We start from the raw sequence: 66,566 nt of genomic DNA, 5'->3' as shown, positions 1-66,566 counted from the left end.
ATGGTCAATATCATCCTTCGGGCCTACTCTATGCTAGAAAAAATTATGTGGTACTGGTAAATGTGACTGCCCCAAATCAGCTGAGTGCGCTTTCCTGTAGCCCAGAATAAAAAGTGTGCTGCATTTTTTTCAGAAGACCACGACAGACTTGCTGTAAGCACAGTTTAACCAGCATTTTCTGAACTGGTTTTTGGCCTGCTCTCTATCACAGAGAAACAGGCAAACTGAACCCATTGCTCATCAGTAACATCTAATTTTTCTAATGTAAATGAGCCACAGAGACTGGGATGGGAAATTCAAGACATTACAAGGCACAATGCTGTGAATTCTGTGCTGGAGCTAAAGAAAAGGTCATTAAAAAAACCCTGAGTATCCAATATAGCAGCGGTGTGCAACCTGTGGGTCGTGACCCTCCAGGGGGTTGCGGTCATCATCGTGGGGGGTCACAGCACTTTGATCCGGGTTGGCCAGCATTTTTCCAGCTCAGCGCCCGATGTACACACAGCGGGGGTGGGAGGAGTGGCAGGGGAGCAGACCAGCGCTTTAAATTAACTAAATGTTCCCAGCTTTTTTTTTCCCCCCTCAACAAAAATTTTTCCAGCTCCGCTGGTCACGAATGAAAAAAGCAGAACTTTTCCACTGCGTTTCACCACTGCTCGTGATTCTCTGAAACAGGACTAGTCAACATGAGGCCCACAGGCGCCATGCGGTTTGCAGCCCACGACACAGTTTGGGTTTACATGGGGCTCAACACGCGAGCCGCGGGTGGGATTCTTTGAACATGGGGAACACACTGCCCATGGGCAAGGCATCTCCTAGGCGGGGTGAGCATGGAAAAATGCAAGCAGATGGGCTGGCTGGAACAGGGTGTCGGCATTTCTGGCCCCCCGAGAGGAGGTGCTGGAGCGTTGTGGGAAGTGCTTTGTATTCATGCCTGTCAGGGTGAAAGAAGCTATTTGTATATATTTCCATGTATAGGCAACCACACTTAAGTTGCAGCCCTCGGCATGTGCTGTGATTGTCCCCTCCCCCTTCCCCCCCGGGGCTTCTAAAGTTCAGTAGCCCTGCTCTAAAACCATGGTGTCCAACCAGGTCTGAAGCAGTAGCCACTATAATAGCTACTGCACTAGCGAACTAGCCACATTATTCTGAAAATGTAAATAATTTTGTGAACCAACTAGCCGCACTCAACCAGCCAAATAGCCACAAGCGGCTAGCGTGTTGGACACCAGTGCTCTAAAACGTGAACATCAGTGCAACTGGTGACATCCAGTGTCATCAGCTGAATGGTGCACCTAATAGAAGGGGCACTGCCAAGCTCAACAGAACAATAAAGGACAGTGGTAGAAAGTGACACACGGCAATTGCATAGGTATTCTTTCAGACTTTCCAATACAATGAAGAAAACAAGATGCTAGAATATGTTATATCAGAAATACACAAAAGAATTGATTTTTAAACACATCCCCCTGGATTAGAGGCAACCAATGTGATGGATTGCATAGCCGCGTCATGAAGATACCTGCACTGTTATGCTGTGTCATAGCCCATTAGCTATAGGCAAACCTTTCTAAAAGTGCGCCACATTAACTCAAGCCAGTTGAAAATTGCAAACAGCTAAGATGGAGACCCTGAAAACGAACTGGTTTAACCCAGGGTTAAGGTTAGATTTGTAACAAAGCGATGCAAGATAAAAAATGAGGTGTCGCTATATCGGGTGGGGGAGGTCCTTTTTTTTAACTAGCCGAGGTTAGGTAAATCAGTGCACTGTGCTGTACCGACAAGGCCTAATTCACACTGGGGCACAGGAGAGCCATTGCAAACTACTTCGTTCTTTTCAAGTTACTAAGTGAAAAGAAACTGTTTCACAAAGGCACCTACATGGGCCAGGCCATCTTATACACACTGCAACTGCTGCAAGCTGGAAAAACTATATTGCAGCCCCAGGCCACAGTGCAGTCTTGAAGCGGGGGGGGGGGGGGGGGGGGGAATATCAAAAATAGGATAGTTAAGCACCTAATTCTCATTCACTTTCAAAGGAATTTAGGTAAAGGTTGAACCGCTCTGGTCTGGCACCAGCCCATGGTCCAGCATGATTTTAGTTAGCTGGATGGCCACTGGTGGGTGTGACCAAGTTTCCCACAGTCCCATAAAGTTTGTTTACAGTGACCAGTCATGGCTCTCAGTGTGCTGTGCTATTATTTAGCGCCAATTTACCTCTAAATATTGTCTTAGTTCCCAGGAAGCAGTGAAAGTGTTGGTAATGCTGCTAGCCCAGTGTTTCTCAACCAGTGTACGAGTACCCTTAGGGGTCCTTGAGAGAAATCTGTGGAGAAAACTGAATTTTTGTTTTACGTTTTACAGCGCTTTATTATTTTTGTACTTTTTACATCCAAAAATTTCATCACCCGCCCAGCTACGATTAAGTTGTTTAAACAAATGTGTTGCACTGGTAAAAAAAAAAGGTTGTGTGTCTAAAACCTGTAGGTAGTGGGGCTACTTATAATTTTTTTTAAAGGGTACTTTATAAAAAAAAGGGGGGGGGCTGAGAAACACTGTGCTAGGTCCCCAGGGTGCTGGATTAGAAAGGTTCAACCTGTATCTGAAAAAATCACATGCCGCTGCTTTGAGAAGGAAAAAATAATCCCTCCTATTAATTATTTGTATTAGTATGTAGGAGCCTCACCCATGCACTAAGACCCCATAGTTGAGCGGCATTGAACACACAGGCTGGCTACGTCTAGATGGCATGATTTTCCGGAAATGCTTTTAACGAAAAAGTTTTCTGTTAAAAGCATTTGCAGAAAAGAGCGTCTAGATTGGCACGGACGCTTTTCCGCAAAAGCACTTTTTGCGGCAAAGCGTCCGTAGCCAATCGACACGCTTTTGCGCAAAAAAGCCCCGATCGCCATTTTCACGATCGGGGCTTTTTTTGCGCAAAACAAATCTCAGCTGTCTACACTGGCCCTTTTGTGCAAAAGGACTTTTGCCCGAACGGAAGCAGCATCGTATTTCCGCAAGAAGCACTGATTTCAGACAGTAGGACGTCAGTGTTCTTGCGGAAATTCAAGCTGCCAGTGTAGACAGCTGGCAAATTTTTCCGCAAAAGCAGCTGCTTTTGTGGCAAAACTTGCCAGTCTAGATGCAGCCACAGAGTAATTAGTCTGTACCATCTCCGCTGCAAATCTATTGATATAATACCAATAGTGTGTTTTTTGCTCCCATGCAACTTTCAGTGCAATTGTGAAGCCCATTTGTATAGTCACTAGCCTAGTGCAATTTCTGAGGGCCTTTCTGAAGCTTTACGCTATAAAAACAATTAAGGGTTACTTATGCGGTTGTAACCCTATCAGAATAATGTGGCAAAACACTTTTACACCCCAGTTCTTTTTATTGGCTCCTCTTATACAATACCAGTCTTGCCATGGCCAAAGACTGCTCCGGTGACGGCATGACGGCTCTCGATAGAGAAAGTTTTACCCACACCGCATACTCCCTAAAAAAATTAACTGGTGATGTCATCTTGTCATTTCGCTGACTGTACTAAGTCAGGGTAGCGGCTGACATATGTTACCAAGATGGTCAGCGTTGCTCTGACGTAATCTACACATGTGTGCTGTTTATTTTTTTCATTAGCACCAGATATTGTCTGGCTTCACACCCTGCGGGCAGCTAATACATTCCACCAGTGGAGGTTTTATTTGTGCAGTTGAAGTGGAGCAGCGCCAACGAATTCCCCTAAATATTCATGAAGCTTGAGCCAAGATGGCAGTAGCTTCCACACAGAGCAGCAACCAAAGCACTGGGACGGATATAGCACTTACTTAGACCGGGCGCCTACCAGCACGGCATAATGAGGGGGCCTCGGCAGCTCTACCTCCCCCTTGTGAACAATAGAAAAAAGTAGTATCTGACCATGTCAGCAAAGCCTGTACCATAAGATATATCGATGGGGGGGGAGGGGGAGTTAAGGTTGATGGGGCAGCCTTAATTCTAGCACTTTTTAATGGTTGCTTGTTTGAGGGGGTTTTTTTAAACAATGTTCTTTTAATACAGTTTTGTGTAGATAAGTCACTAGGGGGTTGTTCAAGGTCCCTTAGCACCACAGTATCAGAGGCGGAGCTGGGGCTAGGCAGAAGCAGGCTAAGCAATTGCTTAGGGCCTCATGCAGCTCAAAGGAACTACCCAATTATTAGCAGTACTTGTCCTCCACACCCCAGCACTGATCTGCAGACCAGGAAGCCATGGAAGTTTGTTACATGAACATCAAACTAAAGTAATTCTAGTGACTAGGCCTGCCGCTGAGCCAAGGGGGCAGTTACCCTGGGGCCTAGTGATTCTAAATGGCACACGGCTCCCGGCTGCGGCTGTTGTTGCAGTACTGACAGCAGCCAAAGCCCTGGGCCCTTTAAATTGCTGGTGGAGCACTGTGCAGTATGCGCCAAGCAGCCTCAAACCTCAGCCTTGCCCCTTCCCAGAGTATGGAACCCCCCAGACATGCCCCTTGTCTAGGAGCCCGGTGTGGCTGGCAGCTCCCCTGATTGCGCCAAATCTACATTGAGCCCAGAATCTAAGTCCTAGTTTCAGCCCGGATCCAGTGTTTTGTAAAATCCTTGCAATGAGAGAGTGCCCGGGAATCAAAAAGGAAGGATTCTGTTCCCTGCAGTCGCCCCGTAGGAATGGCCAAAGGAGGGCCATACCTTTTCTGCCCGGTAGTTTGGCTGCCCTGTTGCCAGGCGCAGGTACCGATACTCTAGTAATGAGCTGCACCAGGCTGTTGAGAAATAGAAAAGCATTTGGGCCTCTTGGAAGGCAGTCAGAATTCAGACTGCTAACTAGCTGAGCTCAACGAGGAGGTTTTGATGCTGAAGGTCAGCTCGCTGCTGGATGTAGGATCGGCTTGTCTCTGGAAAGCAGTCAACGCATCAGCCCTTTAATGGGATTGATGATTAGTAAAGCACCAAGGGAAAAATTAGATTAGAAAAACAAATGAAAATAATTTAGGCAGGACTGTTTATTCTTCATGGAAGACGCGGCCATATCCAGGCTGCGGGAAACAATTTGACTTCAATCCAGAAGAAAAGGAGCCCAGGTCTGGAGTACATTAGTGTGGTGGGAGGCCGGGAATAGCAGCCACTTAACCCTGTCATTCAGCAAACATTAGTGAATTATGAGTGTATTATATGTTCCGTTATGTGTTTTATGAAATGCCTGGAGGGCTGCGAACGCTGCACTAAAATGCTACGGGGCAGTCGCTGTCAAAATGTAAATTTCTACACTGACTCTGAAATAAAAATAAGATTTCGTGTTCACCTCCCAGCTCCCAAAATCAAATCGCAGCCAAAGCCAGAGTTGTAAAATAAGCAAAATTCTCCCTTCCTGTCAAATTAGTTCCCTGATAAAGCAAACAAGTGATATAAATGCGATTTACTTCCTTTTCCTCCTGTCATAAACATTTATGGCTGAGAAGTAACAATGGGTTTAAAAAGGCAGGCATGGCTCTTTGATGGGTTGGATTTTTTTTTTTTTTTGGTGTGTTTTTTTTCTAGCACAACCTGTGCCGGAGTGAGGTTTGAGCTGTGTATAAAAAAGGACCAAGCTGCATGCTGCTGATAGGGGTAGGAATTGTTTACAGCAAAGTGAGGGTCCACGTCTGCATACATATTTATTAGATACGTTTTCTATAGACACTGCCCAGGTGTAGACTTATTGAACACACACAGGGTGTCAAGATATTTTCTGGTTTCTAATTAGAGAGGCAGGCGCTATGTAAATTCTAGAACGACGTTGCTGGACACATTGCGCTGGGACATAGTCTAATCTTCTAAACGGCTCAGCAGCTACCCACAGCCAAAACACAACCTCTTGGACAATGGTTTTCACACCCTTTGCCCCCGGCCTGTTCAAAGAGTTTGTGGGGCCCAAAGCAGCACGCTGTGGTTGGCTGAGCCGCACGGCCAGGCGGCTCCCACTCAGGGCAGCGAGTGAGCAGCTGGGTGAGTGGGAGCCGGGCAGTGCGGGGACCTGAATGCATGGGACCCAAGGCAACCGCCTTGCTCGCCTTGCCCAAAAGCCGGGTCTGCTTCATCCCAAATGACACCTGCTTGAGCCCCAGTGCTATCCAACAGTTTCTCTTATGGTATTTTGTTTCTTCAGTACCAATCTTCACCAGACTCCAGATAGGCAGAGGCGAGAGCTTGACGTGTTCTACAAATAACCTAATTTTTGTCTAACTCACAGTAAAAAGGTTCGTTGGGAGGGGAGATTCTGGCTGGGGCTCATTTTGCCCAGTACGGTTTCCTCTCCTGCCAAGCTAAGGTATTACCTTATCAAACCGCTGTTTTGTATTCAGTGTTGGAGATGCAGAGGCCCACCGGCGACATTCCTGTGGAGAAGAAGGCTTCTCTTAGTTGAATTCTAGCTGAAGAAAGAATCTCCCGCTTTCTCCGACTCACCGTCTTTCCTAAACAGCCCTTGTCCCGGAGAGCTAAATTGACTCTGATGGAACGCTCCATCCCGCCTACATGGGAGTGGAGAAGACCCTCATAGCGGCAGCACCTTCTCTAGGGAAATCCCCAACTGGACTGTGCTGACAGTACAAATTAACTATTCATTAAACCGAAATGCTTGTCTAGCAGTTCAGAGAATCGGGCTAATAAGGCCACATCCCACCCGCGCCTTGGTGAGTCCGAAAAGAAAGAATTTCAAGCAAGAATGGCCTTGAAATTTGGGACACTCCAGGACAAGAGGCCACCACAGGGGGCATGAGGCGATAGGCTGGGGAATCCTAGTGCTACTGGACTGACACCGTTTTCTTAGTCCACCTTTGACCTCCACTGGCTCCCCCCTTTTCTATCGCAGGAATTAATACCGGTCCTTTTTCCCCACTTGGCCCCCCCTCTCACCTCCGCTCTTTAGGCAGTCAGGACAGAACTGGTCCTAGCCACTTGCTGGTGGGAAACGCTCACTAATACAGGGACACTTGCATTTGTTCCCTTTCAGCACATCCGGAGCCTCACAGCTAAGGAGAAACACCCAGCAGGCAGAACTGGCAAGGTCGGGGAGCCTGTTAAGTTGTTCCTCTTCCCAAATACGCTGGAAATGCCAGTTTTTCTCTAGCTACATCCGCAGCATCTTTAGTGTCTCTCTCACATTGTAGCGGGTCCGAACATGGGGCCCAGCTGGGAAATACCCCCCCAGCTCTGCTTCTTAACCAGCAGCATACCCTGAAGCTATCGCTTCTGCATGTCAGTGGGAGGCCGTCCCGTTCCAAATGCCACGCACTAAGGCAGAGAGATGAATGGTCTCTCCAGCATGTTGGGGGCAGAAGCGGGGGTGTGGGCACAATCAAATAATGAAGGTCTGAGTGCCATGGTAAGTCAAATGGTCTGACCATTTCCCCTATCAGTCTGCTTCCACCTTCCTTGCCTTTCATTATCTCCCTCCAGAGCTCTCCCCTCTCCAAGGGCTGGAGCAGACACAAGTCCTGCGCGCAGTGAAACGCTGAGAGAGCGGTTAGCAGGCCAGAGGTGCGTGGCAGCAGGTCTATCGTGCCATGATGAGGCAGAAGTACAATCTGGGCACAGAGATGTGTCGCTCTTCCCACTGGACCCTGGAGGACCTGCTCCCCGGGCGCATGAGGAGGAGCATAGCCAGCAGCTCCAGAGAAGTGATTGTTCCCCTTTATTCGGCACTAATGAGGCTACATCTGCAGTGCTGCAGCCAGTTCTGGGACCCCAACTACAGAAGGGATGTGGGCGCATTGGAGAGGGTCCAGTGGAGGGTGACCAAAATGATGAGGGGGCTGGAGCACATGGCCTACGAGGAGAGGCTGAAGGATTTGCGTCTGTTTAGTCTGCAGAAGAGAAGGGGGGGGGGGATTTGATAGCAGCCTTCAACTTCCTGAAGGGAGCTTCCAAAGAGGATGGAGAGAGGCTGTTCTCAGCAGTGGTGGATGGCAGAACAAGGAGCAATGGTCGCACATTGCAGTGGGGGAGCTCTAGATTGGACATTAGGAAAAACTATTTCCCTAGGAGGGTGGGGAAGCACTGGGATGGGTTCTAGGGAGGGGGTGGAATCTCCATCCCTAGAGGTTTTCAAGTTCCAGCTTGACAAAGCCCTGGCTGGGCTTATTTAGTTGGGGTTGGTCCTGCTTTGGGCAGGGGGCTGGACTCGATGATGCCTGAGATCTCTTCCAGCCCTGGGATTCTATGATCCTGGCACTTCTCATCCTAGAGCCCAGAAACTCAAAACGTCTGTTCTCTAAGTGGAGCCAGTCCCCTCAAAACATGCTGCCTCACTTGCTCCCTTCAGTCCTTCCACAGGCACACAAAGCCTGGCCCTGAAATCCCTCCACGGGTCTTTCCAACATCACGTTTCTGCGGAGCTACATAGCCACGTATGGATGCCAACAGGAAGCGTCGGGTTTTAAGAACAGGCCGAGCATAGGTGATAATCTTCCAAATGGTTATATCCAAGAATTCCAAGGAGCTTTCTTCCTAACAACAGCAGTATGTTTTGAGGAATCACAGCTCCTTAAAGATGCCGTCCGTCCGTCTACCTCAACCCTCACGTGATTTTATTCCTGTCTTTACAACCAAAACTATACGTGCCCAGGCAACATTCAGTTCTGCAAGATGATTACGCAAGCTAAGTAAAGGCACAAGGCTAAAGGACCGCTGTTGAACCTGATAACAAGGTCAGTAGCCAAGTACAGAACCAGATAGGGTCGGGGGATTTTTTAAAAAATGCGCTTCACTCTTCATTCTTGTGCATTGCCCATTAAGCAAATGGATTTATCTGTCAAGCTGATCAGACCTCTCTCCAAATCTGATTGCCAAGTTTTCTTAGCAGAAAGCTCTGGTGTAGGCCACCAGCCTTAACTGAGCTGTTGTTCAGATGTAAGACAGCAATTCCTTTTTCATCCCACAGGCCACGGGGCCGGGGGGGGTGAGGGGGAGGGAATCACGACCTAGCAGAGCAGAGGCAAAAAGAGGCACTGCCCCTGTAGTGTGGTATTTCCGAGCTGAATTCTGCTTGGCCCAGCTCTGAAGAGGTCAGGCACTTGCCTCCGATTTTCTAAAGCATGACTTTGTGCCGCCTTTCCCTGCACTCCCAAGCTAGAGAACAAAAGAGATGATCTGAAATTGCATTAGCTGTATGAAAATATTTTTGCCATTCTGCCTTATTAATCTGCATCACACACAAGCACCCTCTGCTGTCTGGATGAAGATAGATCCTCTATCAAACTTCTCAGGGCTGCTCTTTGGCAGCAGAAACCCAGCCAGCATTTATTAATTATGAGCATAAGCATCTCCTTTCATGGATATTTTCAAGGGCCTCCTTGTTAGTAATAAGAATAATAAAAGCGAGAGTGTTTTTAAAGCTCATTTGTTCTACAGCGTATTGATTACAGAAGACTCAGCACAGTCGGTGCGACTGCAAGTATTACACATGCCGCCCCCTGCGCTGTGCTCATTTAGCGGCTGTAATTTGGCCTGATTAGTTCCCCAAGGGCATTTAATTTTTAGATAAACTTTCAAATTAAAGTTTTCTGAACAAATGCAGACTCGCAAACCTGACAAAAAGGAAGTGCCAGCCTTCTCCGATGGCCACCTTCAAACTGAATGTGCATAAAAGGGAATACATCTGTGATAATGTTTTAATGGTTGTTTATATAGAGCTGCAAATTCATTTCACCTGTGGAACTCTCTGAGGCATGATATTGTTGGGGAAAGCAGGCATTTATATTAATCTGTGTAGCAACTAAATTTGCACCTGCACCAACTAGTCTCAAGGAATAAAATGATCACCCAATGGGACTAGAAAGGCAAGTTTCATCTGACTCTTGCTGCTGTTTGTATCAGGCCTTGTCTATGCTCAAAAGTTTTACTCTTTTATCTTTGCCAGCATAACTGACAGAAGCAACCCGCTCACACTCCTGCAGAGTAGACACAGTAATACCAGTTAAAAGGTGCTTATACCAGCATGGCTTATTCCTGTTAAATAAAGTGAAATAAGTTATCCTAGGATAAAGTCTCTATACCAGTATAATTGTGTCAGTTCTAAGGCTTTTACCAGCATATGTATGCCTGTTAAAAAAAAAAAATCTCATCTCTTCTCAACTGTTAGGCAGTAAAACTTTTTTACATTTAGACCAGAAACCCACAAAACGGCTTGAAAACATATGAGAAACCAGTTAGGACTTGGTAAAAACACATCCGAGAAAGCAGCGATTTACATGACACCAGCCTCATACTGAGGGAGGAGATCACTCGGGCAAATGGCATAGGCTATAAAACCTTTCACATCCATTGTAAATCACTGGTTAAAATCCAGACTAGCTGACTACTGAGTTTGGACCTTCCTGGGAGGCGCTGGATGATTAAAGTGCATGGAAATATGCAGAGGAGAATGCTCACCATTTCCTCCACTCTTTGCCAGCCTTTGCTTTAACTCCATTGGCCTCGGTGTGTCCTGGAGGTACTTGGCACCTTCCATGACCGGTCCTGAATGCTGACCTACTCCCGCTCAGATTTGGACTTGGAGTCAGTGGGGCTTTTGGACAAAGTGCTCAGGGCCAGGGCGGATAGCCCAGCAGTGAGCTCCGGCAGCATTAGAGTGGCCAATGTGAGAGGAGGAGCCCTCCCTGCAGTTGGCATCCATCACACGGCTTCTAAACCACGGAGCTCGTCAGCAAGATTCATAAAAACCTTTATTGCTTCCGCTCCAGCTCCATGGACTTGGCTCTGGCGCAGGCGAGACTAGAAACCCTGCAGACTGAAGCCCGTTGATTCTCTACAGAACAGCAAGCTTCCCCCACGCTGCCCATGGCTTTAGGATAGCACCCAACGCCACCATTCATAGTGACGTCCATCTGGGTAATGAACATCAGGGAGTGGCCCCTGAGATGCATTCCCCTGGATTTTCGTCTAAACAGCCAAATACCATAGTGATAGCATGCAAGATTATTTCTGTGTTCAAACATATATTAACATACAACAAGATTTACCGGGAGGTTGCTGGGGTCCTTCAGGGCAGGGAAATGGCGGTGTGGGGGGTGAAGGCATCAAGGCAGGGGCTTGGAGATGTGGGGGCTCAGGACAAGGGGCTGGGGATGTGGAAGGGTGTAGGGGGTGGGGGCTCAGGATAGGGATTTTCAAGGTCTGGGAGGCATGGGGGGGTACAGGGCCCAGGGAAAGGGGTGCAGGCAGCTGGCTGCTGCTCCCCTAGGCCAGTCCGGGGAGGCGGGGTCCCATCTGCACTGCCTGGCTGACAGCTGCTCCCCAAGGCTAGGGCACTTGCTGCCCTCCTGTGGTCATTCAGGAATATAATTGTCCCTGCTATCACAGTCCTCCCTTTCCATTTGATGCAAAACAATCACAGTCCATACACATCCCATTGTCTTGGCACAACCACACCTTGACCTCGGTTTAAGCTACGATAAGAGGAAGCTGCCTACCAAATTTGGTGGCCCTCCTTCTTACCATTTTGGAGGCGTTCTTGCACTCAGACAGATGGACGGAGAGATGCACAACACTCTCAAGTATAATAGATGAAGAAATTCTAGCAGTCATTAAATCTAAAGACCACGTGGTACGTGCTTTCAGGTGGTCTGTGTTTTTTGGCTACAAGGTAATGTCAAGGCCTGTAAATAGAGAGATGATTGTAATAAGTTAGCCATCTGCAAAGGGCACTAATACTTGACCCCATTTTAAAATCAGCATAAAAGTGATTTACCTCTAGTGCAGCTAATGGAAATTAGCTACAGATAAGGATCCAACAGGATGAAGGCTAGTGCCCAACACTTGAATCGACTTCTTGCTAATGTCTTGTCTGCAGAGGGAACAAAAAAAAAAAGTTTCTTTTCAGTGTCTATGAAAAATCTCCTTGAAGCCATTTTTCTCTCTGCTCCCTTGAAAGGCAAGCACTTATTCAAGGCTTTACAAAGAAAAACCCTTTGCACAAAGGGCCCGGGGTTTGTTTTCTTTTATGGTAACAGCAGCTGTACCACTCAGACACTGCTATTTGCCTGGGAACCCACAGATGCTTTGTCTTGCTGTCACCCGAGCATGCCCATGAAAATGGCTGGCCTCGTTAAGTCTTTTTCAGTTAAAAAAAAAAGTTTACCAGCATACGCATCTTTTTTTTGAAGAGCTAGTTCCAGCCTCAAAAAACATGCAGGGGCTCTTCCTTCATATTTCCCCCCACAACACCTTGATTATCATCTTCTGTATGTTACAGAATGACATACATGTTTATGGCATTGGACACTATTCTACTTACCTGGCATGGAGAAATTTAAGACTAAATCCAAAGGGACCAGCGCTTTCCTGCTAGATGTGGGGGGGAGAGGGCGGGAGGATGCAAAAGGACATTAGGTTTTAATCTGCTGAGTGAGCGGATAAAGATAAACATGAACGCAGTGTTGCCCAATTGTATTTGGCCACGGAACCCTTTTAAACTCAAAAGAATGTTGTGGACCCCCCTAATAACAGTCTAAAATATGGAGCTGAAAAAGTAGACCACAAAGAAGTAAGGATAATAAAGAAATGCTCAACAAGGGCATGAGATCAACATTTAGTTTAATTGCACAGATTTAAAAATAAAAATCACATTATTAATTTTTTTTTTAAATCATAAAATGTTATTGTAATGGAATTTTCTCGCAGAACCCTTATTTTCACTTTGTGAACCCCCCGGGGTTTCATTTGGGAAACACTGCATTAATGGAATGTTTTACTGGACAATCTGCTTATGCAAAGAAGAATGAAAGAAAGACAGTCCCAGAGTATATCTATTGATCACTTTGGCCCAGTATAGCCATGTCCTGGAGTCTCAGAGCCCCCAAATCAGCACACGCAGATAGCGAGGTCCATACCATCTCTGAAGTACGGCCTATCTCTAACTCAGCGCAAATAGACCTGGTGTCCTAATTTGGTGTTTTGTGGTTTGCCATGCCAACCCAAAAGGATGTCCCTTCCTTTTGCCCATCTTCGGTAGGAAGCTCACAGTCACCATCTGACCCCATCCAGATCACCCACATTGCTAGTCTGGCTAATTGCCAATCAGTTCATTGTAAATTAGGCTATTTGCCAGGCTTGACAAATCCGCTTGTGCACTCATCCATGGGGAAATGGCAGCTTTCCCGGGCAAGTGCCCTCCACTGCCACAGACTTTCTGATTTCATTTTTTTTAAAGTACTATTCTAGCCTATTTGCTTGCAAAGGTGAGGTTACCTACCAAATATGAACAGAGAGGAAGCCATTACAGGCCTCTTTGATTTCACCATCATATAAGACCCCAAGTCTGCAGGCAGCTCACATGCCATGGCGGCTGCTGAGCACCTTAGCAGGTTGCCTCAGAACGAAGAAAGGACCAGCGCATTTGCACAGCGAGATCAGAAGCCACCCGCATTTCCTCCCAACCTTCAATAGTTATAAGACACTCAGCCCGGCCACCTTGCACCATTGAAGTGCGAGCCTGTGTTTTTACTTAACATCCTGGCTCCTGGAGTCATGTGATTGTTAGAATTATCTGTTTTAATTTTTAAAAAGTGCATTGTTAGCGCTCATGCCTGCAAATGCACATGCACAATTGTCCAAATACCTAATTCTAGGCAAATAAATACTCCTCTTACATCAATGGTGGGCAACCTGTTGTCTGATGGAAACATCTGGCCCATCAAGTTTCTATGTGTGGCCTTCTGGGTTCCAGCCATTTTCCCACATTTTCCTACTGGTACAGGTTGAACCTCTCTGGTCCGGCAACAACCGTGGTCTGGCATGATTTTAGTGAGCCGATGTCCACTTCTCATGGGTGTGGCCAAGTTTCCCGCGATCCCATAAAGTTTGTTAACAGTCACCAGTCCTGGCTCTCAGTGTTCTGTGCTGTTATTTAGCTCTACTCACCCCTAAATGTTTTCTAAGGCAGCAGTTCCCAAACTTTTCTACATGGGGACCCATTTTTGACAATTCAGGAAGACTTGGTGACCCAAGGCAATTCAAAAATGGGGGGAGGAGGGAGAGCAGAGCCACTTGGGGAGACACCTGGCAACCCTTTTGAAATGTAATGGTGATCCATATTTGGGTCCCGACCCATAGGTTGGAAAACCCTGTTCTAAGGGCTAAGAAAGCAGTGGAAGTGTTGGTAATACTGCTACGTGTTGAATCTCTCTAGACCAGCACCCTTGGGACCTGACCAGTACCGAACTTGAGGTTAAGTCCATCAATGGCTATTAGCCAGGATGGGTAGGAATGGTGTCCCTAGCCTCTGTTTGTCTGGAAATGGGTGGCAGGAGAGGGATCACATAAGGATTAGCTGTCATGTCCCCTTCCTCTGGGGCCTCTGTCGACAGACAGGATTCTGGGCTAGATGGACTGTTGGTCTGATCCAGTATGACCGTTCTTATGTTCTTTTGCTCTAACTTGAGAATTTGCTGAACCACGGGAGGTCAACAGTGTCTAGCAGCATCACCAACACTTTCACTGCTTCCTGGGCGCTTAGAAGACAATAGGGGATAAATTAGAGCTAAATAACAGCACTGAAATCATGCCGGACCACGAATGTTGCCAGACCAGAGAGGTTCAACCACTAGACAATATTGACCTCTCCTGGTTCAGCAAATTCTTTGGTTCGCCACTGGTCAGATCCCAACGTGCCAAACTGGACAGGTTCAACCTGTAGTACTAAAGCGCCACGCACATAAAGCAAGGGCATGGAGAAGTGAGTTGCGTGTTGATTGCATGCAACATTGATGGAAAGAGCCGTACGATCCATTTGCATCCAAAGCGCTGAGGCATTTCAGGCAGCAAATTCTAGCTACGCAAGTCGAGTTAACAAAACTACCCTCCCCTGGGAGCCCTGCTTGGTTACAAGAATCTTGTGGCCCACTGAGATGAAGGAGGGCCACTCATGTGGTCACTCACTGGCCTAGGTTGCCCATTACTGCCTTAGGGTACGTCTACACTACAGCGCTAATTCGAACTAACGCGTCTAGAACTAAATACTAGTTCGAATTAGCGTTTTGCTAATTCGAACTAGCATGTCCACATTAAGTGGACCCTGAACCGGGCTTAAGGATGGCCGGAAGCAGTGCCAGCAGGGCATCAGAGGAGGACTTAGAGCGTGGAGATGCTGTCTCAGGCTAGCCGAGGGCTGCGCTTAAAGGGACCCGACCCCCACCCCGGACAGACAGTTCTCAGGGGTGCCCCGCTTGCAAAGCAGTCGCAGGCTGCCATCTGGGGAGAGGGGGCAATTGGGGGGCTGCAGGAGAGCTTCCACCCCCAGAAGCCTGCAGAGCCAGCCCAGTCTTCCTCATCGGGGGCTCATACCCCATTCCTCCCTCACCTCCTTCCACTTACCCTTCCCTAGCCCCTTTTCTTGATGTACAAAATAAAGGACAATTGTGTTCAAAAATGGAATCTGTCTTTATTGAACAAAACTGGGGGAGACTGGGAAAAGGAGGTGGGAGAGGGGAAGAGAGAGGCTGGGAGAGGGGAGGGCAACTACAATGATCAGGGGTTGGGAACAGGTCCCATATGAAGAGAGGCTAAAGAGACTGGGACTTTTCAGCTTAGAAAAGAGGAGACGGAGGGGGGACAGGATAGAGGTCTCTAAAAGCAGGAGTTGGGTGGAGCGGGTGCATACAGAAAAGTTCTTCATTAGTTCCCATAATAGAAGGACTAGAGGACGCCAAAGGAAAGGAATGGGTAGCAGGCTTCAAACTAGTAACAGAAAGTTCTTCTTCACAAAGCAAAGAGTCAACCTGTGGAACTCCTTGCTGCAGGAGGCTGTGAAGGCTAGAACTAGAACAGAGTTTAAAGGGACGTGAGATCAAGTCATGGAGGTTGGGTCCATGGAGTGCTATTAGCCAGGGGGTAGGAGTGGTGTCCCTGCCCAAGGTTTGTGGAAGGCTGGAGAGGGATGGCACGAGACAAATGGCTTGGTCACTGTCTTCGGTCCATCCCCTCCAAGGTCCCTAGGGTTGGCTGCTGTCGGCAGACAGGCTACTGGGCTAGATGGACCTTTGGTCTGACCCAGGACGGCCATTGTAAGCTCAGGGCTCAGGGTCGGGGGGTCTCAGTGGACCCCCTTGATTTTCATGCACACCTGCTCCTGGGCGGCTAGGCTGGCAGCTCTCCTGCCCTAGACGGCCACTTTCCTGTGCCTAGTGCAGAGATCGAGGACGAGGTCCACGATGTCTGCACTAGCCCAGGCGGGTGCCCACCTCTTGCAGTCCCAGGCAAGCTCCCGGGAGCCGCCAGCCTGGTCCCGGGAAGAGGGGGAGGGCTGGGGGGCATCGGGTGGCTGGCTCGAGCCGTGCCAGGTGCAGGGTCTGCTGGCTGGGTGCTGGCAGGCTTGCACCTGGCACGGGCACCGTAGCCAGCCCGTGCCCCTTTAAGGGGTCCGGGGCCGGGAGGGGGGCAATAGAGTTTCCCTGGTGTTGGCCAGCGTGGCCACCAGGGAAACCTGGGGAGCGCTAGCCTCCCACTAGTTCGAATTAAGGGGCTACACAGCCCTTACTTCGAACTAGGTAGTTCGAACTAGGCTTAATCCTCGTAAAATGAGGTTTTCCTAGTTCGAACTAAGTGCTCCGCTAGTTCAAATTAAGTTTGAGCTAGCGGAGCGCTAGTGTAGCGCCTATGAAAGTTAGTTCGAACTAACGCTGTAGTGTAGACATACCCTTACATACATATTCAGGAGGCGGTGCTATCGTAGCACGCAGACAGAGCCCTCTGGACTCATGATAGATTACTACCTGCGTAGCCTATTTATGAAAACCTTGATCTAGAAGGAATTCCTGCCTAGCATCTCTGTAAACAAGTAGCGGCTGTTAGTCAATTTAAATCATTAGGGCTGCCACTTATTTACATTTTTAAAGCAGGATGTTTTTTGTTGTCTTGTAAATGTATTATTGTGTGTTGGAAAAGCCATCTGTAAAGGCCAGAAGGAGGGCTTCCTCGTGTGTTGACAGACATGTTGCTGTAAACAGCGCCTTTTTATGTACCAAAGCTGTTTGTGTCAGACTGCCACAGATTTTGTTTCTTGTGTATTGTGACAATAGCGCCATAAGGACGCTCGCCAGCTCCCTTTTTTTGTGTGTATTTTTGTGACTCCACATTTAGTGTTAGAGCCAAGACGTCCAGCCACATCCCTTCCATTCTAACACAAATGACGCATGTACACATGGATTCAGGCGGATTGCACGTGTGTGTGAATGCGGCACACATGCTAGAGAGGTGCACCGCTGCTTTCTCCGGTGCCTGTTCACGATGCATCAAATGCTTATTGTGTGCCTGAGTAACTGGTCCATGTGCACAAGAAGGGAGGCACCCAGGCAAACAATTCTAAGACAAATCACCTGAAACCGTGGGCTGTCAAAGAAGAATTAGGCCCTCAAAAATCCAGTTGTAAACATAGCCCATACACAGCAGTAACATTGTACAAAATGGGCCGAGTACCCAGTGTCCCCAGTGTCTTACCGTCCTTTCATTAAATGAACTCATAGCTAGCCTATACCAAAGACAAGAGGCACATGCCAGGAAGAAACAGAGGGCTGGGAGGTAATTTGGGATCATGCAAAGATTTCAGATCAGAAACTTGCTTTGAATATTTATGTGGCAAAGCCTGAACAGAATGGCTTGTTAATCCCAGCCCGGTTAGAAATATCTACTGCTGCTTCTAGTCCCAGCCAAAATCAGGCATGACAATGGAAACAGTGAGTCCCTTTCTTGCACCTCCACAAAATCGTGAGTGTTTTATGGTTTTTGGGGTGGAGGGATGAAATGAGGTGCAGGGGAGGAAGGGCCTCAACCATAGGTCTTCGTTAGCTCAAGCTAGCTCTGACGTCTTTAGGCATGCAACTTTATCTGCTCTCTCATTCAGTTTAACCTATGAATGAAACAGAAATGGAGATTCCGGGACAGATCCTCTGAATAATCCCCATAGACAGATAGATCTAGTACCTACAACCAGCTACGCCTCAGGGAAGCCCTCATTCTGGGTATGAGCTATTAGAGCTATTAAATTATTTGTTATATGATAGCACTTAAAGGTCTCATGATGGACTTTGCAAATAGAAAAAAAAAAGTAGGCCAGATTTTGGGTCTTATATGAACCTTGATTTATGTCCCCTGCCTTTTAACTTACATAGGGTATGTCTACACTAGCTTGTTAGTTTGTGCTAGGTAGACAAATGAGGGCAACCGGAGTTGCAAATGAAGCCCGGGATGTAACTATCCCGAGCTTCATTTGCATGTTCCCGGATGCCGCCATTTTTAAATCCCCCTTAGTCCAAACTAACTGCCCGTGGCTAGACGCGGCAGTTAAACGTTAATTAGAACTAATTCCTTAGTTTGAATGAACTGTTACTCCTCATTCCACGTTCGTTAGTGGAATTAGTTCAAAGGAGTTAGTTCGAAGTAACGTTTAACTGCCGCATCTAGCTGCGGGCAGTTAGTTCAGACTAGGGGGGATTTAAAAATGGTGGCGCCCGGGAACATGCAAATGAAGCCCGGGATATTTAAATCATTTGCAACTCCGATTGCCCTCTTTTGCCTACCTAGCTCGAACTAATGAGCTCGTGTAGACATACCCATACTGAATAGTGCTCTCTCTCTCGCTGTCCATATAGCTCTCTCTCTCTCTCTTTTACGTTAGCAAAAGCCAGAAACACTCGAACAGGATATCACTGCAAGCCCAAGCAAAAGGGGAAAACACAGGCTGTACAAGCTAATCTTGCCCATAACATGACATGAACAGCATGTATAGCAAATCAGCACACATAGGTAATGCAGAGTCTGATTCTATTTCACTAGTCTGGTATGACTGGCAGTGGCATCTGAAAACTCACACAGGAAGTGGAAAGAAAAGCAGGAGGGCTGAAGGGGGTGGTAATGAGATCTAGGAGGTGTAAAATCCTGTTTCATTCGTTAACCGGTTAAACGTTACATTAAACGTTAACGCTCCCCCCCCCCCACCTGCCTCCAGCCCACCTGCTTCCACTTTTCAACCCGCACAGGACGGGAAACGGCAGCCCCATGTGGGGCCGGCCGATCCGCTGCTGCTTCCAGGGCCGCTTCTGTGTGGGGCTGCTGCTTGTGGCCACCAGTGGGCTGCAGGCTGCTTCCTGGGTACCAGGTAACCATTACCCGGTGTGACGGCGTGTCAGGGAGCCCCCGACCCTGCACCCCCATCCACAGCCAGCTGTGCCTCTCATCCAGCCAGTAGAATAGACAGTTTTATTGCTTCTCAGAGACGCAGCATTGTTCGCTCAGACACCGAGAGCAGGTAGCCTTATTCCTCTCGAGGGGCTCACGGGCCCTTCCTTGGTCTAAAACATCCTCAGTCCTCCTAGCCCAGCTGAGACTGCCTCACCCCTGTAGCCACTGCTCACTCACCCCAGGCAGCCCCGCCTCCTCCATTGTCTTCCTTCCAGGTCCCAGGTGCTAGCTGCTGTCACCTGGGCCTCAGGATGTGAGAGACTGCACCTACTTCCAATGAGTCACACCCAGCTTCCCTCTCCTCATGCAGCTAGTGCTGCAGGGCCTGGGTAAACTGAAGCACACACCCACCCACACACACACACACACACACACACACACACACACACACACGCACACTGTCACTACAGCGGATCACATATAACTCCCTAAGACAAATGGTAAATGCAACACCAGAGCGAACATAGGATTACAAACGTAGACAGCACCCCCCACTATGTCACACCCGACTTACCAGGTGACCAGTTACCCATTAACATCCCCAGTGAGATCTGGAGCCTTTTGCCTCTGGGTCACAGTAAGGCAATACATGACGAGTGTGACTGAAGATGCTGATAGGGGAGGGGTGTTTGGTGGCCTGTATGAGATGAGTTGTTGAACTCAGGTCATGACCTGAAATGACATGTACTATGCAAGCAAACCCCTCTTCCCCACAAAACTGCATTTTTTCACTAGTGAGATCATCCACCAGGAGCAAAACAAACTCTACTGGTGTGAGTCCTGTTTTGTCCTTTTACCTGCAGCGCCACATGGGACTTCTACAGTAGAGCCCAGTCAGTCAGGGCACAGGCCTGGTCACACCCTTGACCAACACAGCTCTGCCAGTAGAAGGCTGCAGTGCAGACCTGGCCTTGATAGGTGGACAGCCACATGACAGGTGGTACAAACAGGAACCCTCGTTAGCATCCTCCACAGAGCAGCCCAGGATTAAAATCATTCCTAGGAAAACATTCTGCTCATTCATTTAGGTTCTTACATGGCCCATTTCACAGTGTTATCAACATATCTCATGAGGAAAGGGATCATAGAATCATAGAGCTGGAAAAGACTACAGAAAGTTATCAAGTCCAGCCCCCTGCTCTAGGCAGGACCAATCCCAACTAAATCAACCCGGCCAGGGCTTTGTCAAGCCGAGACTTAAACACCTCTAGGGATGGAGACTCCACTACTTCCCTAGGTAACCCATTCCAGTGCTTCACCACCCTCCTAGTGAAATAGTTTTTCCTAATGTCCAATCTAGAGCTCCCCCACTGCAACGTGCGACCATTGCTCCTTGTTCTGCCATCCACCACTGCTGAGAACAGCCTCTCTCCATCCTCTTTGGAACCTCCCTTCAGGAAGTTGAAGGCTGCTATCAAATCCCCCCCTCACTCTTCTCTTCTGCAGACTAAACAGACCCAATGCCCTCAGCTGCTCCTCATAGGTCATATGCTCCAGCCCCCTAATCATTTTGGTTGCCCTCCGCTGGACCCTCTCCAATGCGCCCACATCCTTTTTGTAGAGTGGGGCCCAGAACTGGACACAGTACTCCAGTTGTGGCCTCACCAGAGCCAAATAAAGGGGAATAATGACATCTCTGGATCTGCTGGCAATGGTCCTCTTAATGCAATCTAATATGCCATTAGGGATCATTATATCAATCCTACAGAGGGGAAACTGAGGCACGGCAATCAGATTGGTTGCACAGGATGGCTGTGGATGTACTTGGATCATCTTACTTGGGCTTGGTGTCTTACCCTCATGGCCAACGTTTCTCTCCAGCTCTGGGCTGACGCTTTTTCTCCCACTCTCTGGATAAGCGTAGGTCTCTTCTCTAGGGTCGCCACTCCAGGGCCAAGCTTTAAAGGTACTTCAGTGCTTTTGAAAATCCCACCTGGCACCTAACACCATGGAAATCTCTTCAAAACACCTTCAAAAATCTTGGCCCCTGGTGCCTTTCATTAGCATTACATGAAACAAAAGAATACTAATAAAAGCCAAACAGTCACAAGGCATTGCTAAGAACAGCCCTTGTAGAATGGCCAAATGCAACAGCGTAACAGAATTAGTTCTCTCTTTGTTGAACCCTAATGCAGCCGTTTTCAAGCTTCCTGTTGCGACCTAGGATCGGTGAGGGAATGTCGGGGGCTGGGTCTCGTTGCTGCAGGGGGACCAGGTGAGCAGTGGAGATGCTAAGGCAGCTGTCCTGGCACCACAGACCATGCTGCGCCTCAGAAGCGGCCGTCAGCAGGCCCGGCTCCTAGGCGGCGGGGGAGAACGCACAGGGCTCCATGCACTGCCCCTGCCCTGAGCACTAGCTCCACCCTCCCACTGGCTGGGAACTTGCTGCTGGCTGCTTCTGGGGGGGCAGCATGGTCGGCGGTGCCAGGAGAAGCAGGAAGCCTTAACCGCCCCCTCTTCTTCCCACTGCACAGCTGACTGGGAGCCACTCAAGGGAAACCCCTCCTGCCCCAGCCCTGACCACCACCCCCAAAGCCAGAGCCCCTCATACAGCCCAACGCTGCTATCTTCAGCCCCACCCTGGAGCCCCCACTCTAATCAAATTATGTTGGGTCACGGGTATCAACAATTTTCTTCAACTGGGTCAGGAGAAACAAAATTTGAAACCCACTGCCTTAAAATGGTATTCAAAGGAGGTAGCTCTGGGTGTTGTTAATAGCAGGCTTTCCCTCCCAGTCTCAATCACTCAATAATGGGCTTCAATAGGGGTATCACACCTCTGAGCCATGGTAGGCTTTTCGGTGGTCTTCTTTTGGGAGTGCTTCAGAGGGCGAAGGGCATGTCACATCCCTCTCTGGTCACAGAGAGAGCAAACAGCTCCAGCAGCAGCAGGAAACACGGGTGCAAACAGAACACCTGCCAAAAATGCACTAACTCCCTTTTTCCCTTCTACAGAAAACTCTCTGCCCTCTAACCAGAACCTACAGGAGCAGAGAAAGCTCAGCTAACGTCTCTATTGGCAGTACACCCTGCAAATGTTGTTATGGGCACAGCGGTGGGGGTGAGCAGATAGTTATAAGTTGCCCACCACACAGATTAACTGTCCTTTGAAGCATAAACGCTGGCCCCATCCCTAAAGAGCTGGCAGGCTCACCCAACTTTAAAACAGCCTATAACTAAAGTTCTTCCAAGTATAATAGAGGATGTGATTCAAGAGGGCCCAGTGCTGGTGAACAGGTAAGAATGTATCACAGAATCCCTGTAGCGTGGAGACAGTGATACACCAATACCATCCGCTCCCCCTGCTCCGCCCAGCAAAGCTACAAGGCAGCCATCTCTGTGCGCTTCCCCGTTCTCTTTCTATCTCTACTCGCGTTTCATGCGATGGAGACCGCCCTAGACAGGCAGTGCCCATGTCGTTCGGTAACAGATATTGTGACTATTGTGCTAGTTCTGCTCCTCATTCTGCAAGGCACTGAACAGATACAGAAACTACACAGTGCCTGCTCCACCGAGCTTACAAACTAGGGATGTGATATTCTGCAGATCCTGGGAACGGCCAAAAGTTCTGTAGAAGTTGAGGCAAGCACGTCCACACTGTGAATTTCACTCGCTGGCTTCGATCGGTATGTCCTCCTGCCTATTCATTTTAGGGGCCACCACCCTCCCTGGACGATCTAATCACAGCAGCAGTTTTCAACCTTTGTTTTATTTGCTGACCCCCTAACATTTGTGAGTGGAACTGCAGATGCCAGGGGTCTGCGGAGCACATGTTGAAAACCACCAAACTAAGTATCAAACTAAGAAAACAGAGTCTAATTTGGTAAGGATAAGTGTAACAAAGAGCCATGAAGGACCACTTGGACATAAGCTACCCTTTAAGAAAGGAGATATGCAACCTGTACGTTTAAAATGGGAGGTGCTAGATAGCGTTGAAAGATAAAACAGATTTTTTTAAGGTTCCCTCAGTGTAGACCGTTACATATTGCAGAAGTGCCGATTGTCAGTTGTGATGCAATTCCATTTGGCATTCTGGGCACACCATTGGATCTCTTCTCTGACTCATGCCTTCTCTGACTACATGCCTTTTTCCCCCTATCGTTCTCAAGTTATACCCAGGCAAGCAGGGGCGGGGGAGGTCTGTGACTAACACATAACACTCACTCTACTAAAACAAGCCATCAGAGCAAGAAAGCAGCAGACAACACCATGTTTGCATCCTGCCTTCAACAGAAATTGACAATCCTTAGCTGCAAATAAACCCATCCTCATAGGGGTTTTTTCCCCTTTCTTTCTGTGATCTAGCGTCACCGTGGCCCTGTCTCCCCAAACACCCTGACTACTGCAAACACTGGCATTGGCGATGGGGGGTGAGTTTTTGCAAAACTGAGCAGACAGACAGACAGGCTAGTTATCCAGCTGCCCTTTGCAAGCAACAGCTCTCGCGCTTCCTGCCAGCCCACGCATCACACACTAATTGACATGACATATTGACTGGCACTCTTCCGGGGAGAGAGCAAAAAGGAGTATGCATACCATTCCAGCTCGGTAATAATTACTGATTAAAAACTAGTTAAAAGGCAATGAAGACTGAAACGTACATTAACCAAACGACCCTCATCTATAGCAAGCCACAGATAGATGGGAGCGATTATGAAATCATCACTTAAAATGTCTACAAACATTAATGGCTGTTTGAGTTTCCTGAAGATTTATAGTAAAGCTGCTAAGTTTTTCAGCGTTATGGCTCTCCCCCCTCCCTTACCTCTTTCGCTCTGCATGAAAACATGTTCACTTGGCTTTGTGCACACTGACGTAGGCATCAAGTCCCTGGAACCATAAATACTGTATCTATTTTTAACCTTCATAATGAAATCCTTTACTCATTGTTTTCTAAATAGAAAATGACATTGTTAGCAATATGAATCATTTTACAGATGTAACAGGACCAGTACGCTTGCCATGCTGTTCCTGATAAATGAAATATTCATTAATGCTAAGGGTATAATAAACTGCTCCCCACTGCCTATAATTTAAAAGGTTTTAGTGTCTGTGTGGATATTGTCGAGCTAATATGGGGTGATTATCTCTGCAGTCACTTCGGGGCACCTTGGTGTCTTGATTTCACATGAGCGTTTACTCTTTTATTTTCCTCTAATTTAAAACACAGCAGTGACTGAAACCTAAAGAGCTCTCACATACCAAGTATGCAATCCAATTTAGTTTAAATAAACATGGGGGAGAAATGATACACTAGCAGTCAGAATAAAGAGTTCAGTGGTTGGTCTAGGACACTGGTCCAGTATGGCTTTTCTCAGTCAGCATCTTAGTGGGTCAAATTGGTTTGCAGGTGTAATTCCTGCTAAGATATGAGATAAGGACATGATAAGAGTTCAGAGAGCTGCAATCAGCTTACATATTGTGACAGCCCCAGACCAGCTGGCTGCCGCACTCTATGGAGGACAGGTATGCAGGGCGCTGGGTAAACAGTTTCTTCGTCCCTGTGATGGGGCAATTGAGCCCCGCACTTTTAGTGCCCTACCCCCAGTGCTTTATGGGGAGCGCAGGGCTCAGCCAGCAGTCTGTGCCATTTGCTCATGGGCCACAGCCCAGCTGAGCGGTGCGGTGCAGTGGGCCCAGGCTGGGGGCAGGGCTTGAGCTGTCCGGGAGCCGGGGCAGCATTGTAGCGTCATGTCCCCACAGCATGCCGCATCAGGGGGTGGGGCTTAGGGACCTGCCCATGCCACGTTGGATACGGGGGGAAGGGGAGGCAAGCAATAAGGAGGAGGTGTGAGCGGGGGTGAGAGGAAGCCAGATTCCTCCTCCCTTCTGGGGGGGAACCCTTGGAGCCCAAGGTTGGTGGGACTGTGGGCTGTCAGCTCCCGCCAAAGTGCCGCTAAAGGATGTCCTCAGAGGCAAGCGGCAGTGGGAGCAGGGGGTAGGAAGTAGCCCAGGGCGGGGTGCCTCAGCCAGGCTGACGAGTTGCGGCAGGAATCCCCGCCAGCCGGACAGGAGCTGGAACCCATGAAAGAGGGCGGGTCCGGGGTCCTCCTATCCCGCCCGTGAAGGGCGTACGTGTGGCCAGCCCAGTGGACTGCCTGGTCAGCAAGACAGACTTGAACGGGAGAAGACGGGCCCAGCATGCACAGACAATTTAAAGAGGCACAGAACATTTAAAAGGGACAGGCAAGAGGGGTTCTTCACCCTACGTGCCATTACCCCTATGTGACAGTTCCTGAGTAAAGAAGGGATTTACACAAGGGCCTTGTGCAGTATAATCAGGCAAGCACCTGGGGCCAAACAAGAGCTTGCAGGAAACAGCAGGCTAATTAGAGCCCCTGCAGCACATTAAGGCCTCCCTGCAGAGCGGGCAGGGTGGTGGTGGAAGATCTGAGAGTGAGAGGTGTTCTGAGGGAGAGCTGAGGCCCTGCAATAAGGTAGAGTGCCATGGTGGAGCAGGACGGACGTGTTCAGTTATCAGAGGGAAAGTACTGGGAGGGCTTGGTGGAGACAATGGCCCAGGAAAGATGCTGCCAGACTGGGAGTAAAATAAATCCTGTCTATTGCTGCGCCCTTAGGCCTCTGGGCTTGACCCGGAGTAGTGGGCGGGCCCAGGTTGCCCCCAACCTTTCTTACATCACTACAGAGGCTGCCCCTGAAAGGGAAGACCAGGTCTATGGAGGGGTTTTTACCCCAAGCTGTGAACTCGCCTGGGATGAGGATGGCTCGGTAGAGGCTGTGACCCATCTCTAGTAAAGAGAACAAGGCCATGTGGAGGGTCGCAGTAAGCCTCTAAGGCAAACATGGTCTGCCAGGCTGTGACGTAGTGGGGGTATCTGGCTGGTTTCTATGCTGCTGGCTCCGGGGTAACCCCCACTGGCTGCCGTGGGTACCACAACCCAGCAAAACAGGATGAGTCACTATGCAACCAGTATGGCCAGACACCCCCCATGGAGAGGAACAAAGGAAGGTGGAATGCTGCCCTGGCTGGGGGGCAGGGCTGGAAGAGAGTTAGTTAGTGGCTGGCTGTCTGGGAGCATGGAGGAGACAGCCTAGGGAAAGGGGCTGGAGTTTAGGGGCCCAGTCTCCCCCCATCTCAAGGGGGCCTGAGGCATCCTAGCCCAGCTCTGGGACCAGATTACATCTGTGCTGTGCTGTTTCCTGGAGAGGCAATAAACTTCCTCTATTCCACCGGCTGGTGCAGTCTGTTTGTGCCATTTCGGGGTGCAGGAGATGGGGGACCCCCAACGCGCCGTCACACTGGTGTCAGAAGTGGGATGCACTGCACCCCGTGGATAGAGCTTCCAGCGACGAGCGACAAGGCGCTGTAGAAGCAAGAGCCCTGGAGCCAGGCGTGCTGGAGACAGAGCGAAGCAGTTCCTGGGAATCGTGGGGCGCTGCAGCACTAGACTGGTGAGTCTGCACCGAGGGGACCAGCGGGCAGATGGCCTACGCCCGACTCTTGAAGGCAGAGCTGGTGGGGCTGTGCAGAGAGAGGGGCTTGCCTGTGCAGAAAGCAACCAAGGCCCAGCTGATTGCCCAGCTGGAAGAGAATGACCAGCCACAGGGCCAGGATCTTGTCCCCAGGGGAAGCAGCCAGACCCCCCCCTGAGAGTGTGTCAGGCTCACAGAGGGGGAGGAGCGCTGGAACCCACCGGAGAGATGAGACAGCTTCCCCCAGGAGGCCTGCAAGCCGTAGCCCATCTAGGGCAGGGGCAGCCTAGCAGAGCTGCGGCAGCTGGAGATCCAGCTGCGGATCAGGGAATTGGAAGTAGAGGACCGAGAGAAGGAGCGCCAAGATCGAGAGAGGCAGCGACAGCATGAGCTGGCCATGGCAGAGCGGAGACCCGGCGGGGCACCGGCTGCGCCAAGTGTGGATGGGGGCCGGGATCCCGGGACTGCCAGACGCTTGGAGAGGCTTGTGGTGGCCCAATTGAAGGACATGGGTGACATTGACGGGTTCCTCAGTGCCTTTGAGAGGGCCTGTGGACTGCAACGGGTCCCCCCAGCTGACTGGCTGCAGGAGCTCGTCCCCGCACTGAGCCAGGAGGCGGCCGGAGTGCTCAGTCAGCTAGAGGACCTACAACCAGGGGATTACAACCGAGTCAAGGAGGCCCTGCTGCACAAGTTCGGGCTGACCCTCAAGATGTACAGGAAGAGGTTCCGGGGGGTGCAGAAGGAGCCACGGGAGACCTATGTGGATCTGGCCTCCCGCCTGGCGCAATACTGCCGCAAGTGGGTGTCTGGAGTCGGAGCCCAGACCGCAGATGGGCTGCTCAAGCTGTTCATGATGGAGCAGTTTTATGAAGCGTGCCCACCCAAACTGAGGCTGTGGCTCAAAGACCGAAGACCAGAGAACCCCCAGGAGGCTGGGAGGCTGGCGGATGAGTTCACGGAGAGCCGGTCCGGGTGTGAACGGGAGTCCCGGAGAGAAAGGGAACCACGCAGAGACCGGATCTCGGCTGAGCGACAGAGGGAGTCAACTACGGGGCGAGACCAAGGAACAGGTCGTCTGTGCCCCAGAGAACCAGCCAGGGCCTGGACAGAGACAGCCCAAAGCCTAACTTGCCATCGCTGTGGGCAAAAAGGCCACAAGAGGGCTCAGTGCACCAGGTCCCAGGACCGGGGACTTTCCAGGGTTAACTGGCTGGGGCGGGAAGAAGGGCAGGCTGCCCCAGAGGCAGGGGCTGGCAGGCAAACCTCAGCTCAGAGAGAGGGGAAGGATGCTCAGTGCACCTCCCCTGGGAGGTCTGATTCTCAGGAGGCGGATTTCTCCGTGTACCGGGTGGGGGCAGGACGGCCCCTGCGGAGCGAGTGCCTCATACCCCTGGAGGTGGATGGTAGGAAGGTGATGGGCTTCTGGGACACGGGGGCAGAGGTGACTCTGGCCCGATCCGACATAGTGGCCCCAGAGCGGATACTACCCCACACCCAGCTGACCCTGAAGGGCATAGACAGGTCCCCGTTTAAGGTGCCTGTAGCCAGGGTGCATCTGAAATGGGGGGCGAAGGAAGGCCTCAAGGAAGTGGGGGTGCACCCGCACTTGCCCACCGAGGTGCTGATGGGGAATGACCTACAGGAGTGGCCCCATGAATCCCAGCGGGCTCTAGTCACTACCTGGAGCCAGAGCCAGCGGGGGGCTGACAACGTGGGTCCAGGGAAGGACTCCTGGCAGCGTCCTCAGGGTCCCATCCCAGTGGACACGGGGTCCAGCCAGGCTGGGACTCCGGACCTAGGCAAAGGTGGGGAACAGGTCCTGATCCCTGCCTCAGCAGCTGAATTCCAGGCTGAGGTGCAGGCAGACCCCTCCTTGCAGAGGCTGAGGGACCAGGATGGCCTCCGTGCAGCTCAGCCCTGGGGGAGAGGTGGCCAGGAGAGATTCCTGCGGTAGCGTGGGCTCCTGTTCCGGGAATGGCTTCCCCCCAGGAAGGTGAGGGCATGGGGGGTCCAGCGGCAGCTGGTCGTCCCCCGAAAGCACCGCCTCCAGCTGCTGTATTTGGCCCACAACGTCCCCGTTGGGGGCCACCGGGGGATCCGGAGCACCCGGCTGAGGCTGCTCCAGCACTTCTATTGGCCGGGAATCTTTACAGCCGTGCAGCGGTACTCCCGGTCCTGTGACTCCTGCCAGAGGGGCGGGAAGGCCCAAGACAGTAGGAAAGCGGCTTGGGGGTCTCTACCCCAGATAGAGGACCCTCTGGGCTTGCTGAGAGAGTTATGGGAGGGGAAGTCCTCCCTGGATGGAGCATCGGGGGTGGAAGCCGCCCTGGCTGTCCAGAGAAGGCTCGCTGGGCTCATGGCCCCGGCCCGAGAGACCCTGGCCAGAGATCAAGGCCAGCGGAAGGGTGGGTGTGACCCCTGAGGACAGGCCTGTGCCAGTCGCCCTGGAGCAGGGCGGCGAGTGGACAGAGGGAAGCCAGCTCATGTGGGGCCTCGCCACGGCCGGCCCGAGTCAAGGGGAGCACCCATGTCCCCAGGGCGGGTTCCCACGCAGAGGACCCGAACTTCCCTAGGTCACGAGCGGAGTGACCCTGCTCAGTTCGCTCTCGGAGGGGGGAGAACTGTGACGTAGTGGGGGTACCTGGCTGGTTTCTATGCTGCTGGCTCTGGGGTAACCCCCACTGGCTGCCGTGGGTACCACGACCCAGCAAAACAGGATGAGTCACTATGCAACCAGTATGGCCAGACACCCCCCATGGAGAGGAACAAAGGAAGGTGGAATGCTGCCCTGGCTGGGGGGCAGGGCTGGAGGAGAGTGAGTTGGTGGCTGTCTGGGAGCATGGAGGAGACAGCCTAGGGAGAGGAGCTGGAGTTTAGGGGCCCAGTCTCCCCCCATCTCAAGGGGGCCTGAGGCATCCTAGCCCAGCTCTGGGACCAGATTACATCTGTGCTGTGCTGTATCCTGGAGAGGCAATAAACTTCCTCTATTTCACCGGCTGGTGCAGTATGTTTGTGCCATTTCGGGGTGCAGGAGACGGGGGACCCCCAACGCGCCGTCACACAGGCACACAGGATCCAGGGGGCATGGTCAGGGCTTTGCCATAGTAGATATAGTTGAGTAACCGCCAACCATTGGCGAGGTCCAATATTTTGAGGAGCATTTAAAAACTCAACCCCGCACGTCCTTCAAGTTAGTGTCAGTCAGAGTCGGACGCCTCATGTGAGTAAACTGGTTGGGACGAATGTGCTGTCTTTTGTCCTACAGAGAACAAGCCATTTAACTTCTCTGCAAGGCAAGTATCCTCCGTCACGGCTCCCATCTTCCCAACAACCCAATGGACCAACTGATTCTTCTTGCTTCTCATTTAAGCTCTGTCTGCACTTACAAAATTGTTCATAGGCAGAGGGGCTGACAGACATGTTGTGTCTCTGGGCATTGTGTGTGTGGAGGGGTGTTCGGTTCCGTGCTCCCAGCAGGGCAGAAGGGGCGTGGCCTCAGGCAGAAGGGGTGGGGCCAACTGGTTTTCAGCACCTCCAGAGCGCAATGCCCCCCCACAATCCTCAGTGCTGCCCGGGGCATGCCATGAGGTGTATTAAGGGCCTTGGGCCCTGGCTTTGCCACTCCTGTGATAGCAGCAATGGCAGCTAAGAACCGTGGGTCCTTTTGATGCTCCGAGCCCAGGAACAACTTCCCCCTTTGCCCCTCTCACCCCCACCCGCTCCCCCGTCGGCAAAAGATTTGCCACAGCAAATGCAAACGCTGCTTTGTTGGCAGGGGCGCTCTCCTGTAGACATCTTTTGTCAGCAACAGTGCTGACAAGTAGCGTTCACACGCACTGACTTCTAGCACCAGGGCTGTGTCAACACAACCTTGGTGCTAAAAGCTGCCCAGTGTAGACATCCCCTTGCCTACCAAACTGCTGGTTATTTGTGTGTCTTGGACCACTTGCTCTTCAAACTCCCTTAGCCCTAATCATTTCCATCCTGTGTTTTACCAGCCAGAGCCGTTAACTCTTTTCCATGGGCGAGGCTTTGGTTGGATTTCCCTTTTTATGTTGGGCTCAAATAACCCCTGGTCCTTGCCATTTAACCACACTTCCCATCTTTCCTGCTTCCTCTTCCATGTAGGAGTATACATCTCTCCAGAGGCGGTGGAGGTTTAAAGTAAGCTATAACCCCAACAATAAAGATTTCTAATGAGCTTGCACATTTAGTGCCGATAGTTTTATTTAGTTGCTATATTATTTTCTTCCTCTTATACTCCCTTAATGTACAGCTATTAAAAAAGGTAACTGATTCATCCGGTGGTGCTGTAATGCACCCTCGCCATCACAGAGATATGTCCTGCGATCCTGGCAAGATCCAACCTTGCATGTGTACATCACTGATTGCGGCTGGATGGAATCAGAATGGGGATGTAAAAATGTAGTCGATTATCTAATAAGCAAAAGCTGGCAGGTTAATGCTATAGGCTACATGCATCCCCCCCCCACACTTGTCAGTAAATTTTTTAGCAGGCTGGCCAGCAGCCTGGTTCAGTTCTGGTTTGTGATGGGTCCAGGATCTACCCCTGTGGCTCTGCATTTAAAGCATATGAGGAGCCGGGCGGGCAGACAGCCCAGCTCAGTTCTGGCTCATGCTGGATCTGGGAGCTCAGACCTTCCCCTAGACAGAGGCTGCTGCCACCCCACGCTGCTGCCTCTTCATTACCACTGCCTCATTATCAGAGGCGGCAGCAAAGGGCAACAGGCAGCCAGTCTACAAAGGGAGCTGGTTTTGAAACTGGCTCCCCTCACGGACCAGCCTCTACCTGGCAGGGGTCTGCTCATGCATGAGGCCAGAGTGCACCAGCTGCCGGCTGCCCAGGGACTATAGAATAGTTGACTAACCAATAAGAATTCATGAGGTTACTTGACTATTCAATTAACCAATATTTAACATCCCTAAATTGGAACTGCTTACCTATGCACCATTTGGCCTGTTACTGCTAGATGGACTTCTCCGTTTGCTCAAGTGTTAGGGGCCTGTGATTTTTCAGGCAGGGGGATCCAGAATCCATGCCTCCTATCACTGTCCCAAAAGACCATGTTCTGCCGCTCAGGGCTTATCTTCACTAAACCATGGATCTACGCTACAGTGATCGATCTACTGGCAGTTGATTTATTGTGTCTGGTTGGATGCAATAAACTGACCTCCAACCACTCTCCTGTGGCCTTGGGTACTCCACCAGGATAAGACTAGTAGCTAGAGTTGATGGGAGAGCAGCCCTCGCATGGAAGACACCGCGGGAAGGACGTCAACTTCCACTATGTTATTTGCGTAACTAAAGTAGCATAACTTAGATCTACAGAAGGCATAGTGTAGACTAAACCTTAGTAATAACTAAAGCATTATAGATGGCCATAGATGTGGTACAATTTACTCTTCTAGGTAAGCTGTTCTAAGGCAGCGGTACATGTACCGTTACAGGTACACAGAGGTCAATTCACCTTGATATTTGCCTAGTTTTATAAACAGGCTACTTAAAAGCCCTAGGAAGTCAATACAAACTAAAACTTCATACACACAACAATTTGTTTATATTGCTCTATATGCTCAATTTGAACCTCTCTAGTCCAGCACTCAATGGTCGGGCAGCATCCGTGGTCTGGCATGATTTTAATTAGTAGGATGTCCACATACCATGGGTGTGGCCAAGTTTCTTGTGATCCCATAAAGTTTGCTTACTGCCACCAGTCCTGACTTTCAATGTTCTGTGCTGTTATTTAGCTCTAATTTATCCCTAAATATCTTTTAAGAGTCCAGTAAGCTGTGGAAGTGTCGGTAATGCTGCTAGACAATATTGACCTCCCAGGGTTTGGCAAATTCTCTGGTGTAGCATTGATTAGGTCCGGAGGGTACCAGACTAGAGAGGTTCAACCTGTAGATACTGAAATGTAAGCACAATAGTTATATTCCTATTGGTTTAATTTAGAATTAGATGATAAAAATGAAAAAGTCTGCAGTTTTTCAGTAACAAAATTTGCTGTGAAACTTTTGTATTTTTATGTCTGGTTTTTTGTAAACAAGTTGTTTTTAAGTGAGGTGAAATTTGGACTACACAAGATAAATCAGACTCTTGCAAGGGTTACACTGTCCTAGGTAATGCATAGATTATAGGAGTTAAGCCATGTCTATATTAAACAGAGAATCGATGTTGTGGAGGTTGATCTTCTGGTATTCGATTTAGTAGGTCTAGTTTGGACCTGCTAAATCAAATGCTGAGGACACTCCCATCAACCCCAGTACGCCAACTCCTCGTGAGGAGTAAGGGAAGTTGATGGGAGAATTAGGTATGGCCATTCCTCCCGCTGTGTCGACACTGGAGAAATTCAGTTTAAGGTAAATTGACTCCAGCCATATTATTTACTATATCTTAAGATGACCTTCCAGTTTAGCATAGACTTGCACTTAGGCTGTGTCCAGACTCAGGGGTTTTTTCGAAAAAAGTAGCCTTTTTTCGAAAAAACTTCACCTGCGTCTAGACTGCAGCCCCGTTCTTTCGAAATTAAATCGAAAGAATGAAGCTTTTCTTTCGACGGCGGTAAACCTAATTCCACGAGGAAGAACGCCTTTTTTCGAAAGTGCTCTTTTGAAAAAAGGCATTCTTGAAAGCAAACAGGCTTTTTAGAAAGAGAGCATCCAGACTCACTTGCTGCTTTCTTTCGAAAAAGCGGCTTGCTTTTTCGAAAGTTCCGTGTGCAGTCCAGACGCTCTCTTTTGAAAGAGGCTTTTTCAAAAGTATCTTTCGAAAAAGCCTCTTTCGAAAGAGGCTTGCAGTCTAGACATAGCCTTAGACTGTCACTGCAGAAAGAAAGATTAGATGGCAAGTCTAATGTTTAAAATGAATAGTGATTTCTTCTGAGATAGTTGATTTTAAAAGTGGAAGCCCTTAATTGCTTCCTTTACTCATCATGTCAGACGGAGATACTACTCAATCAATAGCAGTCATTTGCATGTGTTAGTACATGCATGTTCTCCCTATAAAAACATTCCATCCCACATTACTTGAGCATCAAGAACATCCCCATTCCCTGCTGTCTCTCATTCTATATGGCTAACAACCTACAAGGAGATTTCCCCTGCCCCTCTCTTCTTCAACATGCCTGCCTTGAAATGATATACAAGGGGGTAGGGAATAATTATAATGATAAACTGTGGCAATTTTGCTCCTCGGCAGATATCAGTGTGGCCATACTTAACTCAAGGTTGCCACAGTGAGAAACCAATACTAGGTTTATTTGATTCTTAACGACTTGATAACCAGTGTGACAAGGGGTTCAGAAGTCTGCATCTCTATTGGAAAATAGGAAAGTGTCAAAGAGAGCCAGTTGCTGCTGTCTCCGACACCACTATAATTTTAGAAAGATGTACTTTGTGGTTTGTCAGACGGGATAAACTGAGCCTGGTTTCTTTTCAAGTGAACACATTGGCCCCTGTCTCAAAAAGGCGAGGACTACTCAGTTACAATCTGGGAGCTGCCATTTGGCTCAATACTCAGGGTTATTTTTACAATGTCTAACCTGCCCTCCTATGCACTCTTAAGTACTCCTAGTTTCGAGATACGTAACCCAGCTGGGGAATCCAATCAGGGATGACCCCATTAATTCTGAGCTCATCTACTTGGCAATGCTTCTCTTCTGAGAGACGGTCTACACCAGTGTTTCTCAACCTTTTTTTGCTCATGGCCCCTTTCTGAGCCTCATTCATTATACACCTGGCAGTTAAGTTTGGCTGGCCCCCTAATGTTCTGTTTTTTTCCATGTGGCCCCCTAGAAGTAAGGTGGTGCCCCCTGGGGAGCCATATGGTCCACATTGAGAACCACTGGTCTACACTACAGCTAAAGGTCGAATTAAGATACGCAACTGCATTAATTACATAGCTGGAGTCAACGTTTCTTAAATTGTGTTTCCACACCGTCCACACAGCAGGAGGTCGACGGGAACAAATGCCCCCATCGGCTTTCCTTATTCCTCGTGAGGAGCAGGAGTACTGGCGCCAACAGGGGCACCCTCTGAGTTCAATTTAGCGGGTCTTTCCTAGACCTGCTAAACCGAACCCAGGAATATAGACATAGTGTCGATGTGCCCAGAGCGTACAATGAAATGTTCCCAAACTACCTGCTCCGTGGGACTGATCTGAAGGTTTGAAGGCACTAGGTCTCCTTGTGGTTAGGGGGAGGAATACATCACTATAAGACAACAGCTTGGTTAATACTATGTTCTCCTCAGAGCCTCCAAATTGAGCCAGGCTTTCTACAACTGACATGCTGTGTCATTTAAGCTGACATGGCTTTGTGGAGATGCAGCTTTTCATTTTATTAAAAAGAAGATGATTTGGGAGGGGAGGGAGTATTTTTTTTAACTTCCTTTCACTCAAAGATTAACGTTTTCTCCATCCCCCAGTCCCATCTTGCAAAAACAGTTGCATCTTACAGGATGTGGGACCCTTTAAGAAGCTGAATAAAAGTGTTTTTCCTTGCTGGTTACTGCACTTCACTTGCAACTCCTGACAGCTTTGAAAATGGACCCAATCAAAATCATCATTTCATATTGATTTTTGTTTTTTCACCCTGACAGCTCTGCACTGAAGGTGTTTTCAAGTGTTACTGAAATAGAAGGCTAAATTTACCTCTGCTTCTCCTTCTTGGTAGGCTGTTCTGTAGACAGTTCTTTCTCCAGCTCTCTTTTTGTTTGCATTTCCACAAACCGTGGACAAATTGTGATATCACACACACACCCACACACCCCATGCACACATACATGCACACTGGATGAAAGCAAGTATACAATTTCCCAAGCATCTGAGAAGCACAAGGCAGGAGATTCAGCCACTCATCTTGATTAATTTACATTCATTTTAGCACATTTTATTCCCAAAAGGAACACATTTCATTTACCACTCTAGCACGAAACTGAGTAAATGTTTAACAGTGCACAGCCGCACTACAAAAGAGTTTAGGAAAGGAAGTGAAGAATCACCACCGTAACTAACTGAATCGGCTGATGTAATTCAGGGAGGCAGAATGTAATCACCTGAACTGGAATTTGGCCAGAATGCCTTTACTATTAAAAAGTACCAGGGAGTCCTCAGAGACACAAGTGGGGAAGAGCTCAATTTTGTGTCTCATCTAAAGCCTAGTCTACACTACGCCCCTTCTTCGTTGATCTAAGATACGCAACTTCAGCTATGTGAATGGCGCAGCTGAAGTCGATCTACTTTACCTCATAGAATCATAGAACACTAGAACTTGAAGGGACCTCAAGAGGCCATTGAGTCCAGTCCCCTGCCCTCAGGGCAGGATCAAGCACCATCTAGATCATCCCCGATAGATGTCTATCCAACCTGCTCTTAAATATCTCCAGTCACCTCAGTATCTTCCGTGTGGTAAGGTCGGTGGGGGATGTACTCCCATCAAGTCTGGCTACTCTTCACATTCTGGTGGAGTATCAGAGATGACAGGATAGTGCTCAGAGATCGATTTATCATGTCTAAGCAGATGCAATAAATCAACGGCTGGTGGATCAATCACGGCAGCGTTGATTCACTATGTAGCGAAGACAAGCCCTGAAAGAGGACAGCCACAGCAGTAGGGATAGCCATGTTCAAAGGTTGGTCATTAGGTCATTTCTGGTTGCATCATAATGTAATAGGATCATCCTTCCTGGATTGCTCTGTCATCAAGCCACTGCATGACCAGAGATCCCTCAGTTTCCCCTCTTGAGTGACCCAATAGCCTCACTGCAGGTTTAATTCTCTTTGGGGCTGGGTTATTACAACATACTCCACAGAGTCCACAACAGAATTCCCAAACGAGGGGTCCATTTCTTAGCCCAGGGCAAGCAGCCATTAAAACTTAAGATGTCTTCTCACTCGATGCCCCACATCTCAGGCCTTCAATCATGTTAGGACTCTCTCCATGTCCTTCCCTGTCCATACACCAGGACGGCCAATTCAGGCCTTCCAACTGTGGTGCAACTCTGCTGTTCCAACAGGGACTTCCCCACTGCCTCTGTGTGGGGAAGCATCCCTCCCTTCCCTTAGCTCTCTCATGGTTCCTCTGAGTCCAACTCCTCAACCCCGCAGAGGTCAGCCAGTAAACTTCTCCACTGCCAGGGCCATCCCTAGGCATACGCCAAATATGCAGCTGCGTAAGGCACCAAATTTTCAGGTGCCCCTACGCAGCCTTATGTGCTTGGATGCCTGAGGATGGCCTTGTCACCTCTGCGGCTTGATTCCTCTCCTTCTCCCTGCCCACACATGCTCCTCTTGGCCAGCAACTAGCCGCTAGGGCTCCCTTCTGCCAGACGGGGGCGAAGAGGAGACCTCCACCTGTGTGGCTCCATGCCAGTCCCAGAGAAGCCCCTGAATCCTGGTAGAAGCTGCAGAGGGAGGGGGAGAAGGGCAGGGCCAGGAAGCCCCAAGTCCTGGGCAGAAGTCGCGCTGGCAGGGGCAGCCTCAGTCATGTAGGGCCCCACAGTTTATAAGGATGGCCTGTCCACTGCTCCTCTACATTCCCTCTGGCCCATGGCTCTGGCAGTCTGAGACAGAGCAAGGAAGCAACGCCCTCTGCTGTTCCACCAACAGCCCTCTCCAGCCTGGCTTTTCAGCTTGGGGACACCAGCCAACAAACTCCTCTTGCTGCTCTCTTTGCCTTCAGCCTTTCCCCAGGAAACACCTTCTTCTTCTTTCCAAGACTTCCTCCAAGCTCGCTAGTCTCCAGCACCTCACACCTGCCTGACTGCCCCAGCCTCCTCTGACATGGCCGCTCACCAGCTCTCTCCCTGATTCTTTAAAGATTCTGCCCTGTCCCCTTAACTAGCCAAACAAGAGCCCCTGTCTTGGAACAGGAGAGCCAGATCTTCTTTGTTTACAGGGCCCCGCCACTCCGTGACACTTAGGGTGCGTCTCCACTGCCCCGTTTTTCCAGAATAACGGCCGAGAAATAAGCTTCGAAATTATTTCGAAATAAGCTTATTCTGAAAGAAGCTTGCAGTGTAGACATATCCTTAGATTTAAAGGTACTATCACTTATCCTGGCTCTAAGCTAAGCAGCTTATGCACCAAATGCTCAATTTTACACAGAGAGTGTTATCAAAAGATGATCTGAACTGCTTTTCCCTGCCAAAAAGCCAAGGTCAAGTCCTCAGGCTTGTGCGTTATGGTAGGAGCAGCTGTCGACACTAATGCGTTCCTTCTATCTATCAGTGATGATCTAGACCGTGCTTGGTCGTGCCGTGAGGGCAGGGGACTGGACTTGATGATCTCTCAAGGTCCCTTCCACTTTTAGTATCCTATGATTCCATGGATTTCAAGAGTGGTGATGTTCTCACTAACAGGCAAACACGGACCCCAGTGCAGAGGGTCTCAGTGGGCAAGTGAAAGAAGACTGCATTTGGTTTCAACAGGCATCAATTTTCAGTCTGTACATGCGATGTGTGAGTATCTGGGATCTCAGCTGTGTTTGTTCAAGCTACAAAGAATTTTGTTTCACTCCCCTCTTTCCCCTTGTAAAAAAAACCGTTCCCCCTCCCCCGACTCCTACCAGGATTTTGAACAGAAAAATCTCCCCAAAAAGCAGCATGTTGTTGCTTGTTTGTTTTTAAACTGGCGACGGTGCCGTCTGTTCTGGGGCAGGCAGATGTACATCAAGAATGCTCAACACGCTATAAATCCAAGAAACAAAGATGTGCTTGACTAGTCTCAATGTGGGCAGCGAGGAGGCCGGCCAACAGTCGTTCCTGGCCCCAGGGCCGAACAGAAAATGGGCCCCCATGCATGCACAAGCTGCGGAGGGGGGTCCCCCCAACATTTGGGCAGTGCTGGCCTGGCCTGGCTGGTGCCCCGGAAGCTGTGGGCTGCGCTCTTCTGGCATGGTTAGGGCTTCCACATGCTTCCCTGGCAGGGTCGTGGACAAAGCCAAAGATCTTGGCCGTGCCCCTTCCCTGAGGCCATGTCCCTGTCCAGTCCCTTCTCTGAGGCCCTGCCACTCACTCCATCCACCCACCCCTCCCCCTATCACTCGGGCTTCCCCACCCTCCATCGCTTTCACCAGGCTGGGGCAGGGGGGTGTGTGTGAGGGAGTTCGGTTGTGGGCTCTGGGCTGGGGCAGGGGTGCAGGAGGGATCGGAGCCCGCCTGGGCAAAATACCCTCGGTGTGCTGGATGCAGCCCACCAAGCTGCCAGATCTGGCTCGTGGATTCCCAACCTGCCCCCTGCAGGCTGCTAAGAAATACAGTTGTGGGGCTGTCTGAACAGCTGTGAGCCTGGAGAAGGGAGGAAAAGGTTTGTGCGCTGCTCCCACCCCCAGCACAATCCCATTGTCTGGTTCCTGGCCAATGGGAGCTGCCTGTTGTCAACAGGCAGCTTGGGAAGCACCTCCCCTCCTCCCCTCCGGCTTGTAGCTGTTCAGGAAACCACATGGTCCCTGCAGGCAATGTGGGGGTAGGGCAGGCAGGGAGTCTGCTTGGAAAGGCTGCTGGCTGCAAGGCAAGCAAGTCTCCCAGACAGAGCCTGCCTCTGGCACCCCAACCCTCTGCTCTCCTACCCCTCACACCCAAACCCTCTGCCCCCATTTCCCCTCCCAGATCCTGCACCCCTGTCCCCTGCCCCAGGTCACAGCCCCCCTCCTGCTCTAGTTCACAGCCCAAACCCCTCTACCCACCTCCTACACCCTAGTCCCCTAACCCAGGTCACACCTGCCGCCTTCCCCCAAACTCCCTCCCAGACCCCATGCCTTCTTCTGCACCCCAATCCCTTATTGAAAGCCCCCTTCTGCATCAGCCTCCATCCCAGATCCCTCACCTCCTCCATTAATATGAAAGAGTGCAGCCCTTAGCCACTTTCCAAATTCTTGGAGTGGCCCACCCCTGGGTTGGAGCTTACCTAAGGCAGCTCCCAAAAGCGACTAGTGCATCCCTCCGGGAGCAGCTCTTAGTCTGGTGGGCCAGGGAGCCTTCTCATGCCACTGCCTGAAGGCACCACCCCTGCAGCTCCCACTGGCCACAGTTCTCAGCCAATGGGGTGGGGGAAGCATGAAAAGGAGCTTGGTCCTGCCTTGAGGGCGGGGGGCTGAACTCGATGACCTCTCGAGGTCCCTTCCAGTCCTATGATTCTATGATTCTATGAAAGACCCCTTCCCCGGGGCCAAAGGGATGGTGCTGGCTGCTTCCGGGAGCAGCACAGAGTTAGGATGGGCAGGAAGCCTGCCTTCCCCCTGCGGAGCTGCTGGAGTTGACAGTGGGGACTGGGGGCCCCTGGAATGTTTTTAATAACCCCCTCTGGTGGACCTGGAAGAGAGTTAATGAAGAAAGCAGCAGAAACAGCAATGTACAATTCCGCCTTCTTTACAAGTCTATGTAACATAAGACCCCAACCCTAAAAGATGTTCTGTGCAAGAAGATCCATGCAGAGCCCTACTCAGTTTAGCTGTCCTGGGCACTGTCTATAAGACTAGGGCAGTGTTTCTTAAACAACAGAGTTAAAAATGGCTGCCTTAAAGGGGAAGGTGACCCTTTTTTTGGGGGGGGGGCTCAATAATTTTCCCCTTGACCCCTTTTTTTTTCCCCCTCAACAAAAAATCCTTGGTGCTCCTCATAAAAAAATATTATTGTTTGGTGTTCCTCAATCTTAAAAAGTTTAAGAAACACTGGACTAGTGCCTTCCAATGTTCCATCAGACAGGCTGGCATTTGCAAAGAGCCCTAAGCGAGTTAGGTGCTCAACTCACTGAATTTCCCTGGGAGTCGGGCCCTTGCTCTCTCCCTGTCCTCTGAGAATCCCAGTCACATTCATTTACATCTCCAGTGCCAGCCTGAAGCAGCTGGCTGGAAGAGGCTAGTGGGTATTTTTCAGTATACTCATGGCTCCCCGCTCCTCCCAGACAAAGGGTGTGTCAAATGTTTACACAAATTAGTAAAATAGCAACACTTCCACCTCAGTAATAGTATTTAATTGTAGTGGGACAGGGCATAAACGGGTCAGTACAGCGATGGGGAGAGCACACCATCGGCTGTCAGACTGGCAATACTTTTCAATAGGCTGTTTATGTTGCCATAACATTATGTCAAAATTAAACACGTGTCCCTGCCCAGAGAAGTTTCAAAAATGATTTTCTGGGTGACAGCACTATCTGGAGTTGCAAGACTTTGCCTTTCCCTGGAAGTCATTCTTCTCTAGCATCTGCTTTGCACTTTTTTACTAAGGCCACCACTTCACTTGCTGCCCCGGAGATCAATGTTCTGGCATTTGATTTAGTGGCTCTAGTTAAGACCCGCTCAATCAAATGCTGAGGGTGGCTCTGGTCTGCCCCAGTACTCCTTGCAGTTGCGAGGAGAAAGGGAAGCCAGTGCTGAGCTCGGTTCATGGAAAGTCAACTCCAGCTACATATTTTACATAGCTGGAGTTGTGAACCTTAACCCAACCTTCCAGGTCTAGTGTATACCTGGCCTAATGGATCAAAAACACTCATCCAAATGATCACAAAACTCTCTCCCTCCTGTTTTCCTCAGCTCCCTTTGTTGGCTACGGTGCATGAGTAACCAACACAGGTCTCTCAACATGGAAGAAATAGACAGACTAGGTGAAATCTGGGCCTCACTGATTTCAACAGAAGCAGGGTATCTCCCGTTATTAGTATTACAATAGTGCTTAGAGGCCTCACGCAAGATAGGAGCCCCTGCCCTCCCTGTGGTAAGTGCCGTATACATGCATAGCAAGAGTCCCTGCCATTTATTCTTTACAATCTAAATACACAAGACAGACAAAAGGAGGGGAGGGGAAACTGAGGCACCGGAGAGGTCAGTATGGGCACCAGGATCCAGCTCTCCCAATTCCCAGGTTAGTGTCCTAACCACTGAGCACACCACGTCTACATTTTAGTGCCATGTTGAAGATTTCTGGATCAGCTGCACAGCCCCATGGTCTGGATTGATACGTGCAAGTCCCCCATTTCTGAGCATTGGTTTACGGTGCACTCCATGGAGAGGCTTCATTCATCAATGTGTCGTGGGTTAATACATTTCACGAGGAGTAATGGTAGTTCGAACTAGGAAGCCTAGTTCGAACTACCTAGTTCATGCCCCGTGTAGCCGTGCTGCACGGGGTTCGAACCAGCGGGGTTTTAAAAATGGCGGCTCCCCGCTTATGCAAATGAAGCCCGGGAAATTCAAATCCCGGGCTTCATTTGCAAGTGCGGTATGCCTACATTACCCCGCTAGTTCGAACTAGCGGGGTAGTGTAGACATACCCTCTAACAGTTACAGGTTTATTAAAGAAGCTTATAAATCATATGGTTACAATGGCTATTGCTCTATTTCTTAAATGCTAGCAAATATCTATATATAGGTCTTAAAAAGTGGTTACAGGAAAAAGGTAAAGATAGAAAATAGAAATAATGGTACCAAATGACAGCTTAATCTTTAAAGAGCTCTAACACTATGTATATATATACTTAAGCAAAGAACCACATCCAGGTACAATTTTTACCCCTTTCTGTGCCTCTCGACTCCAGCGTGTCAGGCCAGGGCCGGTCTCTCAATTCCTAGGAAAGACGAATACGAGGTGGGCGTCCCCTCTGGAACCTCGGGAGATCAAACACCTAACCCGACCAGCAGATAGATGGTAGATTGACACTCAGAGAAAATGTGCTGCTGAACCCATCTTTATACCCCTGGGGGCCCGTATCCTCTTTCTTATCTAAGAGGCCAAATTCTACTGGTCCATTTTGTGGCGCCAGTTCTTATAAGCAAGTTTCAAGTTAATTTACACTTGCAAGAGAGATAATTAAATTGTGAGTACTAGACATTTTTTTACTGGGCGAGAGATTCCTCCCCCCGCGGACGTATCAATATGAGTTAAGTCGAGGACACTCCTTGGCAGCCTCTTGGTGAGCAATTGGCATATCTCTGTTTACAGCCATTCACGGTCACAGCAGCCTGGGCCTTCTGCTCTGTGTGCCCTGTATGCTCCAGGCAAGCAAAAATGGATGTTACAAGGGGGGTTCCTATCTGGCTACAGCATCCACACTGGCATAGATGCTCTTGCACAAAAGCACATGCCAATGTAGACGTGCTCTTGTGGACGACTTTTTGTGCAAGAACTCTTCCGCAAAAGAGTTCTTGCGCAAGAAGCTGCCAGTGTAGATGTAGCCACCATGTGCTTGAATATTAATTCAGCAACCTACCCACTTTCCTGTATCCTTGGTCACAATTTTGTCCTGTTAGGTGCTGGCTAGACAAAGGGAAAAACACAAGCCCTGCCCAGAAGAGCTTGCTACCTAAGTTTTTTGGGGCACTGATGCAGGATAAATATCAATCATCTACTATATATTTGAGAGAGTTTGTCTGTGAGCAAGCGAGTGAGACAAACGGTCTGTCTGTCTGTTTGTTCAAGAACTTCTCCCAGATGGCAAGACCACCAAATTTGGTTTGCAGCTTCCTCTTAACTCAAAGCAGGATCAGGGCTGTTTTTCTTAACACAGAAAGGGAGGGGACAATTATAATGTGTAATAATCACAGGAGGCAGCACGGGGCCAGAGATGGGAACTCGGACAGCTATAACCCTACTGGGCCAGCAGTGGAAGTAAAGTTCCCACCCACCACCTGACTATCATGGCCCCCGCTGCAGCCAGACCCTGCTCTGAGCCCCTCCTCATTCCCCAATTCTGAGACTTGCACCTCCATCACACACACACACAGAGCTGAGCCCCTTCTGACCTCAAAATTCTAACTCCAGCACCCCCACAAACCACAACCCCCTTCCCTGATCCTCTCCTTACCCCCAACCCTGACTGTTGCACCTCCCTTAGCCCCTCATCCTGAGTTCCCCACACACCCCAGTCCTGACTCCTGCACCTCCCACACCCTCAGCCCCCTGCCTTGCAGTAGCCAAGTAATGCTGGGTAAATCTCTAGTACTAATAAATAGAGGAAAGTATTATGCTTTTTTCTTATCTGCAGTATATTTGAGACACCCTAATAATGATGCTTAGCATTTATATAAGGTTTCACATCTTCACAGCATTATAAAAATATTTTGCTCTACAGCATCTTCCATCCAAAGCACTTTCTACACTTTACTTCACTGACAGCACTGGGAGAAATGAAGATCTCACTACTCACTTTTAAACAGTGGGTCCAAGCCAAATCCCCAGCTCCAGACTGTCTCATATTTTTTGTGATGTGCACTTTCCCTCTTTATTCACGTTTGCTCATGGAGGCACAGAGTTTAAGGGTGAGTTTGAGCTATGCAAATTGCATCGCTTAGTTTGAGCTAGTTTCAAAATAGCTTATTTCGTAATTTGGAGCGAATTTCTGTCAAGATGCGAAATAGATATTTCAGGAGACCGGAAGTATTGAGAAAGAGCACCGCAGTGTAGACACACCCTAAGTGACTTGACCAACGTTAGGCAGTGAGTGGGTGGGAGAGCTAAAGACTGGAACCTGGAAGCTCCTGGTTTGTCATCCCATATTTAGTCCAGTGTACCATGCTGCCTCCGAGGTTGTCAGTTGTAGAAGTGCATTCTTGCAGCAATATATTTATATTGTAAGGCCCTCAGATATGAGCCTGCAACTCCTGTCAATCTGGGTGGGAACTGGACCTAAATCAAGGGAGAACATCTTGGGCAAACACTAGGAGAAAACTTGAGAAAACGGGGAAACGGCAGCATCTGGGGAGGAGGGGAAAGGACTGTGAAAAAATGATACACAAACTCCTAAGACTAGCACGTTCTTAACAGAACAGCTGTGTAAAAGAGCCTGGCTTTTAATGGCTTCTCCCCTTCCCATCAGGCTTGAGCTTCTGATTCAGTTACCTTATTTTAATATACTGCACCCGATTCCCAGTAGTCCTCATGGGGGTTTATAACAACACCCTGGCTCCTTCGCTCTACAATTGCTGTAAAGTGTAGTGTGCACCCTGGGGCCAGGCAGTCTAAACTTGGCACCATTAATTTCCTGGTTACACCAGGCTGTAGCACTGACTCAGGTTTGTACACTCCATGTGCCGCTGGATATACAGACAGAAGCTTAAACCAATGACATTTTTTTCCAGCAGCTAAATGTGCTGTCTGTTCCCCTTCCCCCCGCCTTCCAGCAATCCAATCTGAAAACTATTTTTAGTCTCAAAACAGTCTAAGAGAACCATATCCCCTGTCCCTACTGAGTACTTACTGCTTTGGGCTTTATATGCTTGTTCCAGCTCTGTATATAAATACTTTGTTACATGATAAAACTGTATTTATAGAGGATTTGTAGAGGATCGATCGGTCCTTATCAAATTCACAGCCATGCAAAACGCCTCCTGGGCCATGAAATCTGGAGTGCTCCCATAAAATCAGGCCTTTTCTGTGTTTTTACCCTCAACTGCACAGATGTCACGGGAGTTGACCAGCATTTTGGGGGGCCTGACCCAAAAGGGAATTTCAGGGGCTCACAAGGTTATTTTAGGATGGACACGGTATTGCAACCCTTCCTTCTGCACTTCCTTCAGAGCTGGGCAACTGGAGAGCAGTGATTGTAGGTTGTGTGCCCAGCTCTGATGGCAGCACCCCGCCAGCAGCAGCATAGAAGTCATACCCATGTCACACTTACTTCTGCACTGCTGCTTTCAGAGGTGGGTGGCGAGAGAGTGGTGGCTGCTGACTAGGAGCCCAGGTCTGTAGGCAGCAGTGGAGAAGGAAGGGTGGTAACACCACACCAGGCCATCCTTACTTCTGGACTCCTGGCCAGCAGCCACCGCTGTCCCGCTGCCCAGCTCTGAAGGCTCTGTCAGCAGCAGTGCAGAACTAAGGGTAGCAGTAATGCAGCCCCCCCTAAAATAACCTTGCTACATTACCCCCCCAACTCCTTTTTGGGTCAGAGCCCCGACAATGGCAATACCTGTGAAATTTAAAATGTAAATAACTGAAATCATGAAATTTACCATTTTTAAAATCCTACAACTGTGAAATTGACCAAAATGGACCATGAATTTGGTAGGGCCTTAATGATCAGCCATCATGAAGTACCTAATGAGGGCCCTTGCAGAATCAGGTACCATGTCGCCCAGTCACACCTCATGCCAGTTGATCGTTAGGAGGCTCAGGTGTATCACACTTGCCGCTTAATGATAAAGTTGCCATTGAGATGAGCAGACCATCCAGAAGAGGCAGCAGCTGTAGCGTTAGTAATTCTGCAACTGACAGCACACTTCAATAGGAAGAACATGCATACAGCTGTCAGTATTGATAGCCAATGACATTGTGTAAATGCAATCTCTGTGGAATACCCTCTGCTGGATATATTGATCAACTATACTCTGGAGAGTGATCTCATTGGCTCGTTGGAAAGTCATGTGGCTTTGAGCCTATTAGCGCAAGTAGGTCAAACAAAGTAAGGTCACCCGTGTAACACAGACATGGAGTGACAAAGTGTGACCTTTCGTAGTGATCCCAGCTTACAACGCCCCAGTGTTTATTTCTTGCAGCTCATAGTTAAAAGCTCGTCCTGCACATCTGTCTGTGCATTACAGTTTGTATCAATCAAAATAAAACGAGGCCCCCAAATGCAGCCAATACTAAAATGGTGACGGTATTCCACTTAGAGCCTTCAAACATGACGCTTAACAATACTCTGCCATTAGCAATCAGCGTATCAGCCGGGCATTCTGGCCTGTTTCATAGAAAATCAAGAGGCAAAATAATTGAGTCAATAGTGATACAAAGGGATTGCACCTTCAGCCCTATTCTTCGGCTAACAAGTCTTCAGCAGGGCTGAAAATTCAAAAGCTCAGGGAATCAAAAAAGAATTGATTTGATTCAGAGCTTCAGTCTAGGTTGTATTTAACACATCATTTTTGCTTGCTCTGCCATACAATAGAAGCTGTTTGAGGGAAGGAGGACTCACTTTTTTGGGGAGGGCATGAAGAGAGAACATTAAGCAAGAATCACAAGGGCAGGAAAATTCACCTGCCCTTCAACTTCATAGCAGACACAGAAAGCCAGTTTCAGTCGATAACAATTCATGAATACACACAAGTGGCACCTCCTACCACCTTTTTGTTTAGATGGCCTAGATCTGCCCAAAGGGCGATAGACCCAAGCCATGAAATTCGGATCTCAATCTGAATTTACCTCTGTTTGAGTGGGTCCAAATTAGCTATGTGAATGGTCAATCAATTAACTGGTAAGCATCACCCTTAACCTGCCAGTGCAGGCTCCCCACTGCTGGCGTGGGGGTGGGTCCCAAGTCCCACCTGCAAGATGGTTGTGGACCACTAGTGGTCTGCAGACCACACTTCGAGAACCACTGCTGTATCAAAACACCCCAGGCACTGGAATGTGAAAAATGTTTAGTCTACATTGAGTGCATGGTTCTGTACATTCCATAGTACACGGTGGCCCTTAAATCATCACTACAAAAAAGAGGACTGCAACTTTAAGGCTATTATCCTCATAATGAGGTCCGTATGCTCTCTGCTGACACAGAGGGGACATTTATATCCACCACTGAGGCAGCTGATTTGATGTGTTGACGAGCAAGTCATGTTGCTATAATAAGAAATGTTTATTTGAATAATAAGGTCAGAGAGTTAAGTAGTTGGTATTCCACTCCTATGAAGCAGTTTGCACAGTGTCACTAATAATTAAAGGGGGTTTTGACTAATCTAGTTGCTCTTCCTAAAGATACTCCACTCTGTTCAAGAAACTCATCAAAGCAGCAAAGTGATCTTCGAGGTTATTAATCTCCTTTGTGCCACAGCTGGAGCAAATTTATTTGCTTGAATTAGCATGTAATAAACTTATAATAAAGCTGCCGTATCCCTCGCTTCAGAGATGCGGAATGGGTAGTTCAATCTAGGTAGTGTAGCAGCAGTCGTTAGACTTGGAAATCCTGGTAGTGCTATGTTATTTCAAGTGGTTGGGTCGCAATGTGACTTCTTCGAAATCTTGGCAATTTTGCAAAACCTGCCAATGAGCCTTCCAAGGAAAGGAGCTGTCATGGCGGAAGTCACTGATGGTACAGCAGGACTCAGACCAGTCACAGAGCTCTCTATTGGGCAGACAGAATCACAGAACACTAGAACTGGAAGGGACCTAGAGAGGTCATCAAGTCCAGTCCCCTGTCCTCACAGCAGGACCAAACACCATCTAGACCAGGGCTACTCAGATTTGTGATGCTGTTGCAAAAAAAACAAATATGATTCTAGGTTGTAGTAACAGGTGTGTTGTAAGCAAAACTCGTGAAGTCATTCTGCCGCTCTACTCTGCACTAGTTAGGCCTCAGCTGGAGTACTGTGTCCAGTTCTGGGTGCCACATTTCAAGAAAGATGTGGAGAAATTGGAAAGGGTACAGAGAAGAGCGACAAGAACGATTAAAGGTCTATAGAACATGACCTATGAAGCCAGGCTTCATGAACTGGGCTTGTTTAGTTTGGAAAAAAGAAGATTAAGGGGGGACATGATAGAGGTTTTCAAATATCTAAAAGGGTGTCACAAGGAGGAAAGAGAAAATTTGTTCCTTTTGGTTTCTGAGGACAGGACAAGGAGTAATGGGCTTAAAGTGCAGCAGGGGAGGTTTAGATTGGACATTGGGAAAAAATTCCTAACTATCAGGGTGGTCAAATATTGGAATAAATTGCCAAGGGAGGTGGAGGAATCTCCCTCTCTGGAGATATTTAAGAACAGGTTAGATAGACATCTGTCAGGGATGGTGTAGACGGAGCTTGGTCCTGCCTTGAGGGCGGGGGGCTGGACTCGATGACCTCCCAAGGTCCCTTCCAGTCCTATGATTCTATGATTCTATGAATGATACTCACAGCACATGCCGAGGGCCTCAACTTAAGTGCGGTTGCATGTATATGCAAATATATGCAAATAGCTTCTTTCACACTGACAGGCATGAATACAAAGATTAAGGCAAGTCTATACAACATGCAGGCCCTATATAAGTTAGTTCCGCTGATATTAATACAATGCAATATTTACCCCATTTCCACCCATATATTACCATTTTTAATGAGCAATGACAGTCCAGGAATTTAACTACTAAAATACGTATCAACAAAAGGCCATTATTTTGACTACTTTTTTGTTTTGGCTCCCATCTGCAGGCCACATGCTGAGCCTGCAGAAACCCAAACTGCACCGCGGGCCACAAATAAATGGGCCATAGACCATATGCGTGGTGAGTAGCCCTGGTATAGACCATCCCTGACAGGTGTCTGTCTAACCTGCTCTTGAATATCTCCAGTGATGGAGATTCCACAACCTCCCTAGGCAATTTATTCCAGTGTTTAACTACCCTGACAGTTAGGAACTTTTTCCTAATGTCCAACCTAAACCTCCCTTGCTGCAGTTTAAGCCCATTGCTTCTTGTCCTATCCTCAGAGGCCAAGGAGAACAATTTGTCTCCCCCCTCCTTGTGACACCTTTCTTTGAGATACTTGAAAACTGCGATCATGACAAATAGGCACTGTTCACTGCTTCTGCAGCTCAACTATTTATCACTAAAAGACTGACTCGGGTCTTGAACTCAAATCATTTTTGTTTTTCTTCATTTAAATCATTGCACTGGGGTGGGTCTGGAGAATGAGTGATGAGAATTCAGAAGTCTGCCCACACCTAACAATGATCGTGGGCAGGAGGAAATGAAAAAGGTCTTCCTCCTGCACGTTCTTGCACAAGGCCGTTGCACTCCAGTGAAATGAAGAGTGGATGGCTGTGCACAGGAGCCGAGAAAAGTGAACAAACTTTCAGCCCAGCCCTATGCAGTGAGCCTGTCTCTCATCCCCTGTGCAGCCACTCCTGGGCTCCCAAGGATGCTAGATTAAAAGGGATGAGTCATCCGTGGAGAAAGGGCATCTGAAGGAGACAGGAGTTTATGTCTTGGTCATCGCCATGCTCCACTCCTCAGCCCCACTCTGGCTAGCCAGGAGGAGTAATTTGAGACCTTCAAGTGGCGTTCTTAAGGACCAGGCTGACTTCTGTAATGCTCACCTCGCATCTGTGCATTGGTACCTATTCCCTGTCTGCAACATGCAGAATGAAGCCCAACAAGCTACAGCCAGAGCTAATTTACAGCAGCAGGCAAAGATCCTAACATACCAGGTACAGGAGAGGGTAGGCACTGGTCCTCCTATGCCTGCCACTGTCACACCCATTTCTGAAAGCCTCTGGCAAGCAACAGAACGGAGTTGAACTGTGTTGAAGGGGAACCTGGCAATCACACTGGGAGAGGATGGAGGCAAAACCAACTGAATGGAGGACAGAGAGTTGGGACCAGCTGGAAAGACTTTAATCTAGCAACAACTGGTGCTTAAGGAACTCAATGGATTTGGCGTGAAACCTGCTAATGCCAGCAGGAACCACGGAGAGGAGGAAATCTCTGAATTGGGTCGAACGTGGTGCCATGTCGCTAAGTAAGAGGAATTAATTTGCTTCAGTTCACTAAGTGGAGCGTCTATAGTTTGCAGTTCCTCTCACACAATAAATCCTGTCTCTTTCTCTGCATTACACGGCATTCCAGTCTTTAAATAATAAGAAATGGCTGAATGTGGACGAATGTGGCAAAGTTCAGCTGCACAGGGAAGGTTCACCCCAGCCCTTTCCTCTCGACTGTTATAATTCAGAGATGCTGAGCAGTGAATAATTTCTCTTTCCTTCTCCCTCCCAGCTCCACCTGCGCTTTTCTGTATTATACAAGGGCACGGGCATTAGCTAGAAGTGTCAGACAAGGTATTAAGGAGGTGTCAATGGTGAAATAGCAGGGATTACAGCAAAGTCTAAATAAGGTGTAAAATAAAACCAAAAGGTGATAAAGTCATTGATAAGAAAAGCTGCAGAGAAATAGGAGTGCAATTATTTTTCATCTCAGTTGTTCGGTCTCGCTGTGTATTATTTGTGGCTTTGCAAGACTTAGGTAGGATTTTTGCCCTCCCCCAATTTGTCCATCATATTCCCTCTCAGTGATGTTATGGTTCACAGGTGTTTTTACAATAAAAGAACAGCAAGAGCCCTCTTCACAAGAATAATCACTGTCATTCCCCAGTTGGCTACGTTATGCTCTGTTCTCCAACTGAGTTTTCACACGGAGAGAGTCGTACTGTGCCTGGTAGAGATGCATTTTGTCAACCAAATATTAAATGGCTGACACCATCCAGCATACAGGGACTCCCCGGTGTTCTGAGACAGTGAGGAAGTTCAGCTCTGGTAGGCTTGAGCCGGTCTCCATTTTATGGTGACATGCTGGACTCCGCAGCCTTGCAGAGTCACACAGGGGCCTAGATCGTAGCGGTAGAGGAGGTGAGCCAAGCAGAGGTACCGAAAGATGGGGGTCTGATCATCATGAATGTCCACCAGGAGAGCACAAAGACAAACACAAGAACCACCATGTAGATAGTAGTCAAGGAGCAGAGGTAGGTCTGATGCCGGGAGAACTCTTCTTTAAGCCTAATTTTAAAAAAATGCACCGGGGGAAAGACTTAAGCCTACAAAGGCAACACACAGAGCTGGATTAAGCCTGGCCATTTGGGCTCCCAGTGGTCTGTGTAAACCCTTTGTGAGGTTACAGCTGAGCACTCCCCATAAAGCCACAGTGCCCATAATACCACATTAATCCAGCGTGATTGTACTCCTATACACCGGCCTTCTGGATGGCAATTCAGATGATGTCTAGGGTTCTTCCACGGCATCTCCTAATTGAAATGCTCTGTTCATACCGTTTAAAATAATTAAGAGCCAGACTCTAGCCCAGCGAAACAATACTTCAACGCTATTTGTATCATACAACTAAGAGTCTAATGGGTGCCCCTCTGGGTTGTTGCAGCTCACGTTGCAGTCCCCCGTCCCTAGTTGTCTGGGAGCATGCCGAGTATGCCAGTAGCCTGGAGACAAGCACTGTGGGTGCTCCAAACTCAAGAGGGTTCAGCTAGTGTCATTGGAGGGAAAACATCTAATTGAATGCTGCTAGGATGAGGCTCAGAGTTTTCCAGAGAGATACACGAGCCAGACAGGCACTTGTAACACCTACACAGCCCTAAGAGGACACACACGCCATTGGCTTAACTTGCTAGTATGCTGCACCCACCACTACAGATCTAAACCAGGGGGCTCAAAGTCCTGGCCCACGAGCAATCCCCAGCTGAAGCGACTGCACAATCCAGTCCGGGACCCCCCCAAGCCCCGCCCCTTCCTGCCATCATCCTGCCCTCTTCCCCCATAGCACCCTGTCCCTCAGGCTCACCAGGGCAGCATGGCAACATGCAACATCAAGCCCCCCCCCCCCCGAGTGATCCCTAAGCCACATCCTTGTGAAGGGGGTGCCATGGTGGGGAGAGGGTGGGCAATGGCAGGAAGGGGCAGGGCTTGGGGGGCCAGTAACGGACAGGCCCCGCCCAGCCTGTCAGGAGTCCCAAGCTGGATTGTACAATTGTTCTGCCCAGGGATGTCCCATGGGCTGGGAGTTTGAGACTCCTGACAAATCCAGTGGCGATGGTGCACCCACACGTGCAACCCAGCAATGAAATGTGATGTTTTCTTTTTCTTTCAGTAGAACAGCTGTCCAAAGGAAAACATGCCAAGGGCCCCAAGCTTATGGCTGAGAAACTGTTTTCGTTTAGTATCAGATGCACAGTCTTAGGCTCACCCACACAATCAGTGGCAAAGGCATTGCCTGTCCAAGTTGTCTCCGTCTTACAGAAGAAGGATGGAGAGTTTTGTTTTGTTTTGTGATGAGGATACTGAAACGGGACTTAGGAAATCTGCCTCAGCCTGACACACATAGGCCAACACATCTAAATCACTGTGCTTCAGTTCCTTGTCTGCACGTTGGAGACAAAACGACGCCTCTTTCCCTCACACCCTTCATCTCCCGTCTACTTAGCCATGCAAACTCTTCAAAGCTGACTAGGTCTTGCTGTAGTATTGCAGCACAGAAAGGCAGAGCTGGAAAGAAGCTTGAGAAGTCAAGTCCAGCCCCTTGCAGTGAGGCAGGACCTAGGAAATCTACACCATCCCTGACGTGTGTTTGTCTAACTTGTGCTTTAAAACCTTCCAGTTTCTCTTTGGGGTGTGGAGGCAGAGGCGAAGCAAGCTGAAGATGATGACTGTTTTTCTTCCCAGCATGATATAAAATTTCCACAAGGTGGGAAATCTTTGCTTGAGTCCCCCACCCCTCTGTGGAACAGTCCAAGGAGTTGGATAGTATCAGATGACAGGGTTACCTGATTCTACAGCAGCCAGGAGTTGCTAGCAGCCCCAGGAAGGCCAAGTGTATTCAGAGTTCATCATTCTAGCTGATGGCCCATCGGCTCTGGCTTTTCCAATGTAGTACACAAAGTGTCAGCAGTGGGAGCAGCCCGAAGCAGCAAATATGAAATACACAGATCAATATTCCTCACCTCCAATAAAAAAAAATGATACATGCATACAAATGGGCTAATCCTATTCAGTCAATCATCACCTTTCCAATGAGACCTTACATGAGCCATCTGGCATGGAGTAGTACATCTCCGTTATGTCCTATTCATATCATAAGCATATTTCCGTAAGACATGCCCCATCACACCGGGCTCCAAATGAAATGATTCCTTTTTTTTTATGCAATCCAAAATAGTAAAGCCAATGAATCCATATTCTCCATGAATCAGCCACAGTATTTTTCTCTTTTTTTAAAAATCTATTTTGAATTGAGCAAGCTTCACATCAAAAGTCTAAAGAAACTATTCACAGGAGCCTGATTTTCATAGGGCCCATTTTCAGAACTTCATTCCATTTAAAGTGACAAGCCCTCACATCTGAAGCCCTTCCCCCCAAATAATTAATGCCTTTTGAACGTCTACTCTTGTGTCCAGAGGAATCAGGAGAGCTGGGGTCTAAGCCTAGCTCCAATACTGGCTCACTGAGCAAGTCACTAGACTCCCCTATGCCTCATTTTCTCCATCTATAGACTATTACCCATGTTTTAAATCTATAAAACCCACTCAACCTCCTACAGGAGAGACTACTCATAAACAGGGCCCTATCAAAGTCACACTACATTTTTGTTAATTTTATGATCATAGGATTTTTAAAATCACAAATGTTATGTTTTCAATCATTTAAATCTGATATGTCGGGTGTTGTAGTTGTAGGCATTCTCACTCAAAAAGGAATGGGGGGGAGGGTTGCAAGGCTTTTTAGTGGAGGTTGCGGCACTGCTTGTTCTGCACTGCTGCAAGTGGCAACGTTGCCTTCAGAGCTGGGCAGACGGAGAGCAGCCGCTGCTGGCCAGGAGCCCAGTTTGGAAGGCAGAGAGGCTGCCAGCAGCACTGCAGAAGGAAGGATGGTCTGTTGTGGTGTTGCCACCTTTACTTCTGTGCTGCTATCTGCAGAGCTGGGCTCTGAGCAGCCTCCACTCTCTGGCCATCCAGCTCTGAAAGCAGCATGGAAGTAACGGTGGTAATATCATGGCCCCCTACATAACCTTGTGACTCCTCTGTAATTCCCTTTTGGGTCAGAACCCCCCGTTGGAGAAATACCGCCTCCCCTCACACCGTAGGGAAATCCGTATCGTGTAAGGTAAAAGCACACAAAAGGCCAGATGTCACAGTTCCTGACACATTTTTCATGGCCATGAATTTGGCAGGGCCCTGCTTATAAAACACCTTGAAGCTCTTCAGTTTTGCGAGGCGCTCCCGAAGCAGGGCATATTATACCTTATCAACTTGCCACTTTGTATTTGTTCCATTTTCACATTTCTTATCCAATGCCAAACGGATGATTGACAAATCTGGGCTGGAGGACGGATGCTCTTCTAGACTAGGACTGCTAAAGCCAATGCACACCCCAAGCTGGGACCCCTTGCCTTAGCATGCAATGGGGCAACAAATGTGTGCTTTGACAGCAGGAGTGTCCATTTCACCTGCACCAACTGTATTACACATAGGTATTGCTTTGCATGTCCCTTGGGCAACTCAACCTCTCTGTGCCTTAGTTCCCCAGCTGTGAAATGGGTATAATATTCCCTACCTCTCACACACATTATTTGGGTCTGTCTTGTCTATTTAGATTATATACTCATTGGCACAGGGACTCCCTTTTACCGTATTTTTCGAACAGTGACTAGCAGAATGGGGCTCTGATCTGACCTGGGCTTACTGGTCACTAATGAAACACACAAATACATGAGTAGGGACTGTGTCCATGGCAAGAATATGAGCAGAGATATCACACACAGCCCAGATGGACAAACCTCTGCTGGATTGAAGCAGTGAATTTCATACCCAGTAGCAACTGTGCCCCACCACATGGGTTACTTTGTGTTCTTACCCCCCCATGACAACCCTTTCCCCAGTTTTGAGTATGGACTCAGGACATAAGAACGGTCAGATTGGGTCAGACCAAAGATCCATCCAGTCCAGTATCCTGTCTGCCGACAGTGGCCAATGCCAGGTGCCCTAGAGGGAGTGAACCGAACAGGTAATGATCAAGCCATCCCTCTCCTGACATCCATCTACACCAGTGATCCCCAACCAATGGCGCCCGCTGGGCCATTTCTGTGCGCCCGTCGAGTGACCGGGGACAGCCCTGCCCCCGGGTGCGTGGGCGCTGCCGGATCCTGGACGTGCAGCACAGGAGTGGCGCTGACCCCGGGCATGCAGCGCATGGGCTGTTCTGGCCCCAGGCACACGGCGTATGGGTGGCCCCGCCCCTGGGTGCACGGCACAGGAGCGGCACCGGCCCTGGGTGCGTGGCGTATGGGCAGCCCCACTCCTGGGCGTGTGGCACAGGACCAGCGCTGGCCCCGGGAGTGTGGCGCATGGGTGGCGCTGGCACCGGGTACACGGCATATTAGTGGTCCCACCCCCAGGCATGTACACGGCCCTGTGCCCAGCACGTTAGTGGCCCCGCCCCAGGGCACCCGGCAGCCCCAAAAGGTTGGGGACCATTGATCTACACCCTCTGACAAACAGAGGCTAGGGACACCATTCCTTACCTATCCTGGCTAATAGCCATTAATGGACTTAACCTCCATGAAGGTATCTAGTTCTCTTTTAAACCCTGTTATAGTCCTAGCCTTCACAACCTCCTCCGGCAAGGAGTTCCACAGGTTGACTATGCACCGTGTGAAGAAGAACTTCCTTTTATTTGTTTTAAACCTGCTACTCATTAATTTCATTTGGTGGCCCCTAATTCTTACATTATGGGAACAAGTACAGAAAATAACTTTTCCTTATTCACTTTCTCCATACCACTCATGATTTTATATACCTCTATCAAATCCCCCCTTAGTCTCCTCTTTTCCAAGCTGAAAAGTCTTAGTCTCTTTAATCTCTCTTCATATGGGACCCGTTCCAAACCCCTAATCATTTTAGTTGTCCTTCTCTGAACTTTTTCTAATGCCAGTATATCTTTTTTGAGATGAGGAGACCACAACTATACGCAGTATTCAAGATGTGGGCATACCATGGATTTATATAAGGGCAAAGAATATATAATTTTTGTAAGGAATGGACTCTGTGTTTCCCAAATTTATTTGGCCATGGAAGGCTTTTAAACTTGAAAGAATTTTGCGTAACCCCTAATAACAGTCGTATACATGGAGCTGAAAAAGTAGACTACAAATAAGTAAGGATAATAACAAACAAATTGCTAAACAAGGTCATGAGATCCACGCTTAGTTTAACTGCACATATTTAAAAACAAAAATCACATTGAGAGTGAGTAAGTGCGGGGTGGTATACAACAGGCGATCGCACCACTGACTACGCGTGCAGCACTGAGTAGTGTCATCATCATCCCCGCTCTCTGGCTAAGCTGGCATTACACAGGGACACTTATCGTGGCAAACACAAATGAAAATTGTTTTCAATAAAATTCGTAAATGCTTAAATATTTTTTTTACTCGTACAATGCTATTGTAATGGAATTTTCTCGCGGAACCCTTATTTTCACTTTGCGGGACCCCGGGGATCTGAGGAACACCATTTGGGAAACACTGGGTTAAACAACTGGCAAAGAATCCCAGAAAGCTGCAAATGTACACAGGAATCTCTCTGCTAATTTGTGCATGATGTAAATAAAGTAAATAATCTTTACCAGCTTCACAGAATCCTCCAGGCTTCTCCCAAGCCTAGGCCACTCACAGGCAGATTGCACTGAATGGAGGAGGTTTGCCAACTCATGTGCAGTGAGCAGATTGAGATCTGTCTCACACACAGACCTACTTCATGGGTCGCACCACGAACCCAGAGAGTGTTGGGTGTTATCTGTGGATCTGACAGAACGCTCTTTTGAGTAGGATCTCTTGGGTTCCATGGGTCCTTTGCTCATCATATGACATCCATTGTTACACTGCAGAGAATTGTCTGTGGACATCCCCCGAGGGAAGCCCTTGCCGTCAGAGCGGCAGTGCTATATTATCCCAGCTATGAAAAACACCGAGATTTTAAGATGAGTGTGTCAGCAAGGGTCAGTTTCAACTTGGCGATCAAGCCGAACTGTCAAGGCGAGAGGACTCACCTCCATCCTGCAAGAACACATCAATCATTCTGACAACCCTTAATCAAACAAAAGGAGCTTTCTTGGCGGTTCGGCAGAGATTAAGAAGGTGGAGGATACAGTATTACTGCCTTTAAAAAAATCAAAACAAATGATTTAGGATAGGAAGTCTTACGTCAACAAAGAAGACCTTTAGCCCTAATCACTCTCAAGGGTGGAGCACCAGCTTAATTTCTCAAAGCCTTACTCTCACACTTGTCAGCTGTTCCTTTATGTGGAACACCACTCCTCCCTTCCGGGCTTTGAGGAGTCTCTTGCCCTCACCTCAAAAGCCGGAGACTTGTATATTTTTAGCGCTATAATCAGAGTTTCAGTCCAAAGGAAACTGTGACATGCACAGTGCAGCAGGTTTTTCAAGACCCGCAACACAATTATCCACCAGCTCCACAGAATCCTCCAGGCTGCTCCTAAGCCTGGTCACTTGCAGGCAGATTGCATTGAAGGGAAGAGGTTTGCCAACTCATGTGAACAGACTGAGACAAGTCTGTCTCACCCACAAACCTCTCATTGGGCTGTGGTGCAGAAATCCCCTGGGAATAACTCTGCCAAATTCATCTAAAAAACCTTGGTTACCAGTAAATAACCTTCATTTCTTCTTCAGGTGTCTTCTGAATATTCCCACTTTGGGGATAGGTTAGTCAGTAGTCTACATATTAACTGGCATGGTCGGTAAGGAGACCAAATGGAACAAGCGTACTCTTATTTGGGGGGAGGGGAGTGTGGCGGGCAGAGTGAGAGAATCATGAGAAAAATCTTAAGAATGTATCCTGATAATATTTGTTTGAAAATAGTATTTCATTTACAGTTACTAGCATATGACAAAGTTTATCTGAATATCTAAGGGTATGTCTACACTAGCCCCTTAGTTCAAAGTAGGGAGGCTAATGAGGGTGACTGAAATTGCAAATGAAGCGCGGGATTTAAATATCCCGCACTTCATTGGCATGTTCCCGGACGGTCGCCATTTTGGAAATTGACTAGCCTGGAAGAACTGCCCGCGTCTACACGTGACAGTGAAACGGGATTTCAAATTTAAGCCCTAAATCAAATTAGCTGTTATTCCTCCTGGAATGAGGTTTACCAGCTAATTCGATTTCTGGCTTTAACTCAGAATCCTGTTTCACTGCCACGTGTAGACGCGGGCAGTTCTTCCGGGCTAGTCAATTTCCAAAATGGCGACCGGCTGGGAACATGCTAATGAAGTGCGGGATATTTAAATCCCGCGCTTCATTTGCAATTTCGGTCACCCTCCTTAGCTTCCCTAGATCGAACTAGGGGGCTAGTGTAGACATACTCTAAAGTCCTTAATTCTGTCTAAATACAGTGATTAAAAACTCTCTTTTCATCCAAACAATGTAGCTTTGATTCACCCTTTTTCAAATGGGGCCTTGGGGAAAAAAGAACACAATACAACACAAAACACTGGCAAAATAATGGGCTGAGTATAATTCTCCCTCCCCTCCCTTGGCAGGTATGACTTCTTTTTTGTTTTAATCTAGAACAACTCCTATTAATAGGATTTTCTGTGATGGTCTCAGTAATGCTTTCTCTGTGCTTATTAAGAAACCTGAACATCAGAATAGACAAAGTATAAGTTTGGCAACATTTTCCAGTTTGCCATATGAGGTTACTTTTAGGAATCAGTCTAAAATATGCAAACACAAAAATTCCTTGTCTATCTATACTAGCAGCCCCAGGAAACATTTTGTAAAAAAAAACCAGAATGTCAATGAAAGGCTAAAGGGGAGGACTCTGTACTGGAAATGGCCTTGCCTCATGGCAAGTTAAAAGTATTTCCTGGGCAACGATCTGCTGAAATATGAAAGGAAGCTTCTTTGACATGGAAAGCAGTAAGCCGATCTACAAAGGATAGGGAAGGAATAATGGATCTTAGTGCTATCATTGCGAAATGCACTTTGAGTGTACCTGGTTAGAGTCTTTAGATCTAAGGTTTGGATGAAGACCTCTATCTTTCTTTGGAATTAGAAAGTAGCAAGAACAAAATGCTTGATTTCCTCAGATTTCTTGGAACCGCCTTTATAGCATCTTCTGGTAGGCGGAGAATTAATCTCTATTCTTAACTGCACCTTGTGAAAGGGATCTTTGAATGGGAGAGAGGAGGAGGTTGATTTGGAGGGAGGAGATCAAACTGGAGGATATACTTTTCTTTTTAATATCCATTGCCCATTTGATCATAATGTTTTTTAGCGATTCCTAACATGGCTTAAATGGGGTAGTCAGGCTAGTAGGAATCAGTGAAAACAAGGAGTCTGGTGGCACTTTATAAACTAACAAATTTATTAGAATATATGGGAATAAGCTTTCAGGAGCTAAAACTCACTTCCTCAGATGCTGAACAGAAAGGGGGGAAAAAAGGAAGGGTTACAGAGATGGGAGTGTGACGTCAGTGCTAATTAAGCCAGAGAGGAAGTGGCGATGTTCAAGGCACCACTGACTTCCTGAGGAAACTACATTCCATTGGTGATCTTCCCCCAAGAACACAATATGTCCCCCAGCCCCAAACCCCTCGTACACTCCAACCCTGACTCTTGCACCCCGCATATTATGTTATTCAGCCCTGGCTGCCAGAGCAACTGCCTACCAAACGGCCTTAGCCTCACTGCCAGAGCAGACTCTGGTCCCCCTGCCATGTGGCAGGCCCCACCCCACCCCTTCACGTAGCCGCGGCAGGCCCTGACCCCCCCACCATGCAGCAGGCCCCAGCCCCTCAGAGAGCAAGACCCAGCGCCCCTGCCACGAAGACACATCAGGTCCTGTCCCTCCTGCCATGTGGCCACAGCAGGTCCCAGACCCCTGCTGGAGCAGGCCCTTGCCACCCACCACGTGGCGTCAGCTAGGGTTGCCAGGTGTCCAGAATTGACCTGGACAGCCCAGTATTTTCACCTCCTGTCCGGTAAAAAGTTTCAGAAAATACCGGACACCTGAAATGTCCGGTATTTTCTGGGGTTTTTTCCCGTCCAGGAGGCAAAAATACCGAACACCTGGCAAGCCTACAACACACTCAGCAACCAGGCCCGGCCCCACCCCAACCCCCCTGGACCACTCCTCATCCTCACGCTTACCTGGTTCCGCAGGCGCTTGTCTTGTGGCGAAAACAGAAAAACAAAATGGCCACCAGCAAAAAAAAAGCCTCCTCTTAAAGGGGCCCTGCTGATTTTTTATTTTTTATTTTTTAAATTTTGTTTTGCTTAATAACTGCTGTCCAGGTCCTTTGGTCTCCCCTTTTTTTCTCAGCAGAATTCTTTTCCCAGTGGGTTTTTTTGGGGGGGGTTCAGTATTTTGGGTTAAACCATCTAGCAACCTTAGCCTCAGTCCCCCCAGTGCCACAGCTGGTCTCCACACAGCCCTGTCATAACCCCAGCTCCAGCCACAGCACACCTGGCTGCCAGCCTCTCCACTCACCCTGCTGCTGCCTGGGGAATTGGGCGGGAAGGGAATTCCCATATGGGGAACTCCAGCTGGCAGGGCTAATTAAAAGCTGGGGGTGTGGGCTGGTATTGTGCAGCAGCCTGGCAGGCAGGGGTTCGCAGCCCGCCACCAGTCCACAGACCGGTGGTCGGGAACCGCTGATCTATGCCACCATGTGCCAGCAATACCCCTCTGCTATGCACATTGGACAAATCAGACGATCTGTACGGAAAAGAATAAAGGACACAAATCAGACACTAAGAGTGCCAACACGCAAAAGCCCGTGGGGGAGCACTTTAACCTACCTAGATTGCAATGAGAAACCTCTGAGCTGGAATTCATATGCAAAAATTGACACCCTGAAACAAGGATTAAATAGACACATGGAGTGATTCTCACATTACAAAGATAATGTCCCATTCAGGTACTCTCATCACTGTTGCAGGTGAGCCACATGAGTGAATTAGCACTGATGTCACACTCCCATCTCTGTATCCCTTCCCTTGTTTTTCTTTCTCTTCAGCATCTGAGGAAGTGAGTTGTAGCTCACAATAGCTTGTGCCCTAATATCCTAACAAATTTGTTAGTCTTTAAAATGCTACAGGACTCCTTGTTGTATTGGCTTAAATGTTCCCCAAATGTAAGGGAAACAGTATTCAAGACTAGTTTGCATGCACTAGAACACTGCATCACACCATCATCTGGGGTTAGCCTAAGTAAGCAAATTCTTTTGCTTCATTTTGGGCTTAAACGGACATCTCTTATGTGACAGATAAACAGAAGATTGTTGAGATAAATAAAAATAGAACTGGAAGGGACCTTGAGAGGTCATTGAGTCCAGTCCCCTGCCCTCACAGCAGGACCAAGTACCATCCCTGACAGATTTGCCCCAGATCCCTAAATAGCCCCCTTAAGGATTGAACTCACAATCCTGGGTTTAGCAGGCCACTGAACTATCCCTCCCCCCTATTGCTAAAGTTCCGTTGGTAGTTATATTTAGAAGCCAAGAATGGGGAAGAAGTTGGATAACACTGTCTTTGGTAGCTTAAAAATGGTGTACACAATCTCTTTTTGAAAGGCTATAAAAGACCCAGAGATCTACTTGTAGATCCTGTTCCTTTCCTTTTTTCCAATAAATCATCAGTTTTTGAACTAAATAAACCATCTCCTTCAAAAGGGATGGCCCTCATCTTAAGACACTGTGTCCTATGAAGAACAGAAGAATGCAATGAGGCATGTCTTCTGAGAGTTACTGATGTAGCCACTGACCTTTGAGATATTAAAAGATGCCATTAATGCTTACTTTTGATTTTGGCCCTCCTTAACGAGAGCATTTGTGAGTCTTGAGTGTCCTTCAGAAAAGTTTCAGAAACTTCAGAAAAGTATTTGGGGAATAAAGATTTAGGCCCATTGGTGGAACTGATATTTAGTCATAACTGCTAGATAATGAGCTATTCCCAAGTTTGAAGAAGGAGAAGAGAATGGTTTTCTTCCCAAAAATCTCGTTTTCTCTCGTGTTTATTAGTGGTCGACGACCATCTGTCTCCTGTTCATTCAACCGTTTCTGAATTAACCAGAATCAAAAACTGTAGTTTTGAAGACACCCATGTCTCCTGTATTAACAACTCCTGGTGTCAGTATAACACCCATCACCACAGAACTCTTTGGACCAGTTGGAAAGCTTGCTCGATAGACATAGCTATTCACTCTGCATTTCCCTGATCTATCCAGAAATGACCTGACAACTCAGATGAATCTCCAGAAGTGTGTTTCATTTTTGCTTTCTTCCTTCTTTATGTAATTGTGCCTTCATGGATCTGAGAATACCAAGTTCAGGAGAAATTGCTGAGAAATAAGCAGATATACCCCAAAATGCTGATGATGATTCTCACAGGAGAGATATCAAACCAGCCACAAAAGTAAACTTCTGTCTCACCACATGTACTAACAAGAAGTCATAAAAGCAGTTTCCTGAGGCATTCCAGTCTTATATCACCACCAGAAACATTGGATTCAGAGATAAGTGGTTCTATACAGCCAGTTTAATCAAATAAAAGGTTCTTCCAGTCCCAAAGGGCCAGCCGCACACCCAGATCAATATATAAAACACAGATAATTCCCAAAAACCACACTGTTGCCAACCCTTTCATATCTAAAATCTAAAGGTTATAAGAAAGAAAGAAAGAAAGAAAGAAAGAAAGAAAGAAAGAAAGAAAGAAAGAAAGAAAGAAAGAAAGAAAGAAAGAAAGACATTTCTTAGTCACAGCTGAAGCCATTTCCCATATTCTAGAAAGTTCACAGGAAAGTCCATGAGATGCAGGTGGGCATTTTCAATGATCCATTGTGATCTAAGTATTTCTTGATGGGCCATTCAACAGGGTCCCTTCACAATGTGCTGTCTTAATACCCCCTGGAACTTACCTCAGAGGCTCATCATTTGAAATATAGGTATACGGCTAATATTCGTAAGTTCAAATACAAAAATGGCACATGCATACAAACAACACTCAGAATCAGCAGTATCATAACCTTACCATAGACACCTTGTATGCCAAACTTGTGTGGAAATATATAACAGCTGTTGCAACAATGATCTATATGGTCATATTTTAACCAGACAACATTACACCTTAGTACTGTGGAAGTGCCTGGCGTAGATGATCTACCATCTCTGGATTCCTTGACACCAGTGCCTGCTGTGGTGTCGGATCAGATGACATGTTACCCAGCGCACAATTTTGGAACTGGAAGAGCTCAGAGCTGAGCCAGCCATCCTGTAATGCCTTCGAAGCTATGGATCTGACAGATATAAGTTCTTGCAGAAGGAGAGCTCGGAGTCTCTTTTGCCTCTGCTTTTTGGCTCATGGTTTAAAAGAGTTGCAAATGGAGCAATGTATCCCCCAAGTATTTTAGGCAGCAAGCACTGGCCTCAGAATCCAGGAAGCTCGTTAGAGACATGATGCCCACCTCTTAAATCCATTTAATTGGGTCGTCAGATCCTCCATAATAACCTACAATGACTAAACACTTAACGCTAACTATATGAGACAACAACAAGCCATTTATCCTGTCTAAAGAATCTTGATTCAGAGAAGGCTCCTGTACAGATATGTCCATAGTTGGAAGGAAATGAGGCAGTAACTGCTGGTTCCCTCCTATTTATAGCCGTGTCCTCAGGACCTGGGGGGAAGCAGGGAGTGCACACCATTGATTGATGAGGTGCTGCTATTGGAAGGCTGTTCAACGTCACCAGCCAGCACATACCCAGTAGTAGTGAGACTACGCAGAGGAAACTTGAATTAACTAGGGAGTCAAAGTCACTTCCCCAGCATGTCGCCTCCTCTTTAGGGCCGCTTCCTTAGCTGAATCGAACACTATGATCATCTTCCAAGAAAGAAAGCTACACTACTCCCCAGCTTTGTGATTGGTAGAAGGGCTTATGAAAAGCAACGGGTAGCAAGACTCTGAATGTTGCTAGATTCAACTTCAGCATGCCTTTCCAGCCATATGAACTCCAAGCCAATTTCTGCCCTGCAGACAAGCACTTTGGCTGATTTGTGTGCATGAGGGAGAACATGCTTTGGCCCTTCTGAGTCCTTGGGCATGTCATTAACTAAAGGAAGGCCTGTGTATCCATCTTCAAAGCTACACTGATCGCACTTTTTTTTTCTCCTCCTTCCTCCCCACCCGCTTCCCTTATTTATTCTTAGTTCTGGACTTTTAATACTCCAGTCATCTGAAGAAGTGGGTTTTGCCTATGAAAGCTCATGATACCATCTACATGTTTTGTTAGTCTTTGAGGGTGTGTCTAGACTAAAGGGTTTTGTCGACAAAAGTAGACTTTTGTCGACAAAACTATACCTGCGTCTACACTACCATCAAGTTCTGTCGACATAACTTGGCAGTTTTGCCGATGGTGGTAAACCTCATTCTACGAGGAATAACCAGAGTTCTGTCGACAGAAGGTGTTATTGCATCTACACTGTCCTTTGTGTCTACACTCTCATGTCGACAAAGCGGCTTGCTTTGTCAACAGAACTGGATGTAGTCTAGTCACTTTTTGTCGACAGAAGCTTTGTCGACAGTATCTGTTCACAAAGCCTCTGTCGACAAAAGCCTGTAGTCTAGACATACCCTGAGGTGCTGCTAGACTATTTGTTGTTTTTTAAGTTTTTCCAGTTACAAACTAACTTGGCTACCCCTCTGAAGCTACTGATCACGCTGTTACTCCAAAGATGGTAAGTCCTTTTCTCCCCGTTGAAAGCCTTATGATCCTTTCCTAGTTTAATTAAATTTACTTCCATAAGCTTTGAGTTCTGGTGGCCAGTATACCTCACACTAAGTTATACAAAGACATGGCAGCTCACGTTACACCCAACAACTCCTTTCGAAAGTGCTTCTCCAGTTCCACTTCAATCCATTGCCCATCCCGTATTTTTCTCTCCTACTTTCATTAACACACATTGGAAGGTGTTTTCCCACAAGCTAAAGGCCCGTTGGGGTCTAGCTGGAGCAGACAAAACCCATTAAAGTCCATCCAGATTTTTGTTTCTTTCAACTTCAGCATATTAAGTCAGGCTGGTAACCATGTCAAAAGTGACGCTGTGCTTGCCTTTCCTATTGTGGTTCCCTAGTGGGGCTGTCATTGACAGGTCATGTGAAAAGCCCATTCCATTAGAGGCATGTCAGTGACCATTGCGAGTCCCAGGATGGTAGCAGCAAGACACTCTCTGCGTATATTTTACTAAACGTGATTGCCTAGAGGAAAAATCCATCCTGGGTGTAATTCCACTTAACTCTACAGAGTTACACCAAGAGGTGAATTCAGTCCCGTGGCTGCAGATTCTGCTGCGTAAAACTTGATCTACCAAGATCGTGGCTCTTTGAATGCACAGGGTCGTCTTGTCTTGCACACAGTTCACTAACAATAAACACAAAAAAGTTCTATTTGCTTCAATCACTGACAACATGTGCCAGTAAACGGTGCAAAGGAATACGGTCTTAGTAAAAGTGCAGACCGGGCCAAAGCCTTCTGAATCCCCCTTCAGGACAGCAAAATGATTGCCTCTGGATTTGTTATTTTCTATTAATCATTTCTATTGCAATTAGCAAACAAAGTCATGCAAACATTTCTATGGGTGTCAGGTTTGTTTAGTTATTTTGAAGTGTAAACGGGGGCTCAAACTTGATCTGACACTGTTTCCTCTTGCTGCACTTTGGAGCAAATAGCAATCAAAGTGGTAACAGTTCATTGGGCTCCACCCAATATTTCCGACTGACTGTTTTAATATTGCACAGTCCTCAGATATGTCAACAACATGGGTGACATTTTTAAATGAGCACAGGCAACAAATAAATTCACACGCATGTCAGATAATTTGCCCCCCCCCCAGCACTGTGAGGCGTCAGAAACGCAATCTTGACCTAGCCTTGTCTATTTCTTTCTTTCATTAAAATTTTTCCCCCATCAGACAATTTACACTGCTGAACCTTCACAATGTTTGCCACGATACAGCACGTTACATCCTGCTGCTCTTTCAATCTCATTACAGCATTAGCAGCTACACAAGTGAAATTAAAAACACCCATCTTTCCCTGATATGAACAGTCTTCAATTTATTTTTTAAAAAGCTATTCAAATATATTTTAAAATAACAAAAGGCTGGTCCCCGCAGCAAAAAAGACATGCAAACAGGGGCTGACAGCCATCCTCGATATCCGCATTGTAACAAGCAAAACCAACTATTGGAGCCTGCCCGGGTTTTCCCTCCCTGCCTCTCAACGAGGCTTGGAATCTAACTCAGACCTGGCAGGTGTGGGAATGACATTCATTAGAACAGATGTGACAATAAATAACACGCCAGAGCTTTGACACACAAAAGTACATACTGTATAGGCTGGAGGCCAGTCACTCTTTCGGTG

At 48.1% G+C, this 66,566-nt stretch overlaps 1 long non-coding RNA gene across 1 annotated transcript; it reads right to left on the bottom strand.

The window, feature by feature from the left end:
• Positions 1-6,223: 6,223 nt before the first annotated feature.
• Positions 6,224-36,242, bottom strand: LOC112543956 (uncharacterized). Its single transcript, XR_003087249.2, has 4 exons — positions 36,070-36,242; positions 11,740-11,835; positions 11,487-11,647; positions 6,224-6,385 (listed from the first exon to the last, which is right to left on the bottom strand). It is a non-coding gene; the product is annotated as an uncharacterized LOC112543956 (long non-coding RNA).
• Between the last annotated feature and the right edge of the window lie 30,324 nt (positions 36,243-66,566).

Source organism: Pelodiscus sinensis, chromosome 21 (assembly GCF_049634645.1).
Source record: "Pelodiscus sinensis isolate JC-2024 chromosome 21, ASM4963464v1, whole genome shotgun sequence".
NCBI lineage: Eukaryota > Metazoa > Chordata > Testudines > Trionychidae > Pelodiscus > Pelodiscus sinensis.
The sequence above is the reverse complement of the archived record's forward strand: the minus strand, read 5'-3'. Positions and strand labels throughout refer to the sequence as shown.